At 39.9% G+C, this 72,089-nt stretch overlaps 1 protein-coding gene across 1 annotated transcript; it reads left to right on the forward strand.

The window, feature by feature from the left end:
- Positions 1–4,921: 4,921 nt before the first annotated feature.
- On the forward strand, positions 4,922–55,578 carry LRRC38 (leucine rich repeat containing 38). Its single transcript, XM_051988512.1, has 2 exons — positions 4,922–5,805; positions 52,454–55,578. The coding sequence occupies exons 1-2, from the start codon at positions 5,163–5,165 to the stop codon at positions 52,705–52,707; spliced, it is 897 nt and encodes a 298-aa protein (XP_051844472.1). The 5' UTR covers positions 4,922–5,162; the 3' UTR covers positions 52,708–55,578.
- Positions 55,579–72,089: the final 16,511 nt, after the last annotated feature.

Below are 72,089 nucleotides of genomic sequence, written 5' to 3' on the forward strand. Positions count from 1 at the left end.
ACTAGCCCAATGCTGGCACACAGCAGGTGCTTAATAAATACTTGTTTACTTTCCCCTTCCCTGTGAGACTTTAGGTGAGTCATTTCAACTTCCTGAGCATCAGTTTCCTTAGCTGATTAGACAGATGGCCTCTAAGGGTTCCTGAGCTATGATCCCATAAGTTTATGTGTCCTCTTGCTAAGTGGAGGGGTCAGCCTCATTTCCCAAATGATCTGAAATCCTGGACAATTTTTTTCGTCTATCTGAAGAAAGTTTATTCCATGTGGCCCTTGTAGGGATCTCAGGCAGACATTACCTTCATGTCTTCCTTTTGGCTTGGTGCCAAAGACTGCCTAAAGTTATGACCTGGCTGCCCAGTGGCCTTGCTGAGCAATGGGACACTGTGTATCTTGGAGAGAGAAAAAGGTCAGGGCCTTAATTCCCTGAGAAGTCTAGAAAATGAATGTTTAAAATTTTTACATGTAATTGTAGAATAAAGTAACTAGCCCAAGTTCATAGGAGTTATAACTATCAGAGGAAGGATTTGAACTTTGGTCATCAGAATCAAATGTCAGTGTTTTCTCCAACAAACTCTGCTGTTTCCTATTTACTCCATGTCATAGATATAGTTAGTGCGAGAGTTGGGAGTTAGATGTTCTGATTCCTAGCCAAGGCTTCTGTTTCCTTTAAAATCTCAAAGTTTCTCAATCTCAATATTATCGAATTGTTTAAAGAGAGCTCCCATGATTCCAAGAGAGTACAAAGAGCCTCCATGGGAAATGCATACACCCCTATGCTACCTCCACCTCCCAGTCCTCATTTTCCCAAAATTTTTGAATTGTTGTTGTTCAGTCATGTATGATGTTCATGACCTAGAGACCATACTGTCCATGGGATTTTCTTGGCAAAAATACTGGAGTGATTTGCCATTTCCTTCTTCAGCTCATTTTACAGATGGGGAAACTAAGACAAACAGGGTTAAGTGACTTGCCCAGATTCACACAGCTAATGTCTGAAGCTGGATTGGAACTCAGGAGAGCTTGGCTCTAAGCTCAATGCTCTACACACTATGGTGCCATCTAGCTCCTTTCTAAAAGTCAAGACAAAGGCAGATTTCCTAGTTGGAGAATTATTTGATTGTACTGAGTGACTTCATCTATTATCTTTGGGTCCTCTAAAGCTTAGAGTAGAACAAGTAAATTTTTGATTTGGATTTTTAAAGTCCTGGATTCAAATTCTGACACTGCTACTTAATTCCCTGTGTGATTTTTGAACAAGCTGTTTTCCAATCTTTGCCTCAGTTTCCTAGTCAGTAAAATCAGAGAATTGGATCTTGACTTCTAAAGACCCTTCCAGCTACAAAGATATAATTGTACTAACTCAGAAGCCATGTGACTAAGGTAAGTGTCTTGAAGGCACAGACCATTTTATTTGTGACTTTGTATCTCTAGCACCTGGCACAATGCCTGAAACACAGCAGGTATTTAATACATGCTTTTGGAATAAAGTCCTTTCTAGCTCTAAACCTATGACTCTGTGATGTGCCCCAAGAGTTCTCAACCTGAAATCCATAAATTTGTTCTTTTTGTTTTAAATATTTTGAAAACTATTTCAATATAATTGTTTTCCTCTTTAATTTTATGTATATGTTTATTTATTTTTTATAATAATAGATTTTTCTTTTTCTTTTTTTTTCTTTTTTTTTTTTTGCAGAGTGAGATACTTTATTTTTTTTTCCTTTCCATCTCTCCTTTTTTTTTAAATAACTTTTTATTGATAGAACCCATGTCAGGGTAATTTTTTACAGCATTATCCCTTGTATTCACTTCTGTTCTGATTTTTCCCCTCCCTCCCTCCACCCCCTCCCCCAGATGGCAAGCAGTCCTTTACATGTTGAATAGGTTACAGTATATCCTAGATACAATATACGTGTGCAGAACCGAACAGTTTTCTTGTTGCACAGGGAGAATTGGATTCAGAAGGTATAAATAACCCGGGAAGAAAAACAAAAATGCAAGCAGTTTATATTCATTTCCCAGTGTTCTTTCTCTGGGTGTAGCTGCTTCTGTCCATCTTTGATCAATTGAAACTGAATTACTAGCTTTTTATTTTTCAAAATACATGCAAAGATCATTTTCTTTTTTGTCAAAAATCAGTACGCACTTATTAAATATTATGTGTCAGGAACTATGCTTGGTGCTGACAGTGAGAAAGGCCCTTCCCTAAGTGAATTCACATTCATTCTACTAGAGGGATATGAACTATTCAAGAGAAATAAGTACAGAATAAACCCCAAAGAAAAAGAAAACAATGGAATAAAAAATATTTGGGTGAGTAAGAGGGAGGGAGGGGGAAGAGAAAAACATTGAGACAGAGAGAAACAGAGATAATAATAATTGCTAATATTTATGATGTGAATTTTAACCAAATTCATTCAGTTCCCATTATCAGGATAATGAAACAAACCCATATTGTCTAGTTTACATAGAATGATGTGAAGCTGAAGCTCACCAAGCTTTCTAATCCATCCTGTCTCCAATCTCTGAGTTTGGCTACTTAGCATCTTTAAACAACCTTTATGCAATGATAGCTTTCAACATTCACTCTTGCAAAACTTTGTGTTCCAAGTTTTTCTCTTTCTCTTTCTTTTTTCTGCCCTAAAGAGCAAGTAATACAATATAGGTTAAACACATGCAATTCTTCTAAACATATTTCCACACTTATATATGTATGTGTATGTGTGTGTGTGTGTATACTGAGACAATTGGGGTTGTGACTTGCTCAGGGTCACACAGCTAGGAAGTGTTAAGTGTCTGAGGCCAGATTTGAACTCAGGTCCTCCTGACTTTAGGGTTGATGCTCTATTCACTGCATCACCTAACTTCCCCATGTATGTATATATTTTAAAAGATTTTTCTGGGAAGAAGTCCTTAGGATTCACCAATCAATGCCAAAAGGGGGGGGGGTGACACAAAAATGGTTACGAACTCCCAGTTAAACTATCCCCCACATTCAAATATGACAGCCTTATGCCTCAGTCACCATAGAAGTAGTTTTGAACTCTAAAGATTCAGGGTCTCATATTTAGGTGAGAGGGATCTTAGAACATAGAATCAATCAGTTAATAAGTATTTCTATGCTATGTGCTGAGATTTTTTTTAAAAAATCAGATTCTTCTATACCTGGAATGATTTTCTTCTTCCACTCCCAACTACTGACTTCCCTGACTTCCTTTAAGTCGAAGCTACATCCCAATAGGGATGTATGGGGCGTTTAGGGAGGACTAACATTTCTGGTAGGAGCCCTTTATGGATCTGTTTGGTATCCCTCCCATCACCATTTTGGATGGTGGCTCCAAGAAGTCATAGCATTTGTAGCCACTCCCATCTTTGCAGACAGGTTAAATCAGGTTGATGGTAATTGACAGGCCTGAAACCTGTTAGTGACTTGGGGTATTTCTACCCCAAGTGAATGAAGACTTTCTGGTGGAATAGATGGATGAGAGCTGATAATTTCAACACCTTCCTGTGGAGCACTTAGAACTTGATCAGACATTGAAGATGCCAAGGTCATCCACCGCATCTTGACATTGACTTTTGATTCTAGAAGAGAGAGTAAAGCTGACAATTTTGTGTAACTGCCTCACTTAAAAACAATTCACTCAAAGTCAAGATGTCACCAGCGATGTCATTGGTTCTCTTCTAAAACAAAGGATAAACAACTTCACCTCTATAAGAAGCCTTCCCCTATCCCCTTTAATTCCAGTGCCTTCCGCCTGTTAATTATTTCCTAGTTATCCTGTAAATAGCTTGCTTTGTATATTTCTGTTCACTTGTTGTCTCCCCCCTTTAGACTATAAAAGATAGTCTAAAATAGATGTAAAAAGATTATAGACTATGTATATGTACACATATCTATATATAGTCTTAAATAAGACTATAAGCTTCTTGAAGACTCTGCCTTCAAGAAGAGACTGTCTTTTGCCTCTTTTGGTATCTCTAGAGCTTACCTGGCACAGAGCAGGCATTCTTTTTTTTTTTTTTTCTGAGGCAATTGGGGTTAAGTGACACACAATTAGGCGGTGTTAAGAGTCTGACAGCAAATCTGAACTCAAATCCTCCTGACTTCAGGGCTGGTGCTCCATCTACTGCGCCACCTAGCTGCCCCTGCACTCAATAAATCTTGACTATATTGTATTTGTATTATATTGAATTTGAAGAAGACAAAACCAAGTTCTGTCTCTTAAAGGAACTTATATTCTAATGAGAAGAGCTGCAAAGAGAGAGATATGGAGGCATTTCCCTCACTTGACAGAGAAGGAAACCGAGGGTCCGAGAGATGAATTTATTTGCCCAAGGTCAAACAGGTAGTAGATGGCAGATCCGGAATTCAAGATTCCTGGTCTCCGTTCAGCCCAATCGCGACAACTGCCATCCACCGCCGCCACCCCACCCCTCCAGCCTCTTTGTCCTCCCCGATCCAGTCACATCGGAGCTATGCTACAGGCTCAGAACTCTGGGGAAGGGGGAGGGAGGGAAGGAAGGAGCTCCGGGAAACTATTCAGATCTTGGATGGTCCCTCGGAAGATGTCCGGGTTCCATCCCCAGAACCCCCATTTATTCCCAGAGAGCGGATAAGCAAATCACAGGGGCAGGTTTAATTTCACCCTCCCCGGAATCAGTCCCGGTGGATCTGAGCAGCTCCTCAAATCCACTGGTATAACGCAGTCCCCTTACCCCTCCTGTCTCTCCCGACCCGATTCTCCCCGCAACAGTACGAATTCTCGTCTGGCAGTTCCCTCCCTCCTCTCCTCTCTCCCTTTCTCCTCCTCTGCTTTTCATCCTCCCTGTGCTCCCCACCCCCTTCCCACCCGCTCCTCCTTCCCCAGCCGCCGGCTATTTGAGCTTCAAGGATATGTGATCTCTGGATACCACCGGGCACGCTGGCACCCAGACGGACGCACACACGGAAGCACACACGCGCACACCCGGCCACCCAGCCCACGCGCCGCGCACACAGGGGCGCACGCACACACCGAGGCGCACGCACACAGAGAAGCGCGCACAGACACGGTGCGCTCCCTCGGCGGAAGCCAGATGTTCTTCTCCTAACCTAGGGAGAGCGGTCCCGGCCTTGGGGCCGGCCCCGTATCTCCCGCAGCCCTCCAGGAGCTCTGGTCCAGGATGGGGCCGTCCCCGGGCTCCCCGCCGTCCCTGCTGCCTGCCGCCGCCCTCTGCCTCCTTTCCTGCCTCCTGTCTGCACCTCGGGGCCACGCGTGCCCGGCGGGCTGTGTGTGCGCGGACTCCCATACCGTGGACTGCCGGGCCCGAGGGCTGCCCAGCGTGCCGAGCGCCTTCCCCCTGGACGTGCGGAAGCTGCTGGTGGCCGACAACCGCATCGAGGCCATCCCGGCTGACTTCTTCATCTTCTACGGCGACCTAGTCTACCTGGACTTCCGAAACAACTCTCTGAGCTCGCTGCAGGAGGGCGCCTTCAGCGGCTCCGCCAAGCTCATCTTCCTGGACCTGAGCTACAACAACCTGACCGAGCTGGCCGCCGGCACCTTTCGCTCGGCCGGGAAGCTGCTCAAGCTCAGCCTGGCCAACAACCGCCTGGCCGGCGTGGACGAGGCCGCCTTCGAGAGCCTGGAGTCGCTCCAAGTGCTGGAGCTCAACGATAACGACCTCCGGAGCCTCAACGTGGCCGCCCTGGCCGCCCTGCCCTCCCTTCGGACCCTGCGCCTGGACGGTAACCCGTGGCTTTGCGACTGCGGGTTCGCCCAACTCTTCTCTTGGCTCCAGGACAACGCGTCCAAGCTACCCAAGGGTGAGCGAGGGAGCGGGGCGGTGGGGGAGGGGAGGGGTAGGAGGTCGGCGGAGAGGGAAGCTAGCCGGGTCGGCTTTGCGGAGCTGGGAGCTATTGCGAACTGCCGCGGGAGATCCAATTCAAGGCAGCGCGCATTCAAGTGACCCCGGCCTCCTTGCCTCCTCACAGTTCCTTCCTAGACCCTCCCGCTCCCACTCTGGGTGTTTTCGCTGGCACTCTCTCCTTCTTCATCTCTGCATTCTGGCTTCCTTCACTCTCAGTAAAGCCCCCTTCTTTCTATAAGAAGCTTTTCCCAGTTTCCTCAAAGCCTTCTTCTCCAATATTGTTCCCTTTTCTCCTACACAAAGCTTGTTTGTGCATAGCTGTTAGCATATTAACGGGCCCATTAGTGAACTCTTAAGGACAAAGAGACCGCATTTGTCTTTTCTTGGATCCCCAGTGCTGAAGACACAGTAGGATCTTTGACTTACTATGTAACAGGCACTTTACCTTTGATGTGCATCTATGGGATTGACTCTAGGATCGGAAGAAAACAGACTTCCTTTATAAGGGAGCCAGACAGCACCTGAAGTTTGGTTACTAAGAAGCTCCACTGGGAAAAGGGCATGATGGTGGAGAAAGGGCATTGGGGTTGAGCCTTGAGAGTCAAACTGTGTGACTTTGGGCAAAAAAACTTTCCCTCTCTGAGACTCAGTTTCCTCACTTGTCAAATGATCAATGTTGCTGATCAATCAGATCTAATTCTCAAGGACCCCATTTGGAATTTTCTTGGCAAAGATACTAGTCCTTTGCCATTTTCTTCTCCAACTCATTTTACAGATGGGGAAACTGAGGCAAACAGAATGAAGTGACTTGCCCGGACTTACACAGCTAGTGTCTGAATGCAGATTTGAACTCAGAGAGATGTCTTCCTGATTGCAGGTAGGGTACTGTGTCACCTATCTGTCCCTAAGTGATCCTTAAGGTTCCTATATACACTAGAACTTGGCTGATGTCTAGAGAATCCCTAAGGTTCAGTGCAGAATCCTGTGATCATATAGATTCAAGGCAGGCTTCTGGTGAGTAGTGCCCACAACATAGGAAACTCTGGTTTTCCCTTGGCAACCTTCTTAGTGCTGTCCAGTGTGGACAGGACACTCAATCAGGGGTCTTTCTTCCCTCCTTCCTTCTCTCCTCCTGAGAGGCAGCAGAGTATGGGGTACTGGCTCACAAAGTGTGGTCCAGAGAAGCCTGGGGGTCTCTAAAATTCTTTCAGAGGGTCTACAAGTTCAAAATCAGTTTTTTTTCTAATTTGGTAGATAAAAACATAAACAAAAACTCTCTGAACAGCTCCTCAATTTTTTTACTTGTATAAAAATACAAAAAACAAAAGTTTGAGAACCACTGGTATAAGAGATAAGAGTCCTGAGCAAGGAAGACCTGGATTCAAATCCTGTCTCTGATATCACAAACAGGTTATTTTATCTGAGTCTTTATAGACCAGCTGTGCTTTCCCGAAGTGGAGAGAATTCCCATGTGGATAAATTCCCAGCTCCTTGTCATATGAACAAGAGTCACACAAAGAAAAGAAGGCAGTCCCTTCCCTTATGAAATGTATAGTCTACTGGGAAGGATAAGTCATGGGTACTAGCAGCTAGACTATAGGAAAGAATGTGAAGATATGACAAAGTGCTGAAGCAGTGAAGCTCAGCAGAGAGAACAGTAGGGGTGGAATTCAGATTCTGCTTCTGATTCTTAGCTGGGTGACAATGGAAGTTGATTTGTGAGCCTCAGGCAATCTTAAGACCTAACTGATTTATAAACTGACTGTCCGTAACAGACGAAATCCCATCCATGACACATTAGTATTTTGTAAAGAATCCAGAGCCTAAAAATGTCTCATAACATTCAGTCCAATTCAAATGGCCCTTTAAGGTTCCCCTGGATGGAGGGTAGGGCACCTCAGTGATTGGCGAACAGTTGACATTGGAGTCTTTTCCTTGAAGAACGGACAATTGGTTTGCAAGTTCTGTTCTTGACACAAGCAGCAATATCCACTGATATTTCCAATTGTTGCTGTTGTTTTTCAGTCATGTCCAAATCTTTATGACCCAATTCGGATTTTTGTTTTTGTTTGGTTTTTTTGGGGTAGAAATTTTGGAGTGGTTTGCCACTTCCTTCTCAGGCTCATTTTACAGATGAGGAAACTGAGGCAAACAGGATTACTCAGGGTCACACAGATAGTAAATATCTGAGGCCAGATTTAAACTCTGAAATATGAGTCTTTCTGACTCCAAGTTCAACCTTCTATTCACTGTACTACTTAGCTGCCCACTAATTTCCAGTATAATACCTAATAAACATAGACTACTCAAGATTGGAGGGAACCAGACTTCCTTTATAAGGGACCCAGACAATATCTGAAGTTTGGTAGGTAAACTCCAACCTTATGCTTTAGTAAGAAACTCCACTGGGAAAAGGGCATAGTATTGGAGGACGAGCACTGGGTTTGAGTTTCGAGATTCAAGTCATGTGGCTTAGGGCAAAAAATTCCCCTTTTGGGGCCTCAGTTTCCTCACTTGTCAAATGATCCTTGTTGTTCAATCAGATCTAATTTTTAGGGATTCCATTTGGGATTTTCTTGGCAAAGATACTAAAGTAGTTTGCCATAGCATAGGCTTGGGGAGCTTGTTCAGTGGTTAGAGAAGTAAGTCAGAACTGATATAATACCCTACTTTCTTGATCCTTCTCCAAGCATTCAGGTCCTTCTCCTTTTGTTCTTCCACTCCCAAGTATTACTCTTTCTCTGGTTGCTATAGACCAAGCAGCTCCCCAACATTTCTCCCCCCAAGTTGTATAAGTCCTTATCTTTATCTTATATGTTCACTATTAGTTTCTCAAATGTTGTGCCATATGTGTTTCGTAGGCCACATATTGATTTGTCCACAAATTAGACTTGGCATTCAGAGCTCCTCACAATCTGACCTCCAGCTTATTTCCAGATTTAGTCCATGTTATCCCACTCCACAGACTTTCCAATCCTCCCATATTACTGTTCCTCATGAATGATTTCTATCTCTGGGCACAGACTATAATCATCCCCCTTCTGCCTATCCTCTCCTCCTGTCTTCAAGAATCCCTTGCTTCCTTTCAGATTCAGTCACATATCACCATGTACGTAAGACTTTTCTTGATTCCTCCACTTTCACTCCGGCTACCACTGCCCTCACTTGCCTCGAACCTATTTTGCGTACACCTGGGTGGCACAGTGGATAGAACACCAGACCTGGAATCAAGGGAGCCCTGAATTTGATATTAATCGTGTGACTAACTAAGCAAATCATTTTACTCTATTTGCCTCAGTTTCCTCATCTGTAAAATGAACTGGAAAAGGAAATGAAAAATCACTCTAGTGTCTTTGCCAAGAAAACCCCAAACAGGGTCATAAAAGGGTCCAACATGATTGAACAACATATCCATAGGTGTTTATCTCTCCCAGTAGAGCCATAACCTACATTTAGATAATATTTATATAATAAGTTTTTGTTTACTTTCAATTCTTGAGCATGGATCATAGCTAGATCAAATCTAGAGCATAAAGGACCTTAGGGATCATTTTACAACAATCATTTTGGTGGTGGGGAAGTTGAAGATGTTATGACATAGCCAAAGTCATAGAGTGAGTCAGCAGCAGACCTAGCTATCCAGATGCTTTCTCTGCGGTTTGGACTAGACAGTCCCTTCCACCTTTACTGTTCTAGGCTGTTCTCATTCTCATGGCCTAGACGATGTAGTGAGATAAGGAGCTGTCCTGGAAGCCAAAAAATCTGGATTGAGATCCTGCCTCTGTGATATGGAGCGTCACATCACTATATAATCCTGTGCAAGCCTCTGAGGGCTCAAGCCACCTCTGTAGGAGCAGAAGTTTCTGAGGTGCTGTCCTTCACTGATAAAGGGAATTTCTTCATCTGGGAGATCCCTATACCAGTAAACAGCAGATCCAGTCTCTCTCTCCAATCCTTATTTCCTCTCACTCCTGCATGAATCACTCAGCATCAGATTTGATGAATCCCTATCTCACAGGGGAGAGATCTTGACTTCCAGAGAACAGGGGTTCTGAAGCAGGGATTCTAGAATACTGGGGAAGCTAGTATGGGTGGGGGAAAGGAAAGGAGAATCCAGACTGCGTGTGTGGTCTTCCTAGAAGCAAGTCTAAATAAATGGGGGAAGAGTGTCATCTTAGTTATTAAAATGGGAGCAGAGAGGATGGAGACAGTTCTCTTCCCATGACCTTGATGGCTCCTGTTGGATTGCAAATGTGTCTACCCGCCTGCCAGGTAAGATTCCCTGTGCAGTCACCCATCTGATAAGGCACTCCTAGCCAAGAAAAATGAACAAAGCAGACAAGGGAAAGAAGGGAAATCAAAGCTGATGATTCCTGATCTAAGTAGTGGCAGGATTCTTGATCAGGGGCAATGGGGCCCATGCCAGAGAATCTGAGTTTCCCATCTCCTCGGCCCTTTCCCAGAGCAGGGAAACAAACTTTGGCTTAGGGAGCAGAGGAGGCTGGGTGCTAGTCCTTTCTCCAACTTTAGCTGTGGGACTTTCTTTGTGCTTTGCTTCTTCCTCAGTAAAAAGCAGGGGGGACTTAGTGATTGATTTCTAAGGTTCCTTCTGATCCCAGCTTTCTGATCAGAGAATGGGAGCCTTGGGGGCTAAGCCTCCTGGTTATAGTCTGGGTAGTTCAGGGGAGGGGGCTTTAAACACCCCCACTGGTTCTTTGCCCCATCTCTATTCTATCTATTATCCCATTCTGGGAAGCCATGTGGGTCAATGAACAAAAGGTGCCAAATTTAGCATCCGAAGATCGGAGCTGAATGAATAGAACCCTGAAACCCTGAATTCAAATCCTGCCTCACACTTAGCAGATTGTCACCCTACACAAGTCATTAACCCTCTCTCAGTTCTAGTTTTCTCATCTATAAAATGAGGATAATATTAACATTACCTCATAGACCTCTGTGAAGATTAAATGAGATCATTTATATAACGCACTTTGCAAACTTTTAGAGTGTCATAGAAATTTAATAGCCAGTCTTGGAGGCAGGACCCCCCAATTCTGACATATACCATTGTGACCTTGAATGAGAAATTTCCTTCTCAACACTCCAGGGAACTCTCTAATACTTAGCCTCAGATGAAAGGAGTTTCCTCATCCCAAGTTCCCTGCCCCCAAGAACTCATAGGTCCTGGTTGAAAAAAAAAAAAAAAAGGAAATATTGGTGGGTGGTTATTAATGCCTTGGGTCCTTGAATAAAGCACTTAAATTCTCCAGAACTTGATCTTTCCATCTCTGAAATGAAAATGATAGAGACTAGTTGACCTCTTAGGTCTTTTCCAGCTGAAAACTTATTATCTTAATAGCTAAGATGGCACCTAAGAGCAATTTAGTCAGATTTGCTAAGCTTAAAGTGGCAAATGCCTTCTCCAGAGGGAGCCCTGAGACATTTCTGAGTCTCCCTCCCTCTTTCCCATCCAACATTACTTTGTAATTTTGTGTGATTATTCCCCCCACCCTGTCCCAGCCTGCCCCTTCTGCCCTGGGGCCAGAGCTCACCCTGTTTGCCAGATCAGTTGAAATCTGTCAGCGTGTGCCTCTTCTTACCTATCCTGCTGTGAATCCCCAACCGCCGTTGCCTTTACAGAAGAAAAGAGAAATGTGATCAAGTCCCCTCTCCTCCCAACTGTCCACCACATGCAATGGGGAGGAGCTGTCCCTAAGCATCTATGACCAACTCTGTCCCATCCCTCTCCTGGTTCAAAATTTCCTTTCATAAACTTCAGCTTCTTGTAAACTGCTTCCTCTAGACCAGTGCTTTTTCCATTTGTGACCCCTTTCCCCCAAGAAATTTTTACCTGACCTTGGGTCAAAATAGGTATACAAGTCAAACATTGATAGCAAGTCATAATTTTGTGACCCCTACATCCAGTTTCAGAGCCCCAAATGGGGTGTTGAACCACAGTTTAAAAAGCTGGGCTCTAGAGAACTCCTCTTGAGATGTAATACATGTAACATGTAACATTAATGTAACACGGCACTTTAAAAATCTCCCATTAGTAGCAGCAGTTCAAATCTGACCTCAGACCTTACTAGCTATGGACCCTGGGCAAGTCACTTACCCCTGATTACCTACCTCCCCCCCTCCCAATTTCTCATGGATCTCGTCATTCTGTTCAGAGAGAATTCCATTAAACTGTTCCCTACCCACTTAGTGTTTTCATTCCAGAACTTGTCCAAACACATTCAGCAACTGATTGGAAGAACTGGGACTAAAAAGAATATTTCCTACATAAAAAAAAAAATCATGGCCCTTTCTTTTGCCTATACTTTTTTGTTTTGTTTATGCATTTGGAGTTGATTGACTTGCTCAGGGTCACACAACTAGTAAGTATTTAAGTATCTGAGGCTGGATTTGAACTCAGATTCTCCTAACTCCAGGACCAGTGTTCTGTCTATTGCACAATCGAGCTTCCCCTTGCCCATAAAATGGTATGCTGAAAAGAATACTGTACTCAAAGCCTGAGGGCCTGGTTGTGTCATGCATCTTACTCTTTACATAACTTACTAGGGGCAGATCTGTCTTATTGTCTGGGCCTCCATTTCCCCTTTTGCAAATTGAGGAGGCTGGATTCAACCATTTCCAAAATTCCTTCTACTCTTAACCCTATGAGCCTGTGATATCCAGCTCCAGGTCTACTCCAGAGGAAGCAGTATTGATCTCAATTCACAGACTTGAATTCAAATTCTGCCTCTCCTGCTGACTGGCCATGTGATTATATATATATATATATATAGAGAGAGAGAGAGAGAGAGAGAGAGAGAGAGAGAGAGAGAGAGAGAGATTATAGATTATATAGACATATAGGCCTAAACTTATGGCCCTAAAGGACATGTAGAGTCTGTTTGATCATAGATCCGGAAGGGTAAGTTAGTCTCACTCTCTAATTTTGTGGATAAGGAAACTGAGATCCAGGAAAGTTAAGCACCTTTTCCAAAAGCACCCTGAAGTGACTTATGAATTTAAAATCTCTAACCAAATCTGCCACTCTTTTCACTCTGCTTCTCAAGACAAGTGGATTCACATCCCTAAGACTCAGTTTCCTTAGATGAAAATTAAATGAGTTAAAGGATTCTTCTAACTTGATTCTTGAAATTGGATTTTGTTGACTTGAAGGAGGAGCACTGAAGAATCCCTAACTGCCTCTGGAATCAGGACCTCCAAAACCTGCTATGTTTATCATTCTTTACATATTCTTTCTTTCCATTTCTCTCTATTTTTCCTCGGAGCAGAATGGAAAGCCTCTACATGTAGGGGTCCTGCTTTGTTGTTTTGGAACTGAATGTCTTGATAATGTCAGCAAAGCTGCCCAATTAGCACAGTTCACCTCAGGCCCAGGAAGCACATGTATAAAAAGAAAGGTCTTAGGGTTGGAGACACCCTTCTTCAGCACACTAGCAACTCCAGTGTCGAGAGATCACAGTGCATAATGATAGGGAGACGTGTGAAACAGGACAACCTTGGGCAAGCTAGATATGGTTTGGTTGGAAGGTCAGGAGGAAGGGACAGAGGCTGAACTTTGGGGATACTGGGCCTGAGGAGGACCTTTTAAGATGGTGATCCTGGAGCGGTCACTGGCTCAAAGCTGGAGAGCTAGAAGGACCTCCAAGGTTATTAGTTCAGGGTCTCATTACAGGAGAGGAAACTAAGTCAAAGAGAGTTTACATGGGTTATCTGAGGGAACTGGAGGTAGTAAGCAGAAGAATGAGAATTAGAGCTCAGGATTTCTGACTCCAAAATCACATTGACATACTGTCAATGAAAAGAGTGTTGAATTTGAGTTTGAATATCAACTTAGCTACTTATTAGCTGTGTGACATTAGACAAGATGCCTAACCTCTTGAGGATGTGATGTCCTTATCCATAAAATGACCCAAGAAGGTGAGACAGGCAGAGGTGAAGGTAGATCTCATATATGTCTAGATAGTCATAATAGCATTTGTGTGTATGTGTGTGTGTGTGTGTGTGTGTGTGTGTGTGTGTATGGGGAGGAAGGAGAGTGAAAGGTAGAGAGAAAGACAGAGAGAGAGAGCGATATTAAATAAGTCAATAAATAAATAAGCTAAGTGATTTATAAATAAATGACAATAAAATAAATGAATAAAAAGGGTTCTTGGTTTCCAGATGAGTACTCGAACTAACAGTCCTTAGTGACAGTGGCACATAAATGTTTAATACCAACTCTCAAAACAGATGTCTGCAAACCACATTTTCAAGTTTAATATTCAATATTAACATTTATTCCATCACTTTATCAACTCTAGAAAATTAACAAAGCAGCAAATCAAATGGGGTTTGTAGCATCTGCTGATTCTGAGGTGCAAATGTTCATGCTTAAAATTTGACAATTGGCTCTTGAGGGATCATTTTGAGTTGACTGTGACACAGTTCTGAATATGGGGTCCAGGACAGTCCTTACTTTCCTCTGAAGATATGTAAAAATGCATAAAGGACTTGCCTACTCTCATAAACAATAGACATAATTCTTCCTCTTTGGTAAATCCCACGTTTCACATACATCCCTAAAGAATGTTATATGGAACCCTAAACTTATTAGCTACCATGTGGTTTAAATTAAAGAGATGGCCTACTGCCTCAAGCCTTAGATTTGGACTAACCTCAAGGAAAAAAACAAATTTGAGGTTGCAAAAGAGATTGACCTCTTCCCATCGAACCCCCACTATCTAACTCATGATAGTAGTAGAAGGCAAAGTCTAGGCTTTAGTCCTTGGTGGGCAGTGGGAGCATCAGGCTCCTTATGAGGATAATGATCCAAGAACTCACCCTTCTCTCTTTAAAAGACTGAATCCCCTCAACTCTCTAGAAGCTCACTATTGACCAGAACGTCCCCATCTTCTGTTTAGAAGACTGGGTCCTAAAGGTGTCTATGGACTCATTGTTTAGGAACTTCCCCTTTCCTATGCAGGGAGCTTGGATTTTGATAATTTTCCCTACTGACCCAGTATGTTGGGGCAACAGGATCCCTCTTTACTTGGATACATCAATAAAACTTTAAAGATAATAATGGTATTGGACTAGATGATCTCTAAAAGTTCCTTCCAAATCTTGAGATCTATAATTTCTATCAATCTATACGCATTTATTAAGCTCTTATCGCATATCGGACAGAATGCTGAGCTTTGGGGATACAAAGACAAAAAATGAAACATTCCTACCCTTAAGCTTGCATTCTATTAGAAGAAATAATATAAAAGGATATACAATATGTCATTCTGTTAGAAGAAACAATAGATAATGATGGTGGTGATGATGATGATGATATAATTTATTATTATAACAACCTTTGTGTAACATTTTAAGGTTGCAGAATGCTTTGTATATATATTTTCATTTAATCTTTTTAGACCAGATCTATGATTTTATCAATGTAGAAAATTCTCAGCAAAATGCTTCCTTTAACAATGTCAATCTGCAATTTGTGGTAACAATTCTTCTCTATGATGTATAATAATAGTAATAATAATAAATATTTATATAGTACCAACTATCTTACTTAATTCTAAAAACAACTCTAAGACATGGGGGCTATCATTATTCCCATTTTATAGATGAGGTAACTCAGGCTGAGAGCAGTCAAGTGACTTGCTCAAAGTCACACAGCTTGCAATTATCTAGGCAGAATTGAAATTCAAGTCTTTCTCACTCCAAGCACATTCCTTTTTGCTGAAATCAAACATTCTCAGAAGTTTCATTGGAAAGTATGAAAAACAAGGATTGTGTTTATATTAACAAAGCCAACTGTATTATTTGGCCTTTTCTTTGACCCATTCTGGCTTCTGCGGAGTCCTGAAGGAAGCAGCCAACAGCACCATGGAGAGCTCCCGGAGTTCCTTTTTGCCAGAAGTAGATGGCCATTTCTTGACAGGGGTTGGAGTGAGGTCTCTGTTGCTATTTTCAATCTCTCTTAGACCTTCGTTGTGACTCTCTGAGCATCTGTTTGTATTCTAACAGCTAATGCATTTTTAATGTAATTCTTAATTACAGCTTGTTTCTGTGGTGTACTCTCCATTCTTGGTCTTTTCTTCGGTCTGTTTGTAATAGCTTTGCCTGGGTTATCTCAGGGATCCTGCCCTGGGATTTGTCTTGTCCCTTTGTGGGGACAACTATAGATGTTACTCATTTCTGAACAGACCATAGAGATCATCAAAGATTTCAGATCTGGAAGAGATTCAGGGACCATCCAGATACTGAATCTGAAAGATCCACACCCCTATGCCTAGAATACACTCCTTCCTCACTTCATTTAGGCCTACTCATGGTTTTATGCATTTAGATATGGAAGGGACCTCAGGAGCCATTTAGTTCAACTCCCTTCATACAGAGAAGAACACTGAGACCCTGAGAGTTTAAGTGATTTGTCCAAGAGCAGAGAGATAGTGTTAGAGTTAAGATTTGAACCCAGATTTTCTGACTGAGCAATCAGCATTCTTCCCCTTTCTGCCTCTTAGTATCCCTTGCTTTTTTCAAAGTTTAGCACCTACTCCCATCCTCTAAGGAAATCTTTCCTGCCCTCTCCCCTATGTCATTAGTGTTCTTTTAGTCTATGTTCTATTAGTTCTATTTAGTTCTATTAGTCTATGAATTTGGGTGAGAAAACTCCATCTTTGTTTTCAACAATTTCTAACTTCAATTTAGTATTTCTTTCAATTATAAAAATCTTATTCTGAGAAGAAGCCTAAGGACTTCTTTACACTGCCCAAGAAGATCAAGGCATCAAAAGAATTTAAAATTTCTGATCTAGACCAGTCCATACTCAAAAAAGAATCCTTTCCACCATATGTCTGTTTGGTGTTCCCAATGGAATACAAGCTCTCTGAGGGCAGGGACTGTTTCATTTTTGTCATTGAGAGCTCAAGATATAGTAAAATGCCTGGGCTTACTGGAAGTTTGTTGGCACATTGGATAGAACACAGAGCTTGAAGTCAGGAAGATTTGAGTTCAAATCTGGTCTCAGACAATAATACCCATGTGACACTGGACAAATCACTTCATCCTATTTGTTTCAGGTTCTTTGCCTATAGAATAAGTTGGAGAAGAAAATGGCAAACTATTTCAATGTCTTTGTCAAGAAAATCCCCAATGGAGTCATGAATAGTTGAATGTGATTAAAATTACAACATTGATTGATGCAACATTCTAGATTTGAGGTCATCTAGGTCCCCAACATTTGTTTAGAGTGGGTCTTCCTGATAGCACCATACTAGGAGACATGGAAGAAACCTTAGAGGTCATGTGTCAAACCGGCTGCTTGTTGGCCACGTAAAACACCCGATTGTTGCCCAAAACACATTAAAATATAATTGGGAAATGTTTAACAAAATAAATAAAAATACAGTACAAAATATAATTTGTAGTTTTCTAAGTCAGTCTAGGTATCTATATCTATTTGAGTTTGATAGCACTAATCTAGCCTAACTCCCTTATTTTATGGATGAAGAAACAGAAGTACAAGAAGTTAATAAAACATAGGCCTATACAAGTTATATTATATGTTTCTGATCACATTCTATTGTGCTGTAAGAAATGATGAAGAGGAGAGTTTCAGAGAAAACTGGGACGATTTCTATGTACAGAAGCAGTTTGAAGTGAACAGAACCAGGAGGACAGTTTGTTTAAGACAACAATATTGTAAAGTGAAACAGCTTTGAAAGATTTGGGAACTCTGAAAAGAGAATGACCAATCACGATTCTAGAGGATTCAAGTTGAAACAAGCTGGTCACCTCCCAATAGAGAGGTGATAGATTCAGAGGGCAGATGAGACTACTTTATTTTCAAATAGGGTCACAAAGAGTCAGTTACAGCTGAAATCCCTCAACAACAACAAACTATTATTCCACTAAAACTCAATTCCTGGTCTAACCAAAAGAAATATAAGAGTGACTCCCAGTGACCTATTTGGGGTTTTCTTTACAGTGATACTGGAGTGATTTACCATTTTTCTCTTTCTAACCCATTTTGCAGATGAGGAAACTGAGGCAAACTCAGGTAGATGAGACTTTGTGACTTCAGCCCTGGAGCTCCATGTACTATGGCACCACCTAGCTGCCTTTGACATAACATTACCTACATCATAACATGCTGCTTTGCATGTAAATTTTTATTTGCATATTCTCCTAAAGGTCAATTCTCTCCCCTTTAATATAAACAAAGGACTTGTGGTTTAATGGACAGGTCAGTCTCAGAATCGGGGAGTCCTGGGTTCAAATTCTGCCTCCAAAACATACTGTAGGCAAGCCACTTAACCTTTCAGTGGCCCAAGAGAGCAATTAAGGCAAAGAAGTTTCTCTTTCACTTAGTCAAAAAACATAAACAAACAAACAAACAAACAAATAAATAAATAAGTTTGGGAGGGGAAGATCCTCAAGGTTTCTGACCAAAATAGAAATGGTTGCTCTTTACATTTGATCTGAGTTGAACAGGACCAAACAATGACTAAATGTGGGGCTTTTCCCAGGACCAAAACTTTGAATCGCAATATCCTAAAGGGATGCTATAATATAGGCGAGGCAATTGAATGGTGCAGTGGATAGAGTGCCAGGCCTAGAGTCAGGAAAATTCATCTTCCTGAGTTCAAACCCCTGCCTCAGACACTTACTAGTTGTCTGACCCCACGCAAGTCATTTAAACTTATTTGCCTCGGTTTCCTCCTATCAAATGAGCTGGAGAAAGAAATGACAAATCACTCCAGTATCTTTGCCAAGAAAGTCCCAAAGGAAGTCATAAAGAGCCAGACGTGACTGAAAAATGACTTAACAACAATCTAGCTAGCATTGGCTACCATTGAATTTGGTACATAATGGATGATGCCATGCAACAATTGATATGTCAAGGATTGTTTTCCAAAGTGTGGGGATGACAGTAGACTTTAGGTCTGAGGTTATGTCTTTTCCACAGCAATGGCTTTTGGGAGTTAAGAACATGGCACAGTTGTCCTTCTCATCCTTTGCCATTGGCTGCTTGGGCCTGCTTATTTTTTTCCCTTTTAGAGGTAATAAGTTTAATTAATTTATTATCAAAAAATTTCAGAGTTGGAAGGGCTCTTAATGGCTATTGATATCTTAAACTCAACAATTCCAAAAAAACAGAACTTCCCTATAATTGACATGGATACCACTGTCTTCCCAGTCACTCAGGCTCACAACCCAGGTGTCATCCTGAATCCCTTATTCCCTCTCACCCTCCCCCATTTCTAATTAGATCAAGTTGTATCATATTTTCACAGTATTTCTAGTATATGTTCCCTTATCTCCTAAGAGACTGCTACTAGTTTGGGCTCTTATTATCTCATTCCTATACTATAATAGTAGCTTACTGGATGATTTCCCTGCCACAAGTCTCTTCCATCCTCTACTCAGCTTTCAAACTAATTTTCCTAAAACAGTCTTGACCATATCACATCATTTCCCTACTCTTTTCTATTCAATAAATTCCAGTGGCTCCTGTTATCTCCAGGATAAAATGTAAAATTCTCTCTTTGTTTTTAAAGCCCTTCATAGCTTGGTACCTTCTACCTTTCCAGTCTTATTACAGCTTACTCCTCACCATTACTCTATAATCAAGTGCCTTCCTTGCTGTTCCTCATATAAGACATTACCACTTTCAACTGTGGACATTTTCTCTGGTTGGCGCCCATGCTTGGAATTCTCTCCTTCCTCATCTCCATCTCTTGATTTTCCTGGATTTTTTCAAATCTAAATCACACTTTCTAAAAGAATTCTTTCCAGTTCCCCTTAATCTTTGTGCCTTCCCTCTTAGATAACCCCAGTTCATCTTTTGTGTGTACATAGTTCGTACACAATTAAAGGAGCATATTCTCCTTTAGGACAGAAATTACTTCTGGAGAAGGATTTGGGGGGTTGTTTTTTGTATCCCCAGTTCTTAGCCAAATGTCTAGCATATGGTTCCTTAATAAATGCATATAAATATGTATATATGTTATAAATGCTTAGGTGACTGATTATTGAGACTAGCTCCTTTCTGAAAAAAAAAATTATTACTACAAGGTAGCTGACCATTGATCATCTGGCATTTGTATGAAGATCTCTAATAAGAGGCAATCCATTCACTCCACTAGTCCCATTACTTCCTGGCAAATAGAGAAGAAATGATAGCAGTTTCAGATTTTATATTCTTGGGCTTAAAGATCACTGCAGACAGTGACTGCAGCCATGAAATTAAAAGACCCACTTGCTCCTTGAAAAAGCTATGGCAAATCTGGACAGCATACTAAAAAGCAGAAACATCACTTTTCTGACAAAGATCCATCTAGTCAAGGCCATATTTTTTCCCAGTGGAAACATATGACTGTGAGATTTGGATTATAAGGAAGGCTGAGTACGACCAAATCAGTGCTTTCAAATTGTGGCACTGAGAAGACTTTTGAGAGTCCCTTGATCAGCAAGGAAGCCAAATTGATCAATGTTGTAAAAATCAATTCAGGCTATTCACTTAAAGGTGAAATACTGGAGCTGAAGCTTAAATACTCTGGCCACATAATGAGAAGATGGTACTAATTGGAAAAGATCATAATGTTTGGGAAGATTAAAGTCAAGATGAATATGATCTTGGACAGATTTTAGGAGATAGTGGATGATAGAAGGGCTTGGTGCACATGGTCTATGAGGTCATGAAGAATTGGACACGACTGAACAAATGAACAGCAATATTGTTAGGAAGTCTTTCCTGACATTTGTCTCTGCAACTTCTGTTGATGATTCTCATGTTTTCTTTGTACCCTTATTGCCTAGCAGAGTAAAATTGACTGATACTCTCCTGTCCTCAATCTCAGAGGGAAAAAGAAGCCATTCTGCAAGATGTTCTGTAACATTCATCCATCCAAATGGAGACATTTCTCCTCCAGTTATGGGAAAGGTGGCTGAGAGAAGTGATATCCAAGATTTGAGTTGGCAGTATAATCATGAGACTAGAAGTGATTTGTTTATCCTGGGAGGGTCATCTTGATCCATGATGCTGAAAATAGGATGTCTGCAGATGGTGGGCTAGGATGAGGACCTCCCCTTCCCTGCTTTTTCTTCCCTTCAGCTCATGCTCCTTCTCTTCCCCATCCACCTCTCCTCAGCAACTTCAAATAAATGTCTTGGGATTCTGTCTTCCCTGTCTTGGGATGTTGGCCCTCATAATGCACTTAAGCGAAGGCCTTTGCCTTAAGCATGGTTTGTGGTTCTGGGTTTAGGTACAAAAGTTCTTAATTATGACTTTGGAAAGTACTTGATAAAGATCTCTTAAAGAGTAGCAAAAATAATATATAAGCTTACAAGAGATAAGGGGTGAGATCTTGAACTAGTCTAGGTGAAATGTTTGTGGAGAGCAGGGGCCAGATGGGAGAAATGTGTCAAATGCAGAATTGACAAGATTTGGCGAGTGCTGGTGCTGGAGTGAGCAAAAGCAAGGCATCAAAGACTGTTCCCCAGAAATTCAGAGACAAGATGGTGGGGCTATCAGTTGGAACAGACATGTTAAGGGAAGATTTGGGGGGGAAGTAAATTGATTTTGGGATATGTTGAGTTCAAGATACTGTTCAGGTATAGGTGTTCAGTATGCATATAGAAATAAAGGAATAGAGTTTAGGGGAGAGATTGGAGTTAGATTATAAACTTGGGAACCATCTGTATGGAAGTGATCATTGAACATAGGAGGATATGAGATTGCCAGGGAGAAAATGCTGAAGAGAAAGAAAAGGCCAAGAGAACACCTGTATGTAGGGTAGGAGAAAAGGTTTGGGACACAGCAAAAGAGATCACAGATTTAGACCTGAGAGTATGGCATCATAGAAAGGAAGCAGGAGTTATCTAGAAGAATGAATTGTCAAGAACTGCAGAACAAGTCCTGAAGGACAAGACAAGAATGCAGACATTGGATCTAGCCAATAAAACTATTAGTTCCTGGAGGGAGCATTTTAGTAGAGCAATGTGGTGACAGAAGCCAGATTAGAAGTCAGGGGGTGATGAGAAAGAGGAAGTAGCAGGTGTAGACTCCTCTCAATCCAATTTAGCAGTGAGCAAGAGGAGAAATCTAGAGTGAGAATCTTTCCTAATCTCCTGTCTACACTCAATGCCATTCACATGGATCCCCTTCATAATTTAATTGTATGATTTTGTACAGCTGTTTACACATATTTATTTACATAAATCTCTCTGATAGACTCAATCAGTTGGTCAAAAAGTATTTAATGGGTGCTTACTATATGAAGAAGTAAAAACACTTCCCCCCCCATACTTTCTAGAAATAGAAAGGAAAGTTTCTCGAAGACAGAAGTATTTCATTTTTATCTTTCTATCTGTTACCTGGCTTTACTGTGAATGTTTAATGATTGATTAATTTGGGGACATTGACTAAAGGAGAATGAAAGGAAGGATTTTTTTTTAGAAAAGGTATAGGATCTATTTGAAGGTTGAGCAAAAAGATCCAGTAAAAAGGGAAAATCAAAGATGCATGAGAAAGAAGAGAATTGGGTTATGGGATTTAGAAGGAATGGAACTGAGGCCATAAGGGAAGGGGTTCTATTTGGCAAAAAAGGAGGGGCTCCTCATGATCTGAGATTGAAGGGAATAAGAGGAGGAATATTGGAATTAAGACTGGAAGGGATCTTATTTTATAGATGAGGAAACAGAGGGAGGGACCTGACCAAATTCATAGAGATAGTGAGGAGCAGAGTCATAATTCAAATTCAGATTATCTGACTGTATTCAGCAGGCTCCCCAGTCAGGCCTAAATCATATGATTTCTCTGGATCTTTACTGGCTAAGTGATGCGAGGTATATCTTAGCCAATGTCCTTAATCTCTGATTTGAATCCTTTCCTTTTCCCCCCATATGGTAGCGAATGCCAGAGCACAAGAGTAATTCCTTAAACTCTTGTTCCCCTTTAATAACCCAGCCTTTGGGGCTTAGATCAAATATAGATACAATAAGCATTTTTCTTATACTTATTGGTGTTGTAAGCCCTGGTATAATGTAAGCTTCCTGAGGGCAGGGGCCATGCCTTTTTTTTCAGCTTTATATTCTTAGCTTTGAGCACTGGGTCTTGAACAAGAAGATAACTTTTGTGAATTTGTTCAGTGTGGGTCGTGCTGGGCTTTGGAGATGCAGAGACAGAAAGGGAACAGTCCTTGCCTTGAATTAGAATGATCCCCTTGATCAAGAAAGACCAAAATAGATGAGGAACTGTTGAAAGCAAAAATAAGTCCTCTCTTCCCCATGGGAAGGGAGATCTGTTTGGGGACCCAGAGAAGGAATTTAGAGCTGAAGAGACCCTTTAAAGGCAAGAAATTTAGATCTCTCTATTACAGAAGAAGAGACTGTGGCCCAGAGAGGAGCAAGGGGATTTACCTCAGATCATCCTGGAAGTAAATTGGATCTCAGGATCATAGATCCAGGGTTAAAGGGATCTCAGAAGTCTCTAGTCTAATAAGCCTCTAGCTTACTCATTTCCTAGAGCCATAAACTGTTTCAGAGCTGTTAAGTGACTTATCACATAGGAAGTGTCAGAGATGAGACTTGAACCTGAGGCTTCTTTTTCCAGTCAGTGTTCAGTCAGATGGGTGTCCTACTAGATCTCTAGACATCATCTAGAGATGTAAACACAGGAAGGAAAAAGGGAAGGAAGGAAGGAGGGATGACGGAAAGAAGGAAGGAAGGAAGGAAGGGATGAAGGAAGGGAGGAAAGAAGAAGGAAGGGAGGAAGGGAGAGAGGGAGGGAAGAAGGGAGGGAGGGAAAGAAGAAGGGAGGAAAAAAGAAAGGGAGGAAGGGAGGGAGGGATGAAGGAAGGAAAAAGAAGAGAAAGAGAGGAAGGGGAGGAATAAAGAAAGGGAGGAAGGGTGGAAAGAAGGAAGGAAGGAAAGAAGGAGAAAGGGAGGGAAGGAGGAAAATAAGGAAAAAAGGAAGGAGAGAGGGAAGAAAGGAAGGAAGGAAATGAATAAAGGGAAGGAGGGAGGAAAGGAGGGAGGGAGGGAGGAAGGAAGGAGGAAGAATGGAAAGAAGAAAAAAGGAGAAGAGAGGGAGGGAAAGAGAAGAAGGAAAGAAAGGAAAGGAGGGAAGGAGGGAGGGAGGAGAGTAAAGGAATGAGGAAGGAAGGAAGGAGAGGAATAAAGAAAGGAAGGAAGAAAAGAAAGAAGGAAGGGGGAAGGAAGGGAGGGAAGAAAATGAAGGAAAGAAGAAAAGAAAGAGGAAGGGACAGAGCAGATTAGATTTCACAACAGGCAGGCAGCTACTTAGCCAATCACCCATCATCTCCCTTTTGGTGAACAGCTTAGTGGAAGAGATGTAGATTCTTATCCCAGAACTCTTCTGCTCCCAACCTATGCTAACTTTTGCCTGGGACAACTACTCTCATGTCTTTTCTCTCTACCTCCCTTTGTATGATCTAAATCTCAGCAGACATGATGTATGAGCAGACAGATGAAGAAAGAAGTGGAAGCCTGGGAAGCTCTTTGTGTGTCCCAAGGCCCCTTCTGCTCAAGCCCAAGCCCCTGTCATCCCTGGATCCCCTGCTGGCAGACAGAGTCTGTTTCTATATATATTGCGCACATCAAGTTCACTTCCAGTCCATCGTTATCCAAGACAGCTGACCTACCACGGCCCTCTTCTGGGAACCCACACGTTGGGACTTTCCAGATGTATTTGTACCCACTGTGTGACTTGAGAGCTTGTACACAAAGCCTTAGAACACTGTGAGTAAGAATTGAAAAAGCCCTTAGAACACAGGATGTCAGAGCTGGGAGAGAAGTTAGAGTAGAGAAAATCAGAATCAGAGCACCCAAAATTTAAACTAGGAATGTCAAGTCAGTAAAGACCTTCCAATTTCTTCTTCCTTCTGTGGAAAGTGAAGTGGGCTTCCATGGACCCATTCTGGTGCCTCTAAGGTGGGGCAGTCTGGTAGGAAGCCTCACGGATTTGGAATCAGTAGATCTGCCTCTTGTAGTTTGGTGATTCTGGAAGAATCGTATCACTTTCTAAAATTCAGTTTTCCTATCATAAACTAGGAAGATAATGCTTTTACTGTCTAGCTCACAGAGTGGGCATGGAGAGTACTTTTGGTAAACTATCAGCATGCAGTTCCTTTCTCTAGTCTGGTCCTTATTTTCTGCACCTGTAAAATGAGGGGACTGAACTAAATGACCTCCAGTATCCTTCTCCTGAATATGGGAGTCGCCAAAAAATTTGACAGCAGTAAAAAGTATCAAATATTCTAGCAAGATTTAATTATTTATGTAAAAATAAACAAGCATATCCATCTCATTTGTATATAAATTTGTTTTTGTCTTTAATAAGTGATAAAATTATATGTATACTAAAGAATTGTTTTTAAGTAAATTTCTTTATGATTTATAAATGTTTGGTTTATATATCTAAAAACCCAGGACTGCATAAAAATCTCTCAGGCAAAAAGAGGTCACAAATAGAAAAAGTTTAAGAAGCCCTGGGCTAGAGAAAAAACTTTGGCCTAGAACTGCTTGGATTCCAGCAGTCCTCCATAACACCACTGGTTCTGGAAAGATTACAGACTCATTTAAAACTAGCTCCTGACATCCCAGGGAAATTAGGATCATTTTTTATTTAAAAACATTTATTTTTTGGTGAGTAAATTGCTCTGAGAGTTTCAATGCAAGGCAAAAACATTTACCTTTAATAATGGACGGTAAGGAGAGTCCTGTGGGCCCTAAACTATTTTATTCTGGGAATGATTTTCATAACCAGCACCTCCTGAACAATCACAGACTGAGGACACAAAGATGGCATTAGTGAATTCTGGAGGGAGGAAGAGTTATTGGGAAAGGACCAGCAGGATGAATTTAATAATAGGAGAAAATTTAAGAGGAAGTTAACAACCATAAATAACAAGATTCAAATAAAAAAGGAAAATAAAAGATAAAATCACAATCACCAAACTGGGGCTTAAAAAAGAAAAGGAGGCATTAATTTTAAGAAATATAATGTTTTCTGGAGTCAGAAAAAGCTGAAATCCAGCCTGAGATACTTTACTAGTAGGATCATGGGCAAGTCAGTTAGCCACTTTCTGCCTCAGTTTCCCCATTTCTTAAAAACAATAGTATTAATAATGGCACCTATCAAGGATATTGTGAGGATTAAATGAAATAAGCTATTGTAAAGCACTTAGCCCAGTGCCTGACAAATAGTAAATGCTATATAATTATTATTATTATAAATCAGAATGTAGGAATTTTGACTCCAACCCAAGGAAATGATCAGCTAAGTAATTTATCTGTGATCACATAGTCTACATATATCAGATACAGAACTTGACTCCAAACCTTCTTGACTTCAAGGTCAACTCTCAATTATTTCATGCTGCCTCTCCTATGTAAGTTATAGAATTTTATTTCTGTTATATTCTGTTTTTTAGTGAGACATTTGAGGCTGTGACTTGTGCAGGGCCACACACTAGTTAAGTGTCAAGTGTCTGGGGCCAGATTTAAACTCAGATCCTCCTGATTCTAGGCTCTGTGCTCTCTATCCACTATGTAATAAGCTTCCAGTAAATCCAGGCATTTCACTAAGTCCTGGAGTCTCAAAGACAAAAATAAAACAGTTCCTGCCCTCAGAGAGTTTATATTCTATTGCAAAAGCCAAAACATACATAAGGTGCAAAGAACTCTTTTTGGGGCATGGATTAGTCTAGATCAGGGGGTTCTAAATTTTAACTCTAATCACTACATCACCTAGCTGCCCCCTTATTATTTTTAAGACATATTGATATTTCTTATTTTTACATTACTTTTCTTTCCTAGTACATCTTCCTTTCCCCTCCCTGAGAGCCATCTATTATAACAAAAACTAGTCAATCAATCATATAATCTCATATTATATGCACTGTTCCACACCCATATTTACAAAGGAAAAAAGGAATTATCATCTCATTTAATTTTGTTCTGTATAATTTCATAGCCTTTAGTTTGGATTGTTACAGTCTTGTTCTTTCCATTGATGTTGTAGTTACTGGATCTATGATTTTCCTTATTCTTCTCACCTCATGTTGAATCAATTCATACAAGTCTTCCCATGTTTCTCTATATTTGTCATTTCTTACAGAATAGTAGTCACATACTATTACATTCATATACCACAAGAGATATTTAAGAGAAGTTATTCTTTTTTAAAATTTATTACAGCTTTTTATTTTCAAAACATATGTATGGATAAGTTTTCAACATTGACTCTTGAAAAGCCTTTTGTTACAATTTTCCCTTTCTTTCCTCCCACCCTCTCCCCTACATGGCAATATATGTTAAATATGTTTTAAAATATGTATTAAATCCAATATATTTATATATATTTATACAATTATCTTGCTGCACAAGAAAAATCAGATCAAAAGGGAAAAATGAGAAAGAAAACAAAATTCAAGCAAACAACAAAAAGAATGAAAATGCTATATTGTGATCCACACTCAGTTCCCCCAGTCCTCTGTCTGCCTGTAGATAGCTCTTTTTATCACAAGATCATTGGAACTCATCGGCTCATTGTCGAAGAGAGCCACGTCCATCAGAATTAATCTTTATCTAATCTTGTTATTGCCATGTACAATGATCTCCTGGTCCTGCTCATTTCACTCAGCATCAGTTCATATCAGTCTCTCCAGGCCTCTCTGAAATCATCCTCTTATAGATCATTTCTTATAGCACAATAATATTCCATAGCAATTATTCTTTAAAATATAGAGAATTGACTTCAAGACTTTAGACTCTTGAAAGTGAGGCTAGAAAAGTACAATCTCTATCCAGGCCAAATCAAGGTGGAAAGATATTGAGCACAGACCCTGTACTCAGCTAGCCATTTATCTGTTTCACAGTAACCAATCTAGCTAAATTTGGAAAAGTTCCTAATCGTGTTGGTCTCAGAGTGATAAATATTTTGGCCAAAGCACTTCCTAAAAACTGTCCACTAACGTGTAAAAATATCTGTGGTCCAAGTGGTAGAGAAAGTACCTCCTCCACTGGAGATATATACGAACCTGAAAATACTGAAATATGTCAGAGGCAATGTATATATTCAGAGCTGTAACTAGGCGAGAGCTCCAGGCTAATATCTTGGAGAGGAAAACAATGTTTTCCTATGTCAGGTTTACCTCCCTGTGCCTCATGGACTTCTTCTTGCCACAGATTACTTGACATGATTGGCCCTTCTCCTTCCTCCAGTCTAGTATATCCTATAATCCCCAGAGTTCTGCGCCTGAAGGAAAATTCAGTTGAAGCAGATAATCCAAGACAGCCTCCCCTGGTAAATCTAAGTGCACTTATTTAACTTGTTTTAGGGTTGGTATTTGGGTTTTCCATTAGCTAAAGTTTTTTTTTTAAGAATTTATTTATTTTTAATACACATTGCTTTATGAATCATGTTGGGAGAGAAAAACCAGAGCAAAAGGGGAAAAAAAAAACAGGAAAAAGGAGTGAATATAGCATGTGCTGATTTACATTCAATCTCCTTACTTCTTTTTCTGTCCAAAGTTTATTGGGATTGTCTTGGATCACTGAATCGCTAAGAAGAACCAAGTCTTTCATAGTTGATCATCGCACAAGCTTGCTGTTTTTGTGTACAATGTATTTCAGGTTCTGCTTGTTTTGTTCAGCGCCAGTTCATGTAAATCTTTCCCAGCCTTTCTAAAGTCAGCTTTTTCATCATTTTTTATAAAACAATAATAGTCCATTACCTTTATATACCACAACCTATTCAGCCGTTCCCTAATGGATGAGCATCTACTCATTTTCCAATTCTGTGTTACCACAAAAAGAGCTGTTACAAATGTTTGTACATTGCCATTTTTGCACATATGGATCCTTTTCCCTTCTTTATGGTTTCTTTGGGATACGGACTTAGTAGTAGCATTGCTAGGTATGCAGCTTTATAGCCCTTTGGGTATAGTTCTAGATTGCTCTTCAGAATGGTTGGATCATTTCACAACTCTACCAACAATGCATTTTAATTAGAGGTTTTATAGGTAGCTGTCTTATCAACAATCTTTTTCCTTATGTTAGTTATACTATGCTATGCTATATCATACCATACCATACCGTATTGTGCCTTGCTATATTATGATGTACTTTACTAAAAAAAAAAAAAAAAATCCAATATCTTTCCCTGCTCTATCCTATTTTACCCCTTCCCTATCCTATCCTATTTTATACTATCCTACCCTATCCTATCTTATCAAATCATTCCTTATCTTGTCCTATCTTATTCTACCTGTCCTGTTCTATCTTATCTGCTCTGTCCTGTCCAAATCTGTCTTCTCCTATCCTTTCCTATCTTGTTCTATCCTGTTAATTTACTTTGCTCCTTAGATTCATATAAAGTGACTGCCTGCAGTTATTTGGTTTGTAAATTCAAGTTGAAAGAGAGACGGAGAGAAACAGAGACAGAGAAAAAGAAAGAGAGGGAGAGAGAGAGAGAGAGAGAGAGAGAGAGAGAGAGAGAGAGAGAGAGAGAGAGAGATGATTTTTAAAAAAATCTATTTGGAAACTGTGCAAAATGGATTGGAGAGAGGAGAGGAGAGACTGGAAGTAAAGATGTCAATTAAGAGACTATTTGCCATAATTCAAGTAAAAGTTGGTAATAGACTGACCTCTGGTAAAAGCTATATGAGTAGATAGAAGAAACATATAGATGTAGTGACAAAATTGAGTGGATGATGTACGAGAGAAGAGAGTCAAAAATAGTTCTGAATTTATGAAGCTGGGAAATTGGAAAGATGCTCACGTGATCAGCAGGGATGAGGATGTTTGGGACAAAATATAGTGTCCCACCCTAGCACCAAACGAATTTGCCCCATGCTCTCAAGAAATCTTTGTTAAACCTCAGTGTATGTTGCTGTTCTGGTCTTGTCTTCATCACTCTGCATTTCTTCCATGTTTCTTTGTTAATTTTCATTTTTTACCAATTCATATACAAATACAAGAAGGATCTATAACTTCCTGATCATAAAGACTACCCAGTCTCTCTCCACAAATGGAGTTTCCACCCTTCCATGACTTAGTAGCTAAATTCTAATAAGTTGTTGGAGGCACAAGTAAGGAAAATGATTAACATTGGGGTCCTAAAATTGTGAAATGTGTAAAAAGTAGCATTTGAACCTAAGACTTTCTGAGTCTAAGCCCAGCACTTTTTGCTACTTTCTAATGACACACAACAGATGCTTAAGGAATGTTGTTGATGATATAGAAATTGGGCAATTCAAAGCAAGCTCCTAGAAAAGCCTGCTATGGCTCTGTCACTATATTAGATAGGTTCTTCTAAAATAAATAGTCCTTGCTCTGAAAAAACTTAGATTGTGGTAGAAGGGATAAAACCTATACCCATATCGAGATTCTAGGTGGCACAGTGAGTACTAGTGTTTACTTGAAGCCCAGGCCTAAGTTCAAATCCTGTCTCAGACACTTAGTAACTATGTGACCAAATTCTTTTTTTAAATATATTTTTAAAAATTTTTAAATAACTTTTTATTGACAGAATCCATGCCAGGGTAATTTTTTACAACATTATCCCTTGCACTCACTTCTGTTCCAATTTTTTCCCTCCCTCCCTCTACCCCCTCCCCCAGATGGTGAGCAGTCCTTTACATGTTGAATAGGTTACAGTATATCCTAGATACAATATATGTGTGCAGAACTGAACAGTTCTCTTGTTGCACAAGGAGAATTGGATTCAGAAGGGAGAAATAACCTGGGAAGGAAGGAAGGAAGGAAAAGAAGGAGAGAAGGAGGAAGAGAGGGAGGAAGAAGAACAGCATAACTTAGAACAAAAGATTTATAATATACATAGAATAAAAGTTTAAAAGGAAGGAATAGGAGGGGGAGGAGGTAAGCTTAGATGAGGAGGGAGAGAACCCTATGCCAAAGCACCAAAGCAGGAGATAAAATATTGAATAAATATAAGTGTGGTTACTGGGGGGCATAATGGATCCAGAGCTGGAGTCAGGAAGACCAACTTTGAATTAACCTCTATCAGCCTTAGTTTCCTCATCGATGAAATGGGCACCATAAGAGCACTACTTCCCAGGGTTTGTTTCAAGGATCAAATGAGGTAATATATGTAAAGTACTCCACAAACCTTAAAATGTGACATGAATGCTAGCAATGATAAGAATGGGGATGATGTAAGTCAATTTGTCTGAAATGTAGCATAAGTAAAGGGGAATAATATGTAATAATCCCAGAAAGGTATATCAAAGCTTAGTTGTGAAGGGCTTTAAATACTACATAAAATAATTTATATTTTATCCAAAATAGTCATGGACATTTCTTGAGTAGGGGAGGGACAGAGACAGAACTATAGGAATAAAGCATAGTTATTCCATTTTGTATCTGCTGTCCTACCTAATTTCAGCTCTCAGTCTCATTTTCCTCACACAGGGATTAATGGTAAAGATGGAGCTTGTACTTGATGAGGCAGCTGACCCTTTCACTGAACAGAAATCGCAAAGTCTCCTCTGGCTGAATCCATCTTAGCTTCGATGGATATTTTTTACATCTGGATGTAACAGTGGATGTTTAATGAAGGAGACTTCAGTGGGCAAAGATTAGCACTCTTGGGAATCATAGCCTTCTTTGCTTTCAGCTCTACTCGCTGAAGCTGGGAGCTCCCTCTCAGAAGTCTCCTTATAAAGTTGTCTTTCGCAGGAGGGAGAATTGAGGCAAAAAAGTGACATCTTATGGTATAATGAATTCAGGATACCTGTATTCAGGCTCCATCTCATAAATTTAGATCTGCAAGATTTCAGAGGTTATTGAATATAATTATTTTTTGATAAAGAAACCAAGACCCCGAGAGGTTAAATTACCCAAATCTTTGCAAGCCTCAGTTTCCACTTCTGTCAAGAGAGATAATTTAATCAGATGACTTCCAAGGTCCCTTTCAGGTCTAAATCTAGGATTCAACTGTAACCTTGGAGGTCATCCCATTAGGTCCATGTCTGATAAAGCAAATTCTTTTTTTATATATTTTTAAAATTTTTAAATAACTTTTTATTGACAGAATCCATGCCAGGGTAATTTTTTACAACATTATCCCTTGCACTCACTTCTGTTCCAATTTTTCCCCTCCCTCCCTCTACCCCTCCCCCAGATGGTGAGCAGTCCTTTACATGTTGAATAGGTTACAGTATATCCTAGATACAATATATGTGTGCAGAACTGAACAGTTCTCTTGTTGCACAAGGAGAATTGGATTCAGAAGGGAGAAATAACCTGGGAAGGAAGGAAGGAAGGAAAAGAAGGAGAGAAGGAGGAAGAGAGGGAGGAAGAAGAACAGCATAACTTAGAACAAAAGATTTATAATATACATAGAATAAAAGTTTAAAAGGAAGGAATAGGAGGGGGAGGGGGTAAGCATAGATGAGGAGGGAGAGAACCCTATGCCAAAGCACCAAAGCAGGAGATAAAATATTGAATAAATATAAGTGTGGTTACTGGGGGGCATAATGGATCCAGAGCTGGAGTCAGGAAGACCAACTTTGAATTAACCTCTATCAGCCTTAGTTTCCTCATCGATGAAATGGGCACCATAAGAGCACTACTTCCCAGGGTTTGTTTCAAGGATCAAATGAGGTAATATATGTAAAGTACTCCACAAACCTTAAAATGTGATATGAATGCTAGCAATGATAAGAATGGGGATGATGTAAGTCAATTTGTCTGAAATGTAGCATAAGTAAAGGGGAATAATATGTAATAATCCCAGAAAGGTATATCAAAGCTTAGTTGTGAAGGGCTTTAAATACTACATAAAATAATTTATATTTTATCCAAAATAGTCATGGACATTTCTTGAGTAGGGGAGGGACAGAGACAGAACTATAGGAATAAAGCATAGTTATTCCATTTTGTATCTGCTGTCCTACCTAATTTCAGCTCTCAGTCTCATTTTCCTCACACAGGGATTAATGGTAAAGATGGAGCTTGTACTTGATGAGGCAGCTGACCCTTTCACTGAACAGAAATCGCAAAGTCTCCTCTGGCTGAATCCATCTTAGCTTCGATGGATATTTTTTACATCTGGATGTAACAGTGGATGTTTAATGAAGGAGACTTCAGTGGGCAAAGATTAGCACTCTTGGGAATCATAGCCTTCTTTGCTTTCAGCTCTACTCGCTGAAGCTGGGAGCTCCCTCTCAGAAGTCTCCTTATAAAGTTGTCTTTCGCAGGAGGGAGAATTGAGGCAAAAAAGTGACATCTTATGGTATAATGAATTCAGGATACCTGTATTCAGGCTCCATCTCATAAATTTAGATCTGCAAGATTTCAGAGGTTATTGAATATAATTATTTTTTGATAAAGAAACCAAGACCCCGAGAGGTTAAATTACCCAAATCTTTGCAAGCCTCAGTTTCCACTTCTGTCAAGAGAGATAATTTAATCAGATGACTTCCAAGGTCCCTTTCAGGTCTAAATCTAGGATTCAACTGTAACCTTGGAGGTCATCCCATTAGGTCCATGTCTGATAAAGCAAATTCTTTTTTTATATATATTTTTAAAATTTTTAAATAACTTTTTATTGACAGAATCCATGCCAGGGTAATTTTTTACAACATTATCCCTTGCACTCACTTCTGTTCCAATTTTTCCCCTCCCTCCCTCTACCCCTCCCCCAGATGGTGAGCAGTCCTTTACATGTTGAATAGGTTACAGTATATCCTAGATACAATATATGTGTGCAGAACTGAACAGTTCTCTTGTTGCACAAGGAGAATTGGATTCAGAAGGGAGAAATAACCTGGGAAGGAAGGAAGGAAGGAAAAGAAGGAGAGAAGGAGGAAGAGAGGGAGGAAGAAGAACAGCATAACTTAGAACAAAAGATTTATAATATACATAGAATAAAAGTTTAAAAGGAAGGAATAGGAGGGGGAGGAGGTAAGCTTAGATGAGGAGGGAGAGAACCCTATGCCAAAGCACCAAAGCAGGAGATAAAATATTGAATAAATATAAGTGTGGTTACTGGGGGGCATAATGGATCCAGAGCTGGAGTCAGGAAGACCAACTTTGAATTAACCTCTATCAGCCTTAGTTTCCTCATCGATGAAATGGGCACCATAAGAGCACTACTTCCCAGGGTTTGTTTCAAGGATCAAATGAGGTAATATATGTAAAGTACTCCACAAACCTTAAAATGTGACATGAATGCTAGCAATGATAAGAATGGGGATGATGTAAGTCAATTTGTCTGAAATGTAGCATAAGTAAAGGGGAATAATATGTAATAATCCCAGAAAGGTATATCAAAGCTTAGTTGTGAAGGGCTTTAAATACTACATAAAATAATTTATATTTTATCCAAAATAGTCATGGACATTTCTTGAGTAGGGGAGGGACAGAGACAGAACTATAGGAATAAAGCATAGTTATTCCATTTTGTATCTGCTGTCCTACCTAATTTCAGCTCTCAGTCTCATTTTCCTCACACAGGGATTAATGGTAAAGATGGAGCTTGTACTTGATGAGGCAGCTGACCCTTTCACTGAACAGAAATCGCAAAGTCTCCTCTGGCTGAATCCATCTTAGCTTCGATGGAGATTTTTTACATCTGGATGTAACAGTGGATGTTTAATGAAGGAGACTTCAGTGGGCAAAGATTAGCACTCTTGGGAACCATAGCCTTCTTTGCTTTCAGCTCTACTCGCTGAAGCTGGGAGCTCCCTCTCAGATGTCTCCTTATAAAGTTGTCTTTCGCAGGAGGGAGAATTGAGGCAAAAAAGTGACATCTTATGGTATAATGAATTCAGGATACCTGTATTCAGGCTCCGTCTCATAAATTTAGATCTGCAAGATTTCAGAGGTTATTGAATATAATTATTTTTTGATAAAGAAACCAAGACCCCGAGAGGTTAAATTACCCAAATCTTTGCAAGCCTCAGTTTCCACTTCTGTCAAGAGAGATAATTTAATCAGATGACTTCCAAGGTCCCTTTCAGGTCTAAATCTAGGATTCAACTGTAACCTTGGAGGTCATCCCATTAGGTCCATGTCTGATAAAGCAAATTCTTTTTTTTATATATTTTTTAAAATTTTTAAATAACTTTTTATTGACAGAATCCATGCCAGGGTAATTTTTTACAACATTATCCCTTGCACTCACTTCTGTTCCAATTTTTCCCCTCCCTCCCTCTACCCCTCCCCCAGATGGTGAGCAGTCCTTTACATGTTGAATAGGTTACAGTATATCCTAGATACAATATATGTGTGCAGAACTGAACAGTTCTCTTGTTGCACAGGGAGAATTGGATTCAGAAGGGAGAAATAACCTGGGAAGAAAAACAAAAATTTAAGCAGTTTATATTCATTTCCCAGTGTTCTTTCTTTGGGTATAGCTACTTCTCTCCATCCTTGATCAATTGAAACTGAGTTAGATCTTCTCTTTATCGAAGAGATCCATTTCCATCAGAATACATCCTCAAACAGTATCATTGTTGAGGTATATAATGATCTCCTGGTTCTGCTCATTTCACTCAGCATCAGTTCATGTAAGTCTCGCCAGTCCTCTCTATTTTCATCCTGTTGGTCATTTCTTACAGAACAATAATATTCCATAATGTTCATATACCACAATTTACCCAGCCATTCTCCAATTGATGGGTATCCATTCATTTTCCAGCTTCTAGCCACTACAAACAGGGCTGCCACAAACATTTTGGCACATACAGGTCCCTTTCCCTTCTTTAGTATCTCTTTGGGGTATAAGCCCAGTAGAAACACTGCTGGATCAAAGGCCATGCACAGTTTGATAACTTTTTGAGCATAGTTCCAAATTGCTCTCCAGAATGGCTGGATGTGTTCACAATTCCACCAATAATGTATTAGTACTGATAAAGCAAATTCTAAAAGGCCTTATATTCCATAATAACTCTTCTTGCAAGTACAGTTATAAGACTTCTAAATAGTTTCTGACAGAGGGCTGAAGGATTAAGATCCTGGAAAGATCATTGCCTCCTATGAAGCTTCTGGAGCTGTCCCATGTCCATGGGTTCTGAATCTTGGCACACAAGAAAATACTGTCTAAAGTCAATCACAGGTATTTAAACAATCAGATATAGCCATTAACAGAAGGAAAGGATATGATTAGGAGTGGGTTTCCCTCACCCCTCTAAAATAAGGCAGGGAGTGGGGCCGAGGACTACTTTTTCATCACTTGTTTTCTCCTAGAATTTTCAGCCTCCTAAGCAAGTGCCTATGATTTTTATTTTAATTTTATACTATACACTTGTCACTTTAATTTTTACTTTTATGATCTTGCTAGGAGGCTTTGGTTGGAAGAAGGTAACTGCCCCTAGGAGTCATATTCATCCTAATATTCCTTGTGTCATGGGACTACCTGGCCACCTTGCTCATTTCCTCTCTCCCCATATTCTTTCCTCTCCAGATTTAGCTTCCTCTTTCAATAATAATAATGATAGTAATGATGATTTAAGATTTGCAAAGTACTACATATTTTGTCTCATTTGATACTCACAACTACTATAAGAGGTAGCTGGGTATTCTTATTGAGCATATTTTACAGATGAGGGAACTGAGGCAGACAGAACTGAGGCTGGATTTGAACTCAGGCCTTTCTGTCTCCAGGCCCAGCGCTTCACCAATCATGTCCCCCAGACTGGGGTTGGGGGGGATGCAACTCTTAATCTTTGCAGTCTGAGTCAAAGAGATGTTACAGGCTGAATGAAATCCAGGTAGGAAGAATAAAAGGCTGTCAACTTTGGAGGCTAGATTAAATAGTAATGATGATGATCCTGGTATGAGGTAATGGTTATATAATTATTTGAGCTAAAAGTTCCTTCATTGATTCCATCCTGAACTAGTATTCTGTAAATTTGCTAGACTGTAATCTTTTCAGGGACAGGGAGGGTCCCAGTTAAATTCTCTCTCTTTCTTGTGCCTAATATAATATAGTGAGAATTTCATAATTGTTTATTGATTCACAAAATTAATAAGAGGGGCTGTCAGGTGTCAAAGTGCATAGTGTCAGTTCATCTTCCTTAATTCAAATCTGGCCTCAGACACTTCCTAGTTGTGTGACCCCGGGCAAATCACTTTACCATGTTTGCCTCAGTTTCCTTTTCTGTAAAATGAGCTGGAGAAGGGAAATGGCAAACCATTGTAGTATCTCTGCCAAAAAAAAAAAAACTCCAAATGGGGTCACAGAGAGTTGGACACAACTGGAAAAAATTGATGAGAATGTTAGAGCTGGAAAAGATCGTGAAGATTATTCGGTTCAATCTGTTCATTTTGCAAATGAGGAAACTGGGGCTCAGAAAAGGAGAGGCTTTGTGGCTCCTTCCCTTGGTTCTCTTCATCACTGATTCTTCCTTATTTCACCTCCTTTGCAATTCCCCTTCTCAGTCCTTTGACTTCTGCCTAGGTTCAGCTCCTTCCTCAGTGTCTCCAATCTCTTGGACTGACTATCCTTTTTCTCACTCTTGCTCTCATTCCCTCAGTAATTCCACTATGGTCTCTTCAGGGGTTCCCCTATAAAAGCCCTCATTCTTTCTGTGCTTCCTATATTATTTTATTAGTCCTTTTCAGCTGTATCTGACTCTTCTTGACCCCATTTGGATTTTTCTCGGCACAGATACTGGTTTGCCATTTCCTTCTCCAGCTCATTTTTATAGATGAAAAAACTGAAGAAAACAGGGTGAAGTGACTTGGTCAGGGTCACAGAGCTAGTAAGTGTTTGAACACTTGATAAATGCTTGTTGACTTGACTTGACTTGGGTTAATTACTTAACTAAATAAAAAAATCTAACCAAATAGATTTGATATTATAAAGGTGAATCTTCCTGATTCCTGATCTGGCACTGTATCCACTGCCCCCTGCAGCTGCCCTCAGACATTCTGTATATAAAAAAAGTAAGATCATTCTAAAAAAAAGACTGCCGAATTTCATGTCAAATAACCTAGACTCAAATCTCTCCTCAGCTACATCCTCTCTCTCTTGCCTTGAAAAAAATGAGTTAATCTTCCTGGACATCAATTTTCTCCTTTGAAAAACAAAGGAGTTGAACAAGATAACTTTGGAGGTTATTCTTCCCCAAAGGATCTGTGATCCTTTGAATGAATGAAATCAGGAAAGAACACATGATAGATTGCAGACTAAAAAGATTTACAGGGTTTTTTCCTGCTTTATTCTGGGTGAGAGGTTCATCAGGAAGAATTAGCCAGGGCTTTTTCTCCAGGTGAATTATCCAGCATTTGCTGTGTCGCGAGTTCAGAAGCAAAGGATACTGGAAGCAGTCAGGTTCCTGCTGGGGACAGTGAGACCCATTCCAGAGGTCATAGAGAGAATCTGCCCTATTGGGCTTCTCAGGAGCTGATAGAAGGTGGACATGCTTGAGAAGTTGGATGCTCTGCCTCTACTATCATGTTTTTCCCACGCTGTGCCATTTGCCTGAAATATACTCCTTCCCTACCTCCTAGAGTTCCTAGCTTCCTTCAAGGTTCAGCTCATATATCACCTCTCAAATCTCACCTCCTCAAATTAGCCTGAATGTGCATCTGTGTGTGTGTGTGTGTGTTGTTTATCTCCAATAGAATATAAGGGACAGTTTTTCCTTTGTCTCTGTATCCTCAGTACTAATCCCATGACATATATAATAGGTGTTCCTTAAAAGCTTGTTGGATGCTCAGGAGGAACATAATAGCTACCCTCGAGCATTAGGCAGACTATCATGGAAGAGATGAAACTTTCCTTTTGTCTCCAGAGGACAGAAAAACATCACTGGTAGCAAATACAAAGAGACACATTTAGGTTTAATGTCTGAAAAAATTTTCCTAACTAGAGAATTATTTTCTAATTTTTTCCTAACAAAACTTTAGTTGCCTAAGTCATTTAAGTTCTCTGAACCTCAGTTTCTTCCCTTTTTATGAGAGTGGTCTCCTTGGAAGCACTCCAACTTACATCCCCAGACTCCTGAGCATTGTTTACCAAGCCACTTGACCTTTAGTGGAAGGGTGCTCTACTCTAGTGGAATAGACCCCGAGAGAACTTTTTTTACCACAAGGTGAAAAGAAATCTGTCCTTACAGGACTCCTCACTGGCAAGGAACAGACCAAAAAGAGATTAATCTTAATCTACCTTCTTCCCTTCTTCTGTGTCATCAGCTATTTCAGGAGAATGGCAAATACTCAGTCCTCTCAGGTTTGGGTGTCAGATGCTTCGGTGAAGTCATTAGTCAAGGAAAGATGGGACTTGAAGGGAACAGGCAGAGTTTTGAGAAAATCTTAAATGAGAAACTGAACTTTGTCATTCCAGGGTGGCTAACAGGTCTCTTCAGGAAAGTTGTATTGAACCTCTCATCATCTCATTAAATATGGAGCCATTCTAAGAAGGGAGATCAATGGTCCCTTGTTCTTTTGAGCCTAGAACAAGATGAATAATTATAATCAAAGATTGAGGAGGGGTGGGATATGGTTGGAAGGACTCCTCTGAGCTATGTAAACAGAGTTAGAAAGATGGTATTATTGACTAGGCCATTAAAAGAAGTTCTGTTATTTAGTACTTGTGTTGCCCTAGGCCAGCCTTTAGTGTCCAGATTTCTCCACCATTTTCCAGCTGCCTTTTCCTTCTGCCTCTATGCTCCCATTTGCCCCCATTCTTCCATTACTGAACCTGAAAGATCTCCATTTGATCTCTTCCCAGAACAAAACTGTTTTCTAATCACTTTTTTTTCTATAGGCTTTCTCTTCTTCCATTAGATATAAACTCCCTGAGGGCAGGAACTAGCTTTCTCTTACTTGTATTTCCATCCCCAATACTCGGTGCAGTGATAGCACAGAGTAAGCACTTGATAAATGTTCCTTGACTTGATTTGACTTGGGTTAATTGCTTAACTTCTCATCTATATAATGAGGAGATTGAATGAGGTGATTGAAGATCCCTTCGATCACTAATATTTTATGATTCTTTGGTTCATTGGGTCCCTGTTTTCTCATCCTTAAAAAAGAGGGAGTTGGTTCAGATCAGGGATTCTTAACCTTTCTTATTTGGGTCCCTTCTCAGAATAATGTTTCTAAATGTAAAAATGATAGAATAAAGGAAACCAATTATATTAAAATACTATTATCAAACTATCTTTAAAAAAATAAGTTCATTCGTGGCTTTCTTCAACAATAAAATGAACCAAATTAGTTCCATTTGTTCAATAATAAATAGAATCATCTACACCCAGCAAAAGAACTCTGGGAAATGAGTGTGAACCACTACATAGCATTTCCAATCCCTCTGTTTTTATCCGTTTGCATTTTTTATTTCCTTCTCAGGTTAATTTTACCTTATTTCAAAGTCCGATTCTTCTTGTGCAGCAAAATAACTATGGATATGTATACATATATTGCATTTAACATATACTTTAACATATTTAAACATGTATTGGTCAACCTCCCATCTGAGTGAGGGGGTGGGAGGAAGGAGGGGAAAAGTTGGAACAGAAGGTTTTGCAAAGGTCAATGCTGAAAAATTACCCATGCATATATCTTGTAAATAAAAAGCTATAATAAAAAATAATAATAAGTTCATTGACTACAAAGGAAGGGCCCCCTGGCCTAAATATTCTTTCTTGTTCTTTCTACTTCTAAAGTTGTGATTATTATGACTATGAATGGGGTAAGTATATTGGATTACTTCTCTGAGAGTCAGTAGGATGTGGGTACCATTATTATCTCCATTTTACGTATGGGGAAACTGAGGCAGACAAAAATTAAGTGACTCATCCAGTCAAAACAGCTGGTAAGTGCCTGAGGGATTTAAACTTGGTCTTCCTCACTCTGGACCCAACCTTTATTCCACAGCTTACCTGTCAGAGCCCAAGGTCCCAGAATTAGGAACCCACATTCCAGTGATGAAAGGGGTGAGGGAAGTATTGTTTGAAGCTGGCAAGAAAGTGGTATTATAGCCAAGTTCTGGGCAAAATCAGAAGAGAACTCACCTATTAGAGTCCATTGTATAGCATCCAAATAGAGTCTACATTTTGGAGATGGGAAAGAAGGGTCAGGGTGTAAGCATCTTAGTTCATAAATGACCAGGATTATTAAAACTTTCCCTCCCATAGCATGCTTGTGAGGTTCAAATAGCATAATGTATTAAAATACTACTAATAAAAAGTAATATAAATAAAATAAGTGATATATGAATCACTGTCTAGGAGCCAGAGACTCAAAGACTTTGAACCAAAGTGAAATATTAATAATAATTTACATTTATATAATACTCTGAAGTTTACAAGAGCTTTGAAGTCCACCTTCTTTGCTCTTGGCTAATATTGCTCCCCCTGGAAGATTCATCCGTCCTCTTTTTTTGTTTGGTTAAATCTTTTTTTAAAAATCTTCATTTTAAGGGAAGTGCCAAGGCCAGCTATGTTCTCTCCTCATTCCGCTCTGGGCTCCCTCCTAATGCTCCGGACTGCTTTCTTCTCCATGGTCCAACAGTCTGCCTAGCCTGAAAGTTCCATCTTCCCCAGCAGCCATCTCCCCCCAGAAGGTCACTCCACCTCTGCCCTCTTCTGATTGCTCTGTCACCCCATAATGTCCATTTTAAGGTGTCTACCCAGGTCAGCTAGGTTTACTCCTTCATTTATCTCCAAGCTTCACTCCTGATTCTTTGGACTTCTTTCTCCATCACAGTCTCCTCTCATCCCCCATCAGCTCTCCTCCCTTAAAATGTAAAGTCCTTGAAGGTAAAAACTGTCTTACTTCTATGTGTATTCCCAAGCCTTAGCACAGTATCTGGCACTGCTTTTTTGAGTTGATTTGCCAATATAAACCCTTGAAGGGTTTCACTTCCTGGCTTTGCCATAGGTACAACTTAGCAGAAACAGAGATGGGCAGAGAGTCGGAGGACCTGGCTTCCAATTCTGACTTGGCCAATGAGGACCCAGGTGACCTGGAATGAGCTACTTCTGGGCTCCTGTTCCCTCCAGCTCTCACGGTATCAGGGTGATCCTACCCATGATTCAGTTCTCACTGTCACTCATCATCTGTGAGTTAGTGTGACCCTGACTGCTACGTCTAAGCCCAGATTCATGGACTTAAATTTATTTTGAGAATTTTTCTATGTATATGTGTATATGTATGTCTATGTACATACATAGATGTACATACACATATATATACATGAATATTTTTATATATAAAGAATATATTTTATATAATGTATATGTATGTATTATATAAAGATTATATTTTATATAATGTGTATGTATACATTATATAAATAAAGATTATATTTTATATAATGTGTACATATACATTATATAAAGATTATATTTTATATAATATATATACATACATTATATTAAAAAAGAATATATGTGTATTGTACACATCCTTATATACTATATGTGTGTGCATGTGATGTAGGTATATATGCATATACACATTATTTAAAATATATGATACACATATACACTATATACACATGCATATATACCTATATGGATATGTGTGTATATACATTATATTATATTTAATGCACGCACATACATACATCCTTCCATATATGCACATATATATGTAAATCTTATTTAAATACACATGCACATCTCTGTACATATATAAAATAGCACATGACTCTATACATGTACATAGATAATATATACATTACGAAATGTGCATACATACATGCATACATATACACACAAGTGTATGTAACATACATTGTGTAAAATATATAATATATACATTCATATATATGAACATATGCAATATGTGTATGTGCATATAGAGTATCTAAAAACAAGATACACATAAAATAAATACACATGTGCATATATGTTTATAAAATTTATAGTATGATATACACATACATGTACATATATAAGCATACAATATGCACACAAGTACATATATAATATACACATACACGTACACACACACATATTTGGGGTCTCCTTGAGGGCACACATTATTTCATTTGGGGCTTCCTATCCCCGGCCTCCAGCACAATACCTGGACTCATAGAAGGTATTCAGTAGGTTTTTACTGATTCGTGCATCCGTTCATTCATTCACTGACATATAAGCAGAAAGGAAAACAGAAAATCAGGGCCGTCTTTGCTTGCCATCAGCCCAGCGCCATCTGAATTTAGATTCTCTCTTGTATAAAAATATTAGATCCTAGTCTGCCTTCTGCTACAGCTCAGCCCACTTCTGGGACTCCCGGCTCAATACTTAGCATATGTTCAGGGAAGGCAAATGAATGTAAACATTTGGCTCAGCCGGATGTAATCTGTTGCTGTGAGAGCGAGGGGCAAACAAACAAGCTGGCATCGGGCAGATAACCCTATCGATGAAAAATCGAGTGATTCCAGAAATAGCCGAAGATGGGGACTGGTGGGGGGGGGGGGCTCCTCAGGAACCAGGAGGCTTCGGCCTAGGCTGACCAATGTGACCTCATCAGCAATCGGAGAGAGGCTGGAATGTTCCCAGAGCTGGACTGTGCAGTAGGCCAGGACAGGGCAGGGCGTTCCGCTGGGGTAAGGGTAATTGGAGCTCTAAGTGGCACAGGGCGGGTGGGGGTCTCTGTCCTGATACTCCAGCTCGCCCTCACTTGGATTCCTAGCCCTCTAGCTCACCGGGCCTAGCGTCCCAGCACAGCTTTATCCTTCTGGGCCCACGTCCTGCACTCCCAGACTCCCTCCCAGAACTGAATTTGCCCCAGGTCCAGAGTCAGCTGGCCGTGTCTGTGAGTGTGACCTCCCCGGCCCTGTTCTGCCCTGGGGAGCTAAGTAAAGAAGGATGGAATAAGTGAGATCAACAGCGAGCGAAAGCCATTTGCAGTTTAGTCCATCTCCGGGATAAGCTGCGCCTCCACCTCCTTCACTGCAGGTTTGAAGTGTGCTTCCCATGCTCATTAGCTGGGTGACCATGGGGAATCACTGACCCGTTCTGGGCTCATTTGGATTACATGAGAAATGGGGATATCTTACCTTCAGGACTCATCTTGCAGGGTTATTGTGAAAATCAAATGAGATCCGGGTAAAGTCTTTTCTAACTACTATTGCTAATAATGATAACAAACATCTCCACTTTTCACTTTAATATTTGCAAACCATATTATCTCATTTAATCCTTACAACATCTCTGTGAGGTTGGCGCTCTCATTATCCCTGTTGTACAAATGAGGCAGTAACTGAGAGGGGGAGAGACAGAGGAAGAGAAGGGGGGAGGAGGAGGAGGAGAGAGAGAGAGAGAGAGAGAGAGAGAGAGAGAGAGAGAGAGAGAGAGAGAGAGAGAGAGAGAGAAGGGAGGGGAGGGGAGAGGAGAGAGAGGAGAGGAGAGGAGAGGAGAGGAGAGGAGAGAAGAGAAGAGAAGAGAAGAGAAGAGAAGAGAAGAGAAGAGAAGAGAAGAAGAGAAGAGAAGAGAAGAGAAGAGAAAGAAAGAGAAAGAAAGAGAAAGAGAAAGGAGAGAGACAGAGACAGACAGACAAACAGAGGCAGACCAAGAGAGAGACAGATGGAAAAAGAGACATAGATATAGAAAGAGAGACAGAGAGAGAAGAGAGAGAGGAAGGAAGGAAGGAAGGAAGGAAGGAAGGAAGGAAGGAAGGAAGGAAGGAAGGAAGGAAGGAAGGAAGGAAAGGAGAAAGAGGTGGGAGGGAGAGAGGGAAGGAGGGAAGAAAGAGAAAGAAGGAGAGAGGAAAGAAAGAAAGAAAACTTATTAAGCACTTACTATGTGCCAAGCACTGTGCTGATAAATGGGAATACAAATAGAAGCAAAAAGAGAGATAGTCCCTCCTTTCAAGGAGCTTGCCTTCTAATGGGAGAAGACAGCACACAAAGGAAAATCAGGATGGGCTCAGGGGTGACAAGAGATCTCTCTCTTTCTCTGTCTCTCCTCTCTCACTTTCTCTCTCTCCTCTTTCACATACACACTCTGTCTCTCTCTCTTCTCTTCCACTCACTCTTTCTCTCTTTCTTTCTCTCTCCAATTTTACTCATTCTCTCTCCTTCTTGCTCTCTTTCTCTCTCTTTTTCTCTTTCTTTTTCTCTCTTTCTCTCCCTCCCCTCTCTCTGTCTCTCAATTTCTCTGTCTATGTCTCTCTCTTTCTATCTCTCTCTCTTTTTTGTCTATCTGTTTCTTTCTGTGCCTCTCTCTCTCCTTCTCTCTCTCTCTCTCGGAAAAGTCCAGAAAAGTCAGGATGGCGCTGGGCAGAGACTCACCAATTAGAGGAGGAGGTGGGAGGGATGGAGGCAAAATGAAGAGACTGCTTTTTCCTGGGTCACCCTGGGAATAAGTGTCAGAGGTCAGATTTGACTTTAAGTCTTTAGCTGACAGGTCCAGCACTCTCTGGCTTCTAAAGGAATCAATAGTTCTTTGTAGAGCTCAAAGCAATATGTGTCAGTGATTGTTGTTACTGTACCACTGGGCCAGGTAGATGAGGGCCAATTGAATGTGACCCGTTTGGACCTTCTGCAGAGGCAAAGTTGCTGACAGAGAGACCTCAGCTAACCTTCCAACAGTCCAGCCTCTCCTCCCTACATTCCAGCCAGGTCTCCCACTTCTCTGCCTGTTTTTCAAGTCACCTTTGAAGCGATGGGCTGAGTGACGGAGGTTTAATTCAGGAGGCTCCTCTCGTGTCTCTGCCAGGGCTGGGTGCCAAGCCCTGTGCCAGAGAGCAGGAGGAGAGATCTGTGCTTGTCCCCAGGAGTGAAGTGTCCAGGAGCTTTACACCATAGCCAGGCGTCTAACGAGAAGCAGCCGGTGACCTCCAAAGCCCCAAGTTCTGAACGGATTTCAGTCATTCCTTGGAATTTTGTCCTGAGCTTAATCCCTGCATCTCTCAAAGATGAAAGCTTTGTGCTCTGCTTGGGAGGAAGTAAAGCTGTGAGTAAGAACTGGACCTGGAGATAGAGGGCCTGGATTCAGATATTGGTCCTGGGGAGCCAAATCATTTTCCCTTCACTTTCAATTTCTTTCTCTGTAAAATCACATTCGACATTGTATGACCCTCACCTTAAATCTTATAATTCTATACAATAATCAAATCCCTAGAGATCATGTAGTCCCATTTTGCAGATGACAAATTGAAACCCAGTGAGACAAAGTCACTTGTCCCATGGTCACCCAGCAAGGGGAGGTTAGATGTGGCATTCGAGCCAAAGTCTTTTCAAAAGCCAGTATTTATTCCACTACACCATTAGTGAGAAGCTAATTTTACAGATAAAGAAACTGAGGCAATGAGAGGTCAGAGGTCAGAGGAGCAGTAAGGCAAAAAGGAATGAACTCTGGGTTTGAATTTGAAGGATTTGAGTTCAGAGCTGATTTTTGCCACTTACTATCCATGTAATCTTGAACAAGTCACTTAACTTAGAACTTCACTTTCTTTATCTAGAAACTGCCACATCTGGAATCTGGGCTAAGGCAATCTCTCTAACCCTTTCCATTTCTAAATCTACAATCCTATGATATGACTGGCGGTCAATGGGCAAAGTCAAGATCTGAATCGAGCTCCTCTGCTGCTGAATCCAGGGCTGTCCTCTATCCAAACTGAATCCTATGTCTGTCTCTCTGTGTCTTTGTCCTAAAGATCCCTACCTCTATGGGGTTTCTGGTGAGCCTGTTTGTAGAAATAGATGAAATGTGAGACCTGTTTTGGAAAGAGCTAATTTGTCCTGAGGCACACCTCAGTCTCTGGCACTGAGACTGATACCATAAACAAAAGTCAGCTTGTGAAGGCAGCAGGCCAGCAAAGGCTCACAGGCTTTTAATTAGCTGGCTTTATTTTAAAATTAATATAAATAGGCAGCTAAGTGGTACAGTGGGAAAGCATGATGGAGGTAAAAGGAGCAAATCCAACTCCAGATGGTAGCTGTGTGACCCTGGGCAAGTCAATTATTAATCAGAAAATCTATTAAATACCTACTATGTGCCAGGCGCTGGGCAAGAAGGCAGCCCCAGCTCTTGAGTTCACAGCCTGATGGGAGAGACAACATGCAAACAACTACATACATACAAGCTGCATTCAGGATAAATGGGAGATAATCAACAGGGAGAGAACCCTAAAATTTTTCTGCCTTAGTTTCCTCATCTGCAAAATAGGGATAATGATAGTACCAACCCCAGTAGGCCATTGTAAGAATCAAATGGGGTGTTATTTATAATTATATAATCTCGAATTATAATTTTAGAGATGCTATTATTATTACTGTTTAGAGATAAGTTATTATTATTATTACTGTTTAGAGATAATATTTTGGGATGATTTTCCCTAACAATTGAAAGATGATCCAAGGATAGAAAAATAAATTTTACAAGAAATGACACACAAATTAGAAATAATTCCTTGATGTGGTTCTTTTCAACAGCAAGATGATTCAGGCCAGTTCCAGTGATCTTGAGATGGAGAGCGCCATCTGCACCCAGAGAGAGAACTTGGGAATTGAGTGTGGATCACCACATAGTATTTTCACTTTTTTGTTGTTCTTTACTTGTATTTTGTTTTCTTTCTCATTTTTTCTTTTTTGATCTGATTTTACTTGTGCAGCATGATTGTTGTGAAAATACGTACAAAAGAATTGCACATGTTTAACATATATTGAATTACTTGCCATCTAAGGGATTACTTGCTATAGGAGAAGGCAGGGAGGAAAAAAATTTGGAACACAGGGTTTTGCAAGGGTGAATGCTGAAGACTATCTATGCATGTGTTTTAAAAATAAAAAGCTTCATGGGAAAAAAGAAATAGTTTCATGAAAGTGAGTTCTTTCTCTATATAAAATGAAATAGTAATAGTTGGAAGGTATTCAAGACAAGATTCAAATACTGAATTCAAATCCAAAACTCTTTCCATTACCTCATGCTGCTTTATATGAGGAAATTACTTGTTAATCAAATTGGCAAAAATAATTAAAAGTGACTAGTTAATGTTGACAAGACTGACAGAAAACATTTACAAAGCCTGTATGTTGGAACAACCAGACTAGAGGCTTTGGACTCTGGAGACGTGGATTTGAATCTGAACTCTACCATTGGTTGCTGCTATGACCTTAGACAAAACCCTTCTCTCCAGGTCATGATTTCCTCAATGGTATAACAAAAATTAAATGTCCCCTAAGGATCCTGCTGGCTCTGACATTAAGTGTTCTAAGAGCTCACTTCTAAAATTCTACAACATTCTATCTTTTCATCTCCATGCCTTTTCACGGGCTCTCTCCGATGCCTAGAATCCTCTCTTCTTCACTTGGGTCTCCTGGCTTCCTTCAAGACTCAGTGAAATCTCACCTTCTGCAGAAGATTGTTCCTAGACTCTCCTAGCTGCTAGTACTTTTCTCTCTGTGATTACTTCTTATCTAACCTGTAGCTATCTCCATAGTCCATAGTGATTTCTATATTATCTCCCACCTAGAATGTCAGCTCCTTGAAGGCAGGGGCAGTTTTTTTTAAATTACTTTTTAATAGTATTTTATTTTCCAAATACATGTAAAGCCTGTATTCCAGATTTTTTCTCTCCTTCCCTCCCCTCCTCCAAAACAGCAAGCAATCTGATATAGGTTAAATATGTGCAGTTCTTTTAAACATATTTTCATATTTGTCATGTGCAAGAAAAATCAGATCAAAAAGGAAAAAAACACAAGAAACAAAAAAGGTGAAAACACTATGTTTCAATCCTCCATAGTTCTCTCTCTGGGTACAGATATTATTTTCCATCCCAAATCTATTGGAAATGGCTTAAATAACAGCATCGTTGAGAGGATCCAGTCCATCACAGTTGATCATCATGTAATCTCGTTGTTACTGTGTACAATGTTCTCTTGGTTCAGACAGGAGATGTTTTTGCCTTTCTTGGTATCTCCAGGGCATCTGACATAAGTTAAATATGTGCAGTTCTAAACATATTTTCATATTTGTCACATACAAGAAAAACCAGACCCAAAGGGGAAAAAACTATAAAAAAGGAAAAAAAAAAAAGGTGAAAACACTATGTTTCAATCCACATTCAGTCTCCATAGTTCACTCTCTGGATGCGGATGATATTTTCCATTCCAAGCCTATTGAAAATGCCTTTAATCACCACATTGTTGAGAAGAGCCAAGTCTATCACAGTTGATCATCACGTAATCTTGTTGTTATTGTATACAATGTTCTCCTGGTTCAGGCAGAGGATGTTTTTGCCTTTCTTAGTATCTCCAGGACATAAGATTTAGTGTATACATGTTTTTATTGTTCAGTCTTTTCCATTGTGTCCAACTCTCCATGACCTCATTTGGGCTTGTTTGTTTGTTTGTTTGTTTTGGCAAAGACACTGGAGTGGTTTACCATGTCCTTCTTCATCTCATTTTACAGATGAGGAAACTGAGGCAAACAGGCCTTAGTAACTTGCTCAGGGTCACACAACTAGTAAATTTTGCGGTCCCATTTGAACTCAGAAAGATAAGTCTTTTTGTCTCCATGTCCAGTACTCTATCGACTACACCACTTAACTGCCCTGAAAATTGTTATGACTCATACCTGACTCTTCGTGACCAATCTGGGGTTTCCTTGACAAAGATACTGCAGTGGTTTGCCATTTCCTTCTCCATCTCATTTTACAGATGAGGAAACTGAGGCAGACAGGGTTAAGTGGCCTGTGCAGGGTCACATGACTAGTAAGTATCTGAAAGGTGAGTCTTCCTGACTCCAGAGTCAACACTCTCTCCACTTATACTTAGCTGTCCTGAAAATTGCTATTGGGATATGTTTGAGTCTTTGTGATCATATTTAGGTTTTCTTGGTAAAGATCCTGGAGTGATTTGCCATTTCCTTCTCCAGTTCACTTTACAGAAAAGGAAACCTAAAGCAAACAGGATTCATTGACTTGCCCAGGGTCACACAGCTAGTGTGTGTCTGAGGCCAGATTTGAACTCTGGAAGATGAAGCTTGATTGTAGCCTCAGAGGTCTATGGTATAGTATGTACTACATAGGCACATAGTAAGTGTTTTAAAATAATGATCCTTGATTGATAAATTATTGTACTGAACTTGTGGACACGCCACACACAAATGCATGTATAAGAAATGTTCAAAACATTTCAAGTGGTCTGAAAAAACTTTGGTCCCTTTAAGAAAAGAAAAAAGTCTGTCTCCCCAATTGGTGACAAGAAGCAGTTACAGTAAAGCTTCTTGATATGAAGCTCAAGCTTTGATTAAGGAGATGACTCAGGAGGATGTGATTGCTGTCTCCAAGTATTGGAAGGGCTGTTATGTGGAAGAGGGATTAGCTTTGTTCCAGTTGGCCCCAAAAGACGAGCGAGGGAGCAGCAGTGGGTGGAAGTTGCAGAAAGATTGACTTAGTCTGGATGCCAGAAAACACTTCCTAATCATTTGTGCCATTTCTCGGTGGATTGGGCTGCTTGGGGAAATGAGGGCTCTACTAGGAGGAATGGTCGCTTGTTCGTGGATTTGAGAAGATGTTTTTGTTAAATCACGGGTTTGATGGATCCGTTTTTAGGGTTTCTTCCATCTCTGAGAGCCTGTGAACTGTATGGAGAATTGCATGCCCACTCTGTAGGAAAGGGGGGAAAATCATTCTCTGTGTTTCTCATTCTTTCATTTATTCATTAATCTTAGCCTATGCTGGCATATGGTAGGCATTTAATAAACATTTAGTGATTTGTTGACTTGATTTTATGTAGAGCTAGGCTTTTCTATCCCTTTTGATTCTTCTTCCTCCTTCTTATCTTAGTGGGGCTGGGATGTGGTGATTTCAAGCATCTGGATTGGCTACATGGAATCCTAAAATGACCTTTGTGTGATTTCATAGGAGAGTATTGTCTTCATCAGCTGGCTCATGGTTCCTTTTGATTCGGTGGCTTATGTTGGATTGGAGAAAGCAATCTATTTGGGTTCAAATCTCACCTCAGATATCTGAAGCAAATCATTTGATCTGAGTCTTAGTACCTATCAATAAAATATAAATGATTGTAGCTTCCTCTGCCTTATAAGAGTGTTATGATGGGGGCAGCTAGGTGGTGCAGTGGATAAAGCATCAGCCCTGAAGTCAAGGAGGACCTGAGTTCAAATCTGGCCTCAGTCACTTAACACTTCCTAGCTGTGTGACCTTGGGCAAGTCACTTAACCCCAATTGCCTCAACAACAACAACAATATATACATACATACATACATACATACATATATATATATATATATGTATATATATATATATTGAACATCTGAGAAAAAAAAATCAACCAACTTTCTCTTTCTTTTCTCTTTCCTTTTTCTCATTCCCCTCCCTCCTCTATCTGTCCCTCTCTGTCTCTTTGGATTTCTTTCTTCTCCCTATTTCTTTTTCTCCAACTTACCTCTTTTCTCTCCTTCACTTCTTCTTCTTTTTTAAATCAAGCATCCATTGATGATTTGTTCTCTTGCTATAACTTAGTTATTCTTTTATTCAGATTCTATTTTTCTTTGTATAAAGCATGTGATCAGCTTAGACATGTGACTTTCCCTGAATATATTTGGTTTTGGATTGGGAATCCAAATGGGAAAGTATTCTTGTTGTTTGGTTCCACAATATGTAACTGGCTAGAAAATAGCCTTTTTACTTTGGCTGCTAGGTGCTACCTGAGAGTGGAAAGAGCTGTTATTTTATTATTATGTTATATATATGTTATATATATATATATATATATATATATATTATATATATATATATATATGTGTGTGTGTGTGTGTGTGTATGTGTATATATATATGTATGTGTATATATGTATGTATGTGTATATATATGTATGTGTATGTATATATATGTATGTATATATGTATGTATGTGTATATATATATGTGTGTGTGTGTGTATATATATGTATGTGTGTATATATATATATATATATATATATATATATATATATATATATATATTATATATATATATATTGAGGCACACAAAGTTAAGTGACTTGTCCAGAGTCATATAGCTAATAAGTGTCTATGGCCATATTTGAACTCAGGAAGGTGAGTCTTCCTGACTCCAGGCCCAGTTCTTCATGCATTAAGCGATACTTAACTGCCTCAACTCCACAAAATTTGGCATTTGTAGATAGCAGTTTAAGATTGCAAGAATGGAATATAGTGAATTGAGAGCTGACCTCCAAGACAAAAAATTGCATTTCCGTCTTGTTTCTCTTATATATGACTCAGTGTTTCAGGCAATTCTCAAAGACCATTTCAATTTACATTGACAGAGGCAGTTTACAATACCAATGTCTTTGCAATGACCAAGTCTTGTCTACATTTTTAAAAGATTTGCAAAGCACTTTACATATATTATCTAATTATATATATTATATAAATTCATATAAAAACTCTATGAGTTTGGTATTATAAAACTATCTATTCTTATTTTATAAATGGGAAAACTGAGGTAAGAGAATATGAACAATTTGTCCAAGTTCTCATGAGTGGTAAATAGAATAGCTGGATTGGAACTCAGCACTGTTTCTACCAAATAACCTTTCAAGTCCTTTTGAGCTCTAAATCCTATGGTCAAATAACCAATGGGTTCTAAGCTCTCTTCTCTGCCTGGTTTTTTTCCTTAGGCCTCAATGAAATTCAGTGCTCCCTGCCCATGGAAAACAGAAGAATATTCCTGCACGAATTGTCCGAAGCCAGTTTCAGTGAGTGCAAGTTCAGCCTCTCCCTAACAGACCTCTTCATCATCATCTTCTCAGGCGTGGCCGTGTCCATTGCCGCCATCATCTCCAGCTTCTTCCTGGCCACTGTGGTCCAGTGCTTCCAGAGGTGTGCTCCCAACAAAGATACAGAAGATGAAGATGAAGAAGAAGATGATTGACCTAGAAACTCCTCACACTTAATGTCTAAGGACCCAAGCCAGGAATCCATCTTAGAGAAAAGAAGGGAAAATGGTGGCAACTGGAAAGTTTTGTCTGCCATCAGCACAAGTTCAACAAGACCTTTCTCACTCCTCTAGACCTTGAGGTCTCAGACCCTGTTGGCAGTGGTTGAAGGATTTTATTCTCAGGATTTTGAAGTCAAAAGAAAATGAGAGGCTCAGGAAACAATGAGGTAACCATTGTAGTGTTGCCCAGTCTCTAAGAAAAGCCATGCCCTGGCCTGGGTCTGCAAGGAGAGAGAGCAAAGGTCAGAGTAGGCTTCCTGCCTGAGGATGAGGAGACCCAACCAGGAAATAAGAAGACTCATAGTCTTTGACTAGAATAATGATTTGAGTTCATTCATTTCTCACTGACCTTACTGGGGTATTAGCCATGATGAGGTGGGACCAAAACGTTTTCCACCTCCCAAGTGACAGTTTGGGGTTCAAGTCCAGAGCCAGACTGATTAAAGAACTGTGGTTTGTAGTCATGAAGTGATGGGTTTGGCTCCTGCCTCAGACACATACTAAATGTCAGTGGATCTCCCTAAGTTTCAATTTCCTCATCTGTAAAATGGGGATGATCACAGCTCCTACCTCACAGGGTTGTTGTGAGGGTCAGATGGGATAATGTGTGTCAAGTGCTTTGCAAACTCTAAGCCACTTTTATAAATGTTTGATATTATTATTGTTGTTCCATGCTGAGTAGCAGAGAGCCTGCTTCAGAATCTAGAAGATCTAGGTGCTAGCCTTACCTCTAGCAGGCACTGACAAGGGACTTAGCCTCTCAATGCCCTAGGCAAGTCTATTAGTCTTGGGGCAGGTGGTAATCTGCACTGGAAGAGAAAGTTATTTCCCAGAGGTTCACAACAGTGATGAAATCACAAGCCTGATCCCCCCAAAGAAATTATTATGGTTATATTTCTCATTGGAGGCAAGAAGTAAACATATTTTTTTTAAAAAATAAGCCACAAGAGCCAGTTAATGACTTGAGCTAATGGTTTGGATTCTGAAATCTAGCATTTTAAAGGGAGAACAAATGAGCCACTGATCATAGCCAAGGAAAAGTAGCTAAGAAACGCCAGTACCATCTAATAGCTTGGGGATGGGGAAAGAATATATGAAAGGAGATTAGATGAAATCAGTGAAACTCTCCTCATCTATAAAATCAATTTGTAGAATCAAGGAAATACAGGGCAATTTCCCCCAGAAGGATGCCCCCCCTTCTAAAACATAATGACATTTTAGCACTTATTAGTGGCAACAGGACTTATTAAGTGCTATTGTATGCCAGGCATTGGTTTAGTTATCAGAGGTATAAATAAAAGGCAGAAATGAGACCCTGTTCTGAAGGAACTCACTTTCTAGTGGGAGTAACAATATGGAAACAAGAATGTACAAACAAAGTCTATAAAATGGTGATGATCACCAAAGGGATGGCATGAGCATTAAGGGGGATTGGGAAGCATTTCTTATAGGAGGTAAGATTCCATTTGGGAATCCAAGAAGGAAGCCAGAAGGCAGGAGGGGGGGCATTCCAACTATGGGGGACAGCCAGTTTAAAGACTTAAAGGTCAGAGATGGAATGTCTTGGGGGAGGAACAACAAAGAGTTGTTGAAGAGGAATAAGATATAATAACACTGGAAAAGTAGGAGAGAGCCATGTGATGAAGAGCTTTAAATGCCAAACAGCCATTTTCCTGTACCGTCCATTTTCATGCCATCATTCTTGATTATTTTCCTACTTGCCTCACAAAATGTCCTGAAGATAAATATTTTAACACCTTCAGATTCCACAAAATCACATATTCTCTTGTGGTTCAAGACCGGAACTTTTTCCAAAAACCATCTTACAACCATCAGAAACTATGGCCATCCATCAGGAAGATTGGAAGGTTCTTTGGAGATACTTTCTTGGTGTTACTTTCTCATTCATGGGATGTAATTTCCACCTGTCACAGAGGTTGTGAAAGTGAACTTATTTTTCCTAGGTATATTGGGGAAGAAAATTATTTCAATAAAGTTATTCTGTTATGAGAGACAGGTATTAGAACAGCCACCCCGAGCTGAAGGGATTCTTGACCAATTTTCTATAGTGCTCCATCTTGTATTTTTCTTTATTCATTGGTTCTCTATATTTTTTTTCTCTCTTCCATTTACATCCTTCTCTCCTCAATTATCTAATTATAATTATGGATTTTTTTTGACTAGGGGCAGAATTGGGACTTAGTGTGGGAGGTGAGACCAGACAACAGTTCAGTGGAAGAAGAGTTGAGGTTTTGAGTGGATCTAAAGCTCAGTATGTATCAACAGTGTGAAATGACAGTTGAGAAAGCTAATGTAACTTCAAGGAGTTTACCGATTATAAGGATTGTTTGAGGGGAAAGGAAAAATTAACATAAACATTTTGAGATCCCTTAAAAGTCTATATAGATGTCATTATTTATGTCATTTCATCCCATGCCAGTTTCTATATGATTTACTAGGTCATCTTTAAGATTGGTTGTAACTGAGAAATGTATCATCCTCCTCCAGCATGGATGTGAACTTCTGGAAGTCTTTAAGGTTGGTGCTGGGATGGCAGATGTAGAATCCCATCGTGGACCTGCCGCCATCACTTGTACCACTGGTTAGTGATATACCATAAAACTGCAACTGATGATCAGCCAGTTCTGAAAAGCTCACTGGGCAGTTTTGGTAGAAACATTTATTTTTGCCTTTAATTGTAATGTAATTGTTTTCAATGTGCATACATAATTAAAGATCATATTTTATTTCTATTAATAAAGTCCTAGCAAGAAAACAATAGGAAAAAGCCTATTAAAAAGAGAAGTAGTGTCCTGTAGTGGTAAGAGAGCTGATCTCGGAGTGAGAAAGGTCTGGACTCATTCTTGTACACATCTTATACACATGCTGGCTCTATGACCCTGGGCAGTACATGTTACTTCTCAATTCCTCTAGGCAATTCCAAAAGATTATTAAATACAAAAATATGGATTCATAGAAAGAGTTTGTTCCCAGGGAATAAGTGTGATGGAACCACAGATCTGGTCTCAAAGGGAAAAAAAGGGGAGGAAAGGCTCAAATAGACCTGCATCCCAGAGTCTAGGTACCATGAAAGTTGTGTATCCTCCATTGCCATGGAATTACCATCAGGGTTCACCCACTGTTTGTGTCCTGGTATTGTTTTTGTGGAAATTTATGGGAGAGAGTCACCAGGAGATGTTTGATCAAGTGAGGTTTCTGAATTTTTAGGACTACAGTTTATATGGCCAGATGCCAATTGGGCCTGGCATTTTGCTTCCCAATTTCTCTTCCCTGCTGAGGGATTGTGACGAAGCATTGTTGCTACTGGCAATGGGTTTTGCTGTGCCTAAGCAGAAACTGGGAAGAAAATTATGCTGAGATGATGAGGGTGATGACTGTGGGGGCCTCTCATTGCCTGGACCCTATAGCAAGGACAGAATTAACTTCCATGAGATGCCCTGCCCTCTCCAGAGTCTCATCTAGGCAGCACGGTGGTGTAATGAAAAGAGCAGTGATTCTCAAGTCAGAAAGACCTGAATTCACATTCTGCCTCAGAGACTAGTTTTGTTGCTCTGGGCAAATCACTTCCCTTCTGACTCAGTTTCCTCAACAGTAAATGGGGATAATAATATCATTGTCATCCATCCACATGGTTAGTATGAAGAATAATTCAGTTATTTATAAAACGCTTAGCACAATATCTGGCACACAGTAGGTGCTTAATAAATATTTGTTTCCTTCCTTCTTCCTTTCCCATCACCCTACCAATATCACTGTGACAGAAATAAGTCTTTTAAAAGCAAGGCTTCTTAAACTTTTTTCACTCACATCTCCTTTTCATTCAAGAAATTTGTATGTGACACCAGGTATATAGGTATATAAAACAGGTATATAAATCAGTAATTGTACCAATGATAAATTACAATATTGTGACCCCCACATTTAGTTCTGAGACCCCATATGTAGTCATGACCACAGTTTAAGAATCTTTGGTCTAAAGCAGAAAAAGTTGGTTTCTGTTGCAGCTAGCGATAACTAACTCTGACTGGGATAGCTATGAATGGTCTGTCCAGGTATTCCAGTCTTTCGTTTCTATCACGTATTTACCTTTTATATAAAGAAAGCCAGCAGCTGATGCTCTTGGCTACTTGATTAATGCCAGTGGCCCAAGTGAAAGTCTAGGTAGTTATAAATAGGGAATAGAAGTGAAGGAATCCAGCTGAGGCTAATGGGCAGAAACAGCACCTCCTACCGGAGATCATGGACACTTTGGGACCACTTTGCCATAGTATTCTTAGCCCAACTGGAGCTGATAGGCAGAGATGAGCCAATCACTTAATTTGAATCAGAAACCCCCACAGATTACTGGGAAGTTCCCTGAGGCAAATGCAAGTTGAGGACCCAGAAAATTCCATTCAGTTCAATTCTATAAATGCCTGTTTGGGTTTAAGGTTTGCCCCACATAAAGACAGAGTTACAGAAACTCTAGAAAAAAAAACATTAAAATAAAAAAGAAGCCGAATTTAATTCTGGAAAAACTCACATGAAATAAATATTTACGGAAAATGCATGATTTTATTTGAATGTTTTATAGAGAAAAAGAGAAGAACCTCTACTGGAGGTAGAAGTGATCTCAACTACTGAAGTAGTCTAGATCACTAGAGCACATTCATGGGGCACATTCAGAATCAGGCTCTGCCTCTGTTTCCACTGTTCTTTCACTTGACTCCTATATTTTCACCTGTTCCAGCTATTCTGTCTTGATTGCTATTCCTTATGGGTGACTCCATCTTCCCTCTCTGGTGCTTAGTGCAGAGCCAGGCACATGGTAACAAATGGTTTGATAAATGCTTGCTGACAGGCTGATTGATTTGAGGAAATGATGTCCCTAGCAATCAGCTCAGAAGGCAGCCCTTCCCAGCACTGACATTCTGTGTTCTAAGGCTCCCCCAGCTCTAACATTTTGTGTCCTAAGGACCCTCCCAGCTCAGACAATCTATGTTTTAAGGGTCCTCCCAGCTCTGACATCCTGGGTTCTATAGGCCCTCCCAACTCTGACATCCTGAGTTCCTTCTATTTCTGACATCGTTTCCTTCCTGGGACTCTAGGCAATGATTGCTATTCTACCTTGTCTCATTGTGAACTTATTTCTCAGGTCCCTATTTGGGATGTCAGAATGACTTGAAACATTTCAATTTACAGGGGGGAAATGCCTCACTCTTGTGGAGAGTGAGTGATTTGAGAGAATCTCAGCAGCATCAACTTAATTTCCTCTCATTTAGTTGAGAAGATGCTACAAAGTCTTAACAGGATCTGATGACAGGAAACATGGGACAGAACATGTAGGTCCTCTGTCCTGGTCTTTAGAAAAGCACAAAGCTTAGGAAATTTTACCAAATATTTGTTCCATATGCACAGTGTTCAGAGTCCAGGATGGTACACTGGGGATAATGTAATGCATCTACCTTTTGTTCGTGGAGCTTAAAATCTGTATCATATTGCACAGCTTTCTCTCTTGCCCTTGTCCTCCTAGACAATCCATCTGGCTAATTCTTCACCTCCCTATTCATAGGCTATTGTAGCATCCTGTTGCTGTTGCATTAATGTTGTTTTAGCACAGTTTAGTGTAGCATTCACTGGAACTTAGTGGAAGCTTTTGTGATTTAATTGGAGATATCAAGGGTACTGTGGAAAAGAAGGCCAAGAAGGAACAGCAAGATAGTACTTCCCCCACCCACAGACTGAGGCAGCATTATTAGTCGAAAAGTTTTATTAAGTACCTGGCACAGTGCTGAGTGCTGAGGATACAAAGAAAATCAAAACACAGCCCTTTCCTCAAGATCACGTGCCAACAAGGGTTTTGTTAGTGTTTAGTTGTTTTCAATCATGTCTGACACTTGGTAACCTCATTTGAGTTTTCCTGGCAGAAATATTGGAATGATTTGCCATTTGCTTCTTCAGCTCGTTTTACAAATGAGGAAACTGAGGCAAATAGGGCTAAGTGACTTGCTCAGGATCACACAGCTAGTAAGTGTTTGAGGGATTTGAATTTAGGTCTACCTGTCTGAGTTTACTCTATGCACTGTACCACCTAGCTCCCCTTCAACAGGACAGACAACACATAAATAACAAGTGATACACAAGATATATACAGAGAAGATGGAACATAAACTAAGAAGGGAGGAACTAGTCTTGACCGAGGAGGTTAATCTGCTTATGAAAAAGAAATAGTAGTTATTACAACAGTGAATGAGACTATCCACGTTAGCATGTTTTTGCATCTTTAATTAGATTTTATTTTTCCTTCAACTTGGGACTTTCTAATACTGCGTCACCAGGTGATTCAAGGATTAGTCCATCAAGATATTATAAAATAACTGTGCTTCCTATTTTCTTATACATACATAATATGCATACATACTGCAAATAAGCTTTTTTTTGAGGGGGACATTATTCAGTATAGAATCGAGAAACAAAATGGTAATATATGGTACTAAGAAAACAAAATATAATCATGCAAATGCCATGTATTTGTAAGCATGCTGTTCTCCTAGAAGTCTCCTTCAGACATAGGATTGTTTCTAACCCAGGAGTTCTAGAAAATGTATAGCTTGAGATTTTCCTGAGGTTGACAAAGGAGCTTCCATGGAAGCTTTGACTCATAAATTCAGCAGGATCAGTCATCAAATGAAGACTGAGCATTTATGTTGAATATATACCATATTTATTTACCTTTGAACAGCTAACTGTAGGTACATAGAGTGCTGCACATGAAGCCAGAAAGACTCCTTTTCCTGAGTTCAAATCTCGCCTAGACACTTACTAGTGTCACTTTACCCTGTTTGCCTCATGTTCCTCATCTGTAAAATGAGCAGGAGAAGTGACCACTTCAGTTTCTTTGCCAAGAAAATCCCAAATGGGGTCACAAAGCATTAGACATGACTGAACAATAAAGAACATATTGTATTGTCCTAGTAGAATGTAATTAGGAACTGTTTCACTTTTATACCTATATCTCCAGGTCCTCGTACAGGGCTTGGTCCATTAGGATCCTAAATAAATGCTTGTTGATTGAGTCATTCATTGATATAGACTCCATAACTCAGCTCAGCCTGGGGTGTATAACTGGATCAAATTAATACCAGAATTCAGAAAGGTCCATGATCTACACTGTCCAGCTACTGGCTAAGATCTCTCAGAACTTTTGGTCTTGACTGAACTGATCATAAAATGAGTGGACCCATAATCGGACTGAGCCTGACTCGAGCCAGTCTCCTGGTAGTTTAGGCTTGATATTGGAACAAAATGAGACACTAGTAAGTCATTTAATAGTTAACAAGAGAAGAGATTTCCTTGGCCATGGTGGGAGAATATTCAATAGGGATAAGCATTGAGGATAGAAGCTTCAAGGTGGTCCAGCTGAGCAAAGATTGCTGTTACCCTTCATGGTATCTCAGTCAAACATCAGAGAATGTTTGGAGCTTCTTGTGGTTGTGCTAAAGTGATGAGGAAATGACATCAGTATCCCAGAGCTTCCTCCTTCCCCCCATTCCCAAGTCTCCTGAGTCAGCTGAGTATTAAAATCTCAACACCTTTTAAGGTGAAAAAGCAAAATTCACCTAACTTACCTAATGGGTAAGATTAAGAACTTGCTCTTACCACAACTTAGCAGCCACATTTGGCAAAGAGCAGAGAGACCCACCACCTGCTATCCTGGCATTTATCCCTTTCTCTTACCTAGAACTTTATTCCTTGCTATGTCCCTTGCCACTTCCTTTTGCTGTCTCCAAATATACGATAAAGTGAGGAAGAGGATAGAGGAAGTAAGAGGATACTTCCCAGGCAGAAATTATCCTGGCCAGAGCACCTTTATTTTATGGTCAGCTAGCTAGATAGCAATAGACTCATAGGTCATCAGAGTCAAAAAGAATCTATTTTACAGATAAGGAAACTGAGCCTGAGGAAAAGCATATGACTTGGCCAAGACTATAACTGTAGGAAAAGAAAAAATTGAACCTTGATCCCAAGTTTTCTGATTCCCAGGCCAATATTCTTTTGGAGCCTGGATCTCTAAGATCCTTCTCACTTCTAAATCTATGTCCCCTGTAGGATTCCAAATCCTCAACAGTTCACCAGTTGGGCAAAGGCAGAAAAATACTCCCTTCAGAGACACTGGACCACCGAGACAGGAAGCCCTGAGTTCAAATCCAGATTCAATTTGACTTCTCTGTGCCTTAGTTTCCTCAACTCCAAAATTAAAATAATTATGATGATGATAATGGTGATGGCACCCACCTACCAGGATTGTCATAAAATTAAATGAGATAATATTTATAAAGCACTAAGGAAACAGCACCTAGCACATAGTAAGTTCTTATTTAATGCTTCTTTCTTCCCTCCTTCCCCCTCTGCTTCACTGAAAGAAAAAACTTCTCATTGAATGGGGGAGAAATAGGATCCCTAACCTGGGGAGCTACTAACCTGAGAGATAATATTGCTCCTATATTGGGTAGGATTTAAAGTTTATAAAGCACTTTTTCTATCATTTCATTTCATTCTCAGAATAACACTGTGAGACAGGTGCTACTATTATCCTCAGTTTACAGATGAAGGAACTGAGATTCAGAGAGTTTAATGAATTTGTCCATAAAAAAAGTGGCTGAGGTGGGACTGATATCCAGATCTTCCTGATTGAAGAAACTTTGTTTCTTCCAAATCCAGGACTCATTCCATTATAAGCCATCTCCGACAAAGTGACAAAAAGGCAGGATATTGTCCAGGCCATTCCTGGGTCAGAATTCAGTGCAATTGATTTTCCCCCAACTTTCTATTCACTGAAACAGTTCTGCAAACCTTTGTTTTGTCCATTCATATGGGAGGGAGCTGCTCACCAGGCAGTCTGCTGGGAAGGTTTAATGCTGAAGGGAGTGTTTTTTCAGCTTCTGTCCAACTGATGAATTGTTGAGGCTCTGGAATTTTACAGGAGTCATAGATTTAAAACTGAGAGGGATTTTAAAAATCCAAGGCTCAGAAGACTTGGAACCAAGGCCCAATTCTCCCACCTCCTACAATTACAGTCTTGACCAAGTCCTATGATTTCCCTCAATCTCAGTTTCCTTATCTGTAAAAATAGATTCCTTTTGACTCTGATGGTCTATGAATCTATGATTGCTTTAAGGAATAATTTCAGCATTAGGAAAATTTCTTAAAATATCCACAGGTCACAAAGTTCAAGATCCACTGGTTCTGCTCAAGTTCTGCCCAAATAGCCACTACCCCTGAAGAGGGCCACACATGAAGGATGAAGGAAGGAAGGAAACAGACATTTAGTAAGCACCTATTCTATGCCAGGTACTGGGCTAAGTGCTTTACAAATATTATCTTATTTGATCCTCACAACCATCCTAGAAGGTAGGGGCTATTATTATTATCAGATAAGGAAAATGAGGCAGACAGAGATTAAGTGACATGCTCAAAATCAGACAACTTGTAAGTGTATGCGATCACATTGAAATAGTCTCTATCCTCCATAAGTTTACCTCCTTTGGAGGAAATAATCTGTCTGTATATGCAAGGAACATATGAAGTGGACACAAGATAACCTTAGAAAAGTTTATTTTTGAATGAGTTCTGATGGCAAGTTGCCTTTCCCCCTGAGGAAACCCAAGAGACATTTTTCCTTGATCTAAAAGTGTAAAGGGCTGAAACTCTTGAGTTGATGCACTGAGGTCAGGACAACCAAGCACTTAAGGCTAATTACCAATTGGACAATATTAGCATATGCTTGGAAAATGGCCCTCCCCACTATTCTGTGCTAGTCCAATCTTTTGGTGTATACAGAATTGTGAGAAGGATTAGGGGGTGAGTAAGACTAGCTAGAGTCACTTCTGGACAAGAGAGGAAGAGGAGAGATTCTGCATCCATCCAATTCACTCCTACCCTAAAGACCAAGAATAAAGACCAACGACTTTTGCTTATCCTGACTCCGGCTGATTCTAAGGTATCCCGGGTGCTAACTTGGACTTCACATAAAAGGACAGAGATGTTGGGAGAAGACTGATACAAAGCAAAGGACTTGAAACTCTCTGTGGCTAGTGCCTAAAGAAACTTCCAGAAGGGGACACTTCAAGTGTCCAACATCAGCCAAGTTCTTCACTTAGTTCATAGATTTAGAAGGTAAGAGACCAATAACATCACAGATATAAAGCTCGAACGGACTTTGAGGCCATTTAGTCCAGCCCCCACATCTGACAGATGAGGAAGCCCAATGGCCACACACAGGTTCTCTGATTCCTAATCTATAGCACCATAAGTCTCACTGTATCTCTAGAAAAGGTTTCCTTGGGGCACTAAATTTCTACCATTTCATTATTCAAAACTAGAACTTCACAAATATATAAATAGAAAACTCCTTTTTCTCCTCAGCTCCCAAAAAGGAGAACAGAGAATTGAAATTTTGGTTAACTCCTCCCCTGGAAAGAAAGAGAGAGAAATTCTGATCAGTGCTAGCTCCCAGAGGATTCCCACCTTCCAGAAATCTAATGAGAGGTCCAGCTTATGTTTGTGTTAAGATCATACCTCTGAGCTGGGCAGGGCCTAAGAGACTGAGGAATGGATGCTCTTCATCATACCTTTGATGTTAATTAGATTATTACAATGTGTCTTAGAGCTGGGGGAAGAAGACAAAGGATCATTGATGACAGAGCTGGAAATAGGATCTCAGATCCCAGCTGTTCTAACTCCTCCGTTGTACAGGTGAAGAAACTGAACATCACACAGGTAGTGTTAGAGGCAGGATTGGACTCCACAACCGCACTCTTTCCAATTATCAAAGAATCTCACGGAGGGAGAAATGTTCCCTGGTCGGGTGGGGGCTAAGGCCCTAAGAAATCAGATTGGACAATCCCACAGACTAAATCTTTAGACTACAAAGGGGCGTGAACTAAGAGTTCAGAGGCAGGCAGAGAATGGTCTTGGTTTCCTAATTAGAAATTAGGTTTCCTACTTTCTCCTAATTAGGTAGTTGAATTAAATGAGCTGTGAGGTCCTTTCAGGATCCAAATCTAGAATTGTAGGATGCTATAAGGGTCCGAGATATCTTTGCTAAAGACTGGGACTATGTGTAGAACACTGCCTATAGAGTCAGACATTGGTTACTGTTGCTGAACTCTTTAAAAAAAAGAATACTTTGTTATGAATAATGGCTGTCTGAGAGGGGCATAGTAGGAAGTGGAGATACTATAAAACAATAGATATTTTAAAATTCAGAAAAGAAAATAAAAGTCTGAGATAATTTTGCTAAACACTGGGACTATGTATCTATAGAACACTGCCTACAGAGTCAGACATTGGTTACTGTTGCTGAACTCTTTAAAAAAGAATACTTTGTTATGAATAATGGCAGACTGAGAGGGGCATAGTGGGAAATGAAGATACTATAAAACAACAGATATTTTAAAATTCAGAAAAGAGAAAATAAAAGTCTGAGAACTTGGCAGTTACCCTGAGTGCCCTCTGGTGTTAACTGGTACATATTACAGCTAGTGATGAACCTTGATTGACAGGAGGCCTGTGGATAGAATAGAGCCAGGGTTTGACCTGTGGGCTATCTCCTACGTAAATGGGACTATAGTTACAGGACAGCCTGTAAGTGTTTCCCCTATGACAGCTGTCAAAAACATAAAGATAGAAAATGTTTTCCCACTCTCTCATGTTCACCGGGACCCTGTAAGCTTCTTGAGGACCAGAAGGAGCTTTTAGTTTTGTATGTCCTCTCTGATATTACCTCCCACTTACAATGTCTATATCCTGTTTCTACGTGGCTTTTACATAATAATGATGATAGTTATTATTATTATAACAATAACCACTAGGTTTGCAAAATATAGCTATTTTATTTGTTCCCCATAATGGTAGGTACTGTTTTTATTTTACAATGGGGGAAATTGAGGCAGACAAAGGTTGTGATTTGCCTAAATTCATACAGCTAAGAAGTGTCCGATGCCAGATTTAAATTCAGGACTGGGCTTAAAACTCTATGCACTACACTACCTGGCTGCCTAATACTAATGTCTGTTGAATTGAATTGAATAACGCATTGAACTAGTCTGGATCCATCTAGTACTATTCTTCTGAAGAGATTTGGGATCCACCTTGAAGCTAGCTGATGGCTTTTCTTCCACATACCCCCCCTTACACACACACACACACACACACAGATGCACCCCCATCTCCTTTGTGCAGAGACAACCTTGGATTGAGCAGTACTAGAGTCCAGAATGATTGCCATTTGGGACCATCTGATCCCCAGGCATTTCAGTTAATTACTTGGGAAGGATGCCCTGGAAGAAGGCTTGCTTTTGTTTGCTTTTATACTAAGAAAAACAGCAGGAACTGGCTGTTCCTAGTCTGTCCTTGCCTCCAACAAGAGGGGTGCAATGCCCTGGGGAGGTGAAAGATGGAGGGGGACAAATTGAACTTTCAAGTGATGCAATCTCTCCAAGAGCTGCAATCTCAAGGATTATGAGCACAAAACAGTCTTCTCAGAGCTTTCAGCTCAACTTTCATCCTCTCATCATTTCAAAATCTTCCAAAGTGACAAGCTCCTTCGTTTGGCATTTAAAGCCCTTCATGGTCTGGTTCTCCGCTACCTTTCAGGCTTAGTTAACATTACTCCCCTTCAAGAGCTCTTGACCTACTTACCTTCTGTGAACTCAGAACTCCATCTCTTACTCAGAGCCTTTGCAGGGTCCCTCGGGCCTGGAATGTGCTCCTTTTATACATTTGTCTTTTGAAATTCTTAGCTTTCTTCAAAGAATAAGATCTGAGCTAATGAGTGGACCTGTTATTTCAGTGAAAAATCCTAGCTCAGAAAATTCCATCTACCAATGCAGGCTGCCCCTTAAATTTGCCAAAATTTGAAAAGATTAAATGACTTGACTAGAGCCAAATAGCCAACAGAGGTAAGAGGTGAGACTTGAATCCAGCTCTTGTTGGATCCAGCGATGGCGCTCTGTCCACTCTGCCATGCTGCTCCTCCTTTCTTTAGAGCCTAACTCAAAAGCAATTTCCTACAAGAAACCTTTCCCAGCATCCTAGTGAGTTGTTATAGCTAGATGGTATAGTGGATAGAGCTCTAGATGTGGAAGCAGGGAAATTCTGGATTCAAATCCTCACTCAGACACTTGCCAGCTGTGTGGTCTTGAACAGTTTCCCCCATCTTCATCTGTAAAATGGGGGTAAAATAGTGAATAGGGAAGATCAAATATTTGCAGAAGCAGAGAAACCCTGAATTTAAATCCTCACTCAGATACTTACCAGCTGTGTTACCTTGGGCAGTTTCTCCCATTGTAATCTCCATTTTCATTTCTTCATTTGTAAAATGGGAAATAGGGAATAGGGAAGATCAAATATTTGTAAAGCCCTTCATAAACTTAAAGGCACTATATAAAGGGTAAAAGTACACAGAGCATGGAAGAGAGGCTTGCAAGGTAGCAGAGGTTTGGGGCTGTTGACTTTGTAGCCATTGGCATCCTTCCAGTCCTATAAAATATGAAAGTAGAACTTCCTGGAACTAAGCTTTCAAGCTAGAATAAATCTATTAATCAATCATATCAGTCAACAAGTGTTGATTGTCCTAGGCCCTGGAGATACAGAAACAGATATGAAACAGTCATTTCACTGACAGAGCTTATATTCTACCAAGAGATACAATATGAACACAGAAATATATATATATGTATGTGTGTGTATGTGTATATATACATATATATATACACACATATATATACACATACACACACACACACACATATGTATACACACCCCCCCACAAAGAATAGATTATAAAATAATTCATTCAATAATTGATTAAGTACTTGCTATGGACCAGATGGGTCACTAAAAAAATAAAAAGTGAAAATATTAAGTGAAAATTAAGTATAATTACAATCATTTCAAGCCCCTCAATTAGGAAAACTTCTAACATTTGGCTAAAGATTTGACTCTTGGTCTTAATTTCCACTGATATTTATCTCTAACTTCTGATCTCTTTGTGGTTGTATAAAAGAATAGACCTTTTTTGGGAACTTCCCCCATTTCTTGAAGAAGTGGTTCCAGCTGGGGACATCAGTTCATGGCTTCAGGATGCTCTGACTCCACTCTGCTTTTTCTACATTCTCTTGCTAGTTAGCCCTGATTTTTGACATAAGCTCTAAATCCTCACTTCTTTCTTTACTTTGCCAGACCCTAAAAATCCTTTTCAAATTCCTAAAGGGTTGTGCTTTTGTCTGCACTCCAAAGGACATGAACAAGCCCCTAATCTAACTGGAACAAACTTCCTTGTTGTATTTAATTGCAATGTCTCTGATTCCAGTACATGTTTGTCTGATCCTCATTCATACCTAGTTAAGAATGATTGATAAATTGCTTTAAATATTCTTATAAAACAAAGCTTCTTAAACTGTGGATTGAAACATAGCTTAACTGAATGTGGGGGATGGATCACAAAATTATGATTTATTATTAGTAAATGTTTGATTTGAATACTATTTTATCTATACATATATCCTATGGTCATGTAAAAATTTCTCTGACTGAGAGATTTTAAGTGGGAAAAGTTTAAGAGGCTCTGTTATAGAATAAATATAATTACTTTTATATTGGAGTGGGGTAATCACCCACTGCCAGAGCTAGCTCAGTCTTTGGGAGGCTCTGAAGGAAAGTGTAGGAGAAGAGAAGTATTAGACTGACTACCAAACTGAAGGTCTACAGAGCCTTTGTGCTGATCTCATTTTGTATACCTGTGAAATCTGGACAGTGGACCAGTGTTGTGTCAGGAAACTGAATCACTTCTATTTGAATTGTCTTAGGAAGATAATAATGATCACCTGTCAGGATAAGATACCAAACATTGAGATTCTTTCTTGAACTAAACTGCCCAAAAATTCAAACTCTATTGCAGACAGCACAACTCCATTGGGCTGGCCACATTGTTTGAATAACAAATATATACTTGCCCCCAAAAAGGTTATTTTATGGAAAACTCACAGGGAAAGTGCTCATAAGGTGGTCATAAAAAGTGATATAAAAGAATACTCTCAAGTCTCTTTTAAAAACCTTAGAATTGATTTTATGACATGGGAGACACTAGCACCGGACCACCCAACATAGCATCAGAGAAAGTGCTATGCTCTATGAGCAAGGAAGAATTGAATTAGCTTAGAAGAAACATGAGATATGCAAAGTTAGAGAGGCACCTCAAATGTTCATAGGGACTATTTGTGTCCTACCTGTAGCAGAGCATCTCAAGATCACATTGGGCCTCACTGGAACTCAATTCTAACAAAGTGTTATCACTTTGGTCCTTTTTGATAATGAAGGACAACAACCAATAAATCAACCAAGCAAAGGTAATCAATGGAACCTGTTCCTTTCCTCACAATCGTATAGTACAATTGGAAGGCCCTTTAGAAGTTAAACAATCCTATTCCTTCATTTTACAGATGAAGAAATTGAAGTCCAGAGATGCCCAAAGTAGTTTGAGGCAGTGACAGGGTTAGAATCCTGATTCAATTCTCTTCCAAATGTATCCAAGGAATCCCATCTCAGACACTAGCTAGGTTTTGGCAAGCTGTTTTGATCACTGTTTGCCACAGTTTCCTCAGCTGTAAAATGGGGATAATAAGAGTAATTACTTCTCTTCTGAAAAGCTAATATCTGAAAAGCACTTAGCATAGTACTTTAGAACTTAGTAGGAGCTGAATAAATGCTTCTTTCCTTTCTTCTTTCTCTCCTTTCCTCCTTCTTTCCTATCTTTCCTTAGAGACACCAATCACATATTGAGGTGAGGTGAGGAATGATGGTCATTGAAAAGGCTATCAAAGATAGTCTTAGTATTCCAATGGTATCTATATGATATCAAGAGAATTCAAAAAAGGATTCTAGCATGGTGGGGCAATGCTCTGTGGCGAATTTATTTAAAAAATGACCAAGATCCATGCAGCATAGGTGAGAATGAATGAACCAAGATCTACTTTTTTGAAAGGAGCTTCAAAATCAGTGATATATTCAAGCAGAAGATTCCATATACATTTTTCTCACTGCATGCAGTGAGACAACCATTTATTGTCCCTAAAATTTTGTCCTAAATATTCTTCCTAAAAGTCTTTTTTTTAATTTCTAGGAGAAAGCTCCTCATTCTATTCTCTAGAATTTAATGTACAAGGCTACGTGCCTGCCCCTCATCTTCCTACCCTCCTTGTCCCTTTAAACCCTACCTGATTTTTAAATCTCAATCTCACTTGAGATTGAGATTAAAGAATGTAACAGAATGTAATTTCATTTTTGTCATTTACTCCCAGCACTCAGCATTGTGCCTTCTTCAAGTTTAAATGTTAGCTGAGTCAAATTAATTAAATCTGTCATAGATTTCCAGCTCTACAGCAATGGTTGATGATATGATCTCTTCATTTCGTTCTCATTCAGTTGTCTCAGATTTCCGGTGCTGCCCATCTCTAGGCAACTTCCAGGTCCTGAAACTAGAAGGCTTTATTAATGGAGTAAGGCATTTAGTGGCTCACTAGTCTGGCAATTTTGCTACCAAGGTTACCTTCACACAAATGTATGGGAAATTCAAAAGATATTTATAAATAGTCAATTTCCTTGCATTCGTGCCTCTGTGTTTATGAGTGTGCATGAATAGCAGGGCATGTATATGTTTGCTCATTCATGCACATGAAAGGCTTCTAGGAATTTGGCTTTCTCTGTAAGTTGCTAAATTTCTTCTTTTGTAAAATGAAGGGGGGAGCAGCGGGTAGAGAAGCCCAGGCCAAATGACTTCCAAGAGTTCTTTCTAATGATGCTACGATTTTAGCTTCAAGGTCCTGGGTTCATTGTGTCTCTTAACTGTTTTCATAGGCAGAAGCTGACACAATTAAATTGTAGGAGTAATGTACAGTACATCACCCAGAAAAGAGGGAGTAAGGCTGGTGACTTTGTATAACCCTGCCTCACTTAAATTCAATGCACCTGCAAGTCGTAACATCATCTTCCTAATGTTATGGTTCTCTTTGAGAATGAAGGACAAAGAACAATCTGTGAGTAGTCGTAGCTATCTTACTGAGAACCCAGTTGACCAGTTCCAGTTGGGCAATGGAGCTTCTTCCTCCCTCCCTCCCTTCCTCCCTCTCTTCCTTCCTCCCTTCCCTCTCTTCTCTTTTTTCTTCTCTCCCTCCCTCCCTTCCTCCTCTTCCTCTCTTCCCTCCCCTCTCTTCCTTCTTCCCTCCCTTCTCTCTCTTCCTTCTCTTCCTTTCTCCCTCCCTCTCTCCCTTCCCCCTCTTCTTCCCTTCCCTCTCCTTTCTTCCTTCTTCCTCCCTTCCCTCTCTTCCTTCCTCCCTCCCTCCCTTCCTTCCTTCTTCCTCCCTTCCTCCTTCCCTCCCTTCCTTCCTTCTTTCCACCCTCTTTTCCTTTCTTCCTCCTTTCCTTCATTCCTTAGTTCCATCTTTCTTTCTTCCTTCCTTCTTTCTTTCTTCTTTCTTTTTTTCTTTCTTTTTTCATTCCCTTCCTTCGAATTCCTTCCTCCTCTCTGCCCACATAGGAATAAGGATATTATTCTTATCTGTGGGTATTCTGCCTAAAAGAATATAAATTTTGATTCCTGAATTTATAAGCTAGATTTCCTTTTAAGGACCATGCCTTAAACCCAAATCACTTTGACTTTCATTGACTGGCCAACAATAGCTTTCAGCCCAAGCCTCAATAGATCATTTTGAGGCTTTGATGATTCAAAATGAATGCAAATATCAATTATTTCTGTTTTAGCCAGAAACCCTCTGGGTCTTCCTCCTGGACTAATTTTTTTTTTTAAACTAGGGAAAAGAGACCCTTCTTCGCTTCATTTCTAATTTAGCCTTAATCAATGAATGGGCATTGCCTCAGACAAACCAAGAGCTGTTAGAAAACCTTAGCTTAAAAAGACCAAAGTCCAAAGGATATAAACAGACAATTTTCAGATGAAGAAATTAAAACCATTCCTAGTCATATGAAAAGGTGCTCTAAATCACTATTGATCAGAGAAATGCAAATTAAAACAACTCTGAAGTACCACCACACATCTCTCAGATTGCTAAGATGACAGGAAAAGACAATGACAAATGTTGATGGGGATATGGGAAAACTGGGACACTAACACATTGTTGGTGGAGTTGTGAGCTGATCTAACCATCCTGGAGAGCAATTTGGAACTATGCCCAAAGGGCTATTAAACTGTGCATATCCTTTGTTCCAGCAGTGTTTCTATTGGGCTTGTATCCCAAAGAAATCATAAAGGAGGGAAAATGACCCTCAAGGGCAATAATATTAGTGGCAGCCCTTTTTGTAGTGGCAAGGAACTGGAAACTGATTGGATGCCCATCAGTTGAAGAATGGCTGAATAAGTTATGATATGTGAATGCTATGGAATATTATTGTTGTATAAGAAACTATCAGCAGGATAATTTCAGAAAGGCCTGGAGAGACTTACATGAACTAATGCTAAGTGAAATGAGAAGAACCAGGAGATCATTATATATTGCAACAACAAGATTATGTGAAGATCATTTCTGATGGATGTGGCTCTTTTCAACAAGGAAATGATTCAGGACAGTTCCAATGATCTTGTGATAAAGAGAAACATCTACACCAGAGAAAAATCTGTGGGAACCGAGTGTGGATCACAACATAGCATTTTCACTCTTTTTGTTGTGGTTTGTTTGCATTTTGTTTTCTTTATCATTTTTTCCCTTTTTGATCTGATTTTTCTTGTGCAGCATATTTGTGGAAATATGTATAAAAGAATTGTACATGTTTAACATATATTGGATTAATCACTTGCCATCTAGGATAGGGTATGGGGGAAAGAGAGGAAATAATTTTTGAACACAAGATTTTTTAAGGGTGAATGAATGTTGAAAATTATCCATCTATATATATTTTTGCAACATGACTTTTATGGAAATATTTTTGCATAATTTCATATGGGTCTTCTCAGTGAGGGGGGATTAGAAAGGAAGGGAGAGAATCTGGAACTCAGAATTTTATTTAAAAAATGTAAAAAGAAATTGTTTAACATGTAACTGGGGAAAACAAAAATATTTTAAAAATTTAAAAAAAAAAGATCAAGGTCTGCCACTGCATCCATGCCATCTCCTTTCATTCTGATCTATATCTGGCCACTGGACCCAGAAAGCTCTGGAAGAGAAAGTAAGGCAGGTGGCTTTGTATAGCCCTCAGTCAATTAAATCCAATCCACTTCAAGTAATGCCATCATCTTCCCGAGG

Source organism: Antechinus flavipes, chromosome 3, assembly GCF_016432865.1.
Source record: "Antechinus flavipes isolate AdamAnt ecotype Samford, QLD, Australia chromosome 3, AdamAnt_v2, whole genome shotgun sequence".
Taxonomy (NCBI): Eukaryota; Metazoa; Chordata; class Mammalia; order Dasyuromorphia; family Dasyuridae; genus Antechinus; species Antechinus flavipes.

What these genes read in the sequence shown, in the direction of transcription:
- LRRC38 (XM_051988512.1), top strand. Translation starts at nt 5,163, where the DNA reads ATGGGGCCGTCCCCGGGCTCCCCGCCGTCCCTGCTGCCTGCCGCCGCC. An exon ending in CGCGTCCAAGCTACCCAAGG is followed by an intron (nt 5,806 to 52,453) that starts GTGAGCGAGGGA and finishes TTTTTTCCTTAG; the next exon opens with GCCTCAATGAAATTCAGTGC.